Source organism: Neoarius graeffei, chromosome 27 (genome assembly GCF_027579695.1).
Source record: "Neoarius graeffei isolate fNeoGra1 chromosome 27, fNeoGra1.pri, whole genome shotgun sequence".
Taxonomy (NCBI): Eukaryota; Metazoa; Chordata; class Actinopteri; order Siluriformes; family Ariidae; genus Neoarius; species Neoarius graeffei.
Window position 1 is genome coordinate 41,073,070 of NC_083595.1, and position 72,089 is coordinate 41,145,158.

General features: G+C 41.5%; 1 protein-coding gene across 1 annotated transcript; it reads left to right on the forward strand.

Annotated features, from left to right (window-relative positions):
- Positions 1 to 16,383: 16,383 nt before the first annotated feature.
- tph1b (tryptophan hydroxylase 1b) lies at positions 16,384 to 35,971 on the forward strand. Its single transcript, XM_060911695.1, has 12 exons — positions 16,384 to 16,489; positions 21,222 to 21,356; positions 21,727 to 21,789; positions 25,151 to 25,286; positions 25,706 to 25,806; positions 25,925 to 25,992; positions 26,123 to 26,319; positions 29,733 to 29,868; positions 30,241 to 30,367; positions 33,044 to 33,139; positions 34,536 to 34,669; positions 35,368 to 35,971. The coding sequence occupies exons 1-12, from the start codon at positions 16,406 to 16,408 to the stop codon at positions 35,540 to 35,542; spliced, it is 1,452 nt and encodes a 483-aa protein (XP_060767678.1). The 5' UTR covers positions 16,384 to 16,405; the 3' UTR covers positions 35,543 to 35,971.
- The last annotated feature ends 36,118 nt before the right edge of the window (positions 35,972 to 72,089 follow it).

Genomic DNA, 72,089 nt, shown 5'->3' on the forward strand with positions numbered 1-72,089 from the left:
TCAGCGTCTTTCGTTTTACGCTACTGATTAATAATCAAAACTTTATGTGGCTAATGCTACAGAAGAAGGGGTTTATGCGCATGCGTCTACTTCTATTGTTCTGGTGTCTCCGATGGGACCGTCTTACAGCGCACGTAGAGGTGTGGCATGTGTATTGCATCGTTTTCAGCAAGCGTTGCATTGCCATATGAACCTGATATTTTACTGATCCGTTGCCCATGTGGACGCGATATTTTTTTAAAAATCTCATTGCCATTGTCATGTGGATGTAGCCTTAGTTTAAAGCAGCTGTACAGGTATCCCCTGATCAGCCTGTCTTTTTTCCCCTCCCTCTCTAAGTTAAGACAAAATAAAATCTTGTAAAATCATCTGAAGACTCCCATGGCAGAGAACCTCCTGCCTGCTACAAAGCTCTGAAACTGGAGACTCCTTCCATAAATTTTAAATAAATGTCACCTTACAGAAAACGTCACCATATCATATCATATATGTTTTGTCTTTTTTTTTGTTCAAGAACACGTTGTTTCAATGTTTATTATTAGACTTAGTTTATGTGGAGTGCAAAACAAATTGAGCATTATTTTTTTAATTACATTTAATATACATAGATTAAGGGGCGGCATGGTGGTGTAGTGGTTAGCACTGTCGCCTCACAGCAAGAAGGTTCTGGGTTTGAGCCCAGTGGCCAGCGGGGACCTTTCTGTGTGGAGTTTGCATGTTCTCCCCGTGTCTGTGTGGGTTTCTTCCGGGTGCTCCGGTTTCCCCCACAGTCCAAAGACATGCAGGTTAGGCTAATTGGTGGCTTTATATTGACCGTAGGTGTGAATGTGAGTTGAGGCTGCATTTAACACTCTGACCAATGAAATTACAGACTCCATTTGGAGGACCATTCCTGAGAAGACTGTCATTTACAGTACTACTCACAACCCATGGCTCTCCAAGGGCATATTAAAATCGATTAAGCACCAAAATAAACTGTATAAATGCTACATAAAAAACCCAAACACTACCAACAAAAATGAATATACCAATTATAAAAACAAACTGATACATAATAAGAAAGAGTAAGAGTAATCATTATACAGAACTTATAAAAGCATCACAGGGAGATCCAAAGAAATCTTGGAAAGTGCTTAACAAGGTCTTAAATAGGGGTCAAAAAATCACATTGTTCCCTGATATAGATAATACTGTGAGTAGTAATACCAACACCAGTCTTGCAGACAAATTTAATGATTATTTTGTCTCCACTGGCGATAACCTGTCTAGTAAAATCAGTCAACCATATGGCACTTCTTTTAAACACTACTTAACAGGTAACTATCCGAACTCTTTTTTTTTTCCTGAAGCCAACTCATTGTGATGAAGTATGTAAAATCATCATGCACATGAAAAATTCAAATTCAGCTGGAGCTGATGAAATCTCCAGCAGAATCTTAAAAGGTATTGTCAGTGAAATTGCTGAACCCCTTACTTACTGTATTAACTTATCCCTGTTTTCTGGAGTGGTACCAAAACTCGCTAAAATTGCCCGAGTCACTCCAATCTTTAAATCTGGTGACAAAAATGATTTGTCCAATTATCGTCCAATCTCCATCCTGCCTACTCTCTCCAAAGTCCTGGAAAGAGTAGTTTATAGTAGACTGAATAATTATCTGGACAAGCTAAACATCATCGTTTCATCCCAGTATGGCTTTAGGAAGAATAGCACCACTTGTATGGCAGTACTAGATTTAATTGAAAAGATCAGTGATGTCACTGACAAAGGCGACTATGGCGTTGGTATTTTTCTGGACTTATCTAAAGCATTTGACACCATCGACCTCGAAATACTAATCAATAAATTACAACACTACAGCATCAGGGGCCTATCGCTTAACTGGTTTAGTAGCAATATTTGGGAGACAACATGTTTGTATACATGACCATAAATCATCACTCAAACCCAGTGGCGATCCTAGAGTGATTTACTCCCCGGGCGAAACCCCCTGTCCTTTTTGGCGCCCGCGCTCGTGGCCCCCCCCCCCCCCCCCCCCCCCGCGTTGGGCTCTGTATTAGCCAACAGAATGTTAACAGCTTTACATGGTCGTTTAAACATTTCTCGTCGTGTGTTGTACGTCGCGGACACGGCCCATTATAAATTTGCTGGTACCAGAATGGCAATGATCAAGTCGTAATGTATTACTTAAGACTCTGTGTAATGTCATAGTAGTGTAGTACTATGGTAGTAAAGTCTTTTTGATGACTAGTACAACGTTCCGCTGGCGGGATTGTGCATATTATGGGGCTACGACAAGTTAGGCACACACACACACACACACACACACACACTGATGACGTCACCTGCGCAACTTTGGTATTGGGCTTCCCCATCCAAAATGTTCCCCACCCCCACCCGCCCGTCTTGTTTTTTTTTCGGGTTTTTTTTTGGTGGGACCTTTTTTTTGGGGGGGGCCTTTTTTTTTTCGCGCCCACGCTCGTAAAGCCCCCCCCGCGATGCCGCCCCAGGTGGCTGCCTGGTCGGACTGCCCCCAGGACCGCCCCTGCTCAAACCCATTAAACATGGGGTTCCCCAGGGTTCCACTTTGGGGCCACTTCTTTTTATTTTGTACATAAATGACTTAGTTCATTCCTCGTGTGTATTGCATAAAGTTCTATTTGCTGATGATGCAAACATGTTTCTTTCTCATAAAAACCTTGTTGAACTTAAACAAACCATAAATAGTGAGCTCATACAAGTGGATACCTGGTTTAAATGTAACAAACTGTCTCTTAATATCAGCAAAACAAATTATATTATGTTTCGTCCCAACAAAAAAACAAACCAATACTGATTACATTTGTCCTAAAATAAATGGGCAGAACATTGCTAAAGTTAGCTCTACAAAATTTCTGGGGATCCTGATCGATGAATTTCTCAACTTCAAACAACACATTGATGGCCTATTAAAAAAATTGTCCAAATAGACTTAGACTTAGACAAAACTTTATTTATCCCCGAAGGGCAATTAGAAGGGCGAAGAGCAGTACATTAAAAGAGCAAGAAAATAAAATCACAAAAATGGGTGGGCAAAAGAAAAACAACAGCGTATTATGTACAATATACAATGGCAGGCCTGTTGCCAGTAACAAAGTTAAAAAAAAAAAGCAGCAGATAAAATATGGCAAATAAATAAAATGACGTGTGGATAAAATTAAAAAGACAAAATTAAAATGACAATATGATTAGAGTGACTTTGTAGTTAAAGTGACAAGGTGATATTGTAATATTGCACATCAGGACATGTGATATTGCACTAGAGTATTGTACAGAAGACTTAAGTTTTTGTAACTGTCTTAGACTTCTTAGAGTTCAGGAGGAGAATAACACTTGGAACAAAGGTTGCTCTCCTCCTCTGGGTCTTACAGGCCGGACAGCGGAACCTGCGACCAGATGGCAGCTGCTCAAATGCCGGGAACAAAGCATCAGTCGAGTCCTTAAGAATTTGACGAGCCAGGCCGCTAGTCTGCTGCTCGTAGGCGGTTCCTATCCTGTACAGTAATGGAGTAATACCAACAGCATATAGAAAAAGCTAAAACACTTTCAATGAATGTATAATAGAATGTCAACAAGATGTTCTGACTGACAGAAAAAGAGTTCAGTTTCCTTAGTAGGTACATCCTCTGGTGGCACTTCCTCAGGATCCCTTCTGTGTTGGAAGAGAACCTCTGTTGGCAGTCCAGAATGGTTCCCAGGTATTTATATTCCTCAACTGTCTCGACCGGAAAACCATGGACCATAGTGGTGACAGCCGCCGCCAGTTCCCTTTGGCTGCTGGAGAAGGTCACCACCATCTCCTTAGTTTTACTAACATTCAAATATGTCGGTTTGTTTTCAAGTTGAGGCATTTTATCCCACTTTCTGCGCTTCTTACCCTATACAAAACCTTATTTGAACCTCACTTAAATAACTGTAATGTCATATGGTGCAACACATTTCCTACTTACTTTAAAAAACTAGAGATTCTCCAGAAGAAAACCATACGTGCCTTATCATGGTCCCACTATAATTCTCCCACCGGATCACTTTTCTATCGTTTTAATCTTTTGAAGCTTACTGATTACAATTACCTCCAAAACGCTGAGTTAATGTATCAAGTTGTGCATAAACTCAATCATAAATTATGTGACTTCATTCCAATCTGTCTACCTCTGCACACCCACAACACTAGAAACAAACAACTCATCACAGGATAAAGGCGAAAGCTAAAATGCACCAGTTTCAGTGTTGTGTGTAGAGGATCACAGATTTGGAATGAGCTCGATGACACTCTAAAAATGTCACATTGTATTTCAATCTTTAAGAAAAACTTAAAGAAACAACTATTATCAATGTATGTTTGATTGACCAGTTATGTATATAGGTGGGTAATTTGGTGTACCGGTGGTGTGTTTCCTTTCATCAATGTTGCCTTGAAAATGTTGGCAATGCTGCCCTTAACAGTTGTATCCTGCCCCTAAACTGTTGTGTAGAGCCCTGCACTGCCGCAGGAGTCCACAGGACCCGACGCAAAGCAGTGCGGCGCGGGACAAATTTTGAAAGCTCATTGCGGGTGCGGGCGGGAGGGGGAGTACACAATGCGGGAGCGGGCAGGAGAGGTGATAAGCTGCAGTCCCGCTAACTAAAAACGTGTTTAAAATAAAATGTATAAATTATTAATTTATGTCTATCATATATCATTTGTGCTGGATATTTTATTTGGCATTAATAAAAACATTTTAAGATGCCTAAATTTGCGGATGTGGTCTAATCTCGCGTACGTTTCCGATTCCTTTCCGCTCTTCCGTGTTTGAGATCTCCGATCATGGCAGAAGGGCAGAGCTCCTCTAGTGAAGCTCACAGTGCTTCAGAAGTAAGTGCTGCTTTAAAAAGAGGTACATTTACCGTTAAAAAGTCAAGAGTCCTGAAATCAGACATTTGGAAGTCATTCTCACTCGTGTACGACGCAGAGGGAAATCAGCTGCCCTTTGCTTGTTGTGATAAGTGTTGTGAGCTGTAGATATTTATGCTCAAATCCATTCAAAGTAGGGGGCGGGGCACCATCATGCTGTGTCTTTAAATTATATTAATTTCTTATAGGCCTACTTGTATTTCGTAGAATGTAAATGTGAGGAGTGACATATAAGCTATGTGCAATGTACAATATTCTTAATATCCACTGTAGATTTTGGTAGGTGTGTTGGGTATCTCTGTAAAGCCTCAGCTGCGCATGCCGCCTGGCAACGCGCACCCTTGCTACGTGCGCTAGGTGAAGGATCGGTCAGTGGAGAGCTCAGCTAAGCTCAGCATGTTTAATTCCCCAAGCCAATGACAAGAACTTTCGTGAGAAATAACGCAAACGTCTGCATCATGCGGGATTTGCGGGTGGGAGCGGGACAAAATATGGCAGGCGCGGGCAGGAGCGGGACTGAAAATCATAATTCTTTGCAGGAGCGGGCGGGAGCGGGACTGTACAATGCGGGAGCGGGCGGGAGCGGGACTGAAAATTCTGTCCTGCGCAGACCTCTACTGTTGTGTCCTGACTTGTTTTTTTTTCCTCATACACAAAGTTCCATTTGAATGCTGGGGATGTCTGTTGTGTGTCTGTCTTATAGTCTGTTGTTGTATTTAATGTCTGTTGTGTTAGTGTGATTGTGAGAAATTGGGCCCCCTACTATGAGCTTTAAGTAGCTTCCTTGGGGTGCCCCCTTTTTCACACACCAAGTCATTGTAATAATGTTAATATGTTTGTAAGATTTCTTTTGATGATGTGTGCGTGTGTGAAAATCAATCAATCAATCCATCAATCAATCAATGTGAATGTGAGTGTGAATGGTTGTGTGTCTCTGTGTGTCAGCCCTGTGATGACCTGGCGACTTGTCCAGGGTGTACCCCGCCTCTCGCCCATAGTCAGCTGGGATAGACTCCAATTTGCCTGTGACCCTGTAGAACATATGTGGCTACAGATGATGGGTTAATGGATATATAGATTAATTGATTTCTTGTGAAGTGAATAACCATTTCAGCGCATAATCTATTCTCTTACTCCTCAAACCTTGTGCTAAAAGCATCTTTAACAATCTGACTGAGGATCTGAATATGAATCTAACTGACACCTACAAAGCAGAGGGAAGCTATAAAAAGAAATCAAAGCACATCTAGTCGTTTTGTAGTCAAGACCACCTAAACTGAGACTAAGTAATAACCAAGACCAAAGTGTATCGAGACCAAGTCAAGACCAAGACTTTGAGGGGTTGAGATCAAGTCAAGACCAGAATCAGACCAGTGTGTGTGAAGGGAGCGGGGAGGAATGACATCTGTTAACAGTAATGAAATTTTCGAATTAGCAATGAGTCTTGTTATTGGTTGCATTTGAGCAGGATATTTTACATCCAATCAATAATGATGTTAACAAATAAATCAGACAACGCACAGGCAATTTAGTGAAATCACCACAGCTGTGGTCTTGACTGGTCCTGAAATAAAATCCAGAGTCCTCTACAGTATGTCCAAGACCGAGTAAACGTGGTCAATTCCGAGTCGAGTATGAGATCTTCAAAAAGTGGTTTTGAAACCAAGACTGGTCTCAGATACCACAACACTAACTTCCAGCTCACGATTTTTCTCATCTCATCTCATTATCTCTAGCCGCTTTATCCTGTTTTACAGGGTCTCAGGCAAGCTGGAGCCCATCCCAGCTGACTACGGGTGAAAGGCGGGGTACACCCTGGACAAGTCGCCAGGTCATCACAGGGCTGACACATAGACACAGACAACCATTCACACTCACATTCACACCTACGGTCAATTTAGAGTCACCAGTTAACCTAACCTGCATGTCTTTGGACTGTGGGGGAAACCGGAGCACCCGGAGGAAACCCACGCGGACACGGGGAGAACATGCAAACTCCGCACAGAAAGGCCCTCACTGGCCACGGGGCTCGAACCCGGACCTTCTTGCTGTGAGGTGACAGAACTAACCACTACACCACCGTGCCGCCCCCTCACGATTTTTACTCTCAAAAAAAAAAAGTCATTAAGAAATGGAAGTTAAGGCAAGATCTAGAAAACCAAGAAAACTATCAGATAGAACTGCCCATTTGTTGGGTGGGGGAAGCCATGGCCTAATGGTTAGAGAAGCAGCTTTGGGACCAAAAGGTCACTAGTTAGATTCTCTGGACCTGCAGGACTGGCTGAAGTGCTGGTGAGCAAGGCACCTAACCCCCAACTGCTCCGGCAAGAGTAATGGCATAGCTTGTATCTGATTAGCCAAAATAAAACTGATGATGTGATTATCAGTTTGGGCGGTTCTTTGGGTACATCATTGCTCGCACTACCATGATCTGCATGGAAAAGTCATCAGAAGTACTCCTTACCTGTTAACGCAAATGTTAATGTCTAAATTCTGCAAAATAATATCTTGATAAAACAGACATCTTGGAAACAAGTGGTGTGGACTGATGAAGTAAAAATGAAACTTTTTGGCCACATTCTCCAAAGGTGTTTTTTTTTTTTTTTTTGGGGGGGGCGACGCTCCTTGAAAATATGTAGGTAGATCTTAAACAAGCTGTACTGGCAAGATGGCTCCAAAAATACTGAACCAGAAATGTTTTGCAAGGAAAAACGAAAAATTCATTCAACAAGAACAGAAAGACTCCAAACTACAACATTTGTTTTTATTAAGTGCTGATTTAATAGACTTTCCAAGGTTTTGCACAAGTACTATTTTTTTCTATTTTTGTAGGTGTATCCATCCATCCATTATTCATAACCACTTATCCTATACAGGGTTGCAGGCAAGCTGGAACTTATCCCAGCTGACTATGGGCGAGAGGTGGGATACACACTGGACAACTGTCATCACAGGGCTGACATATAGAGACAAACAACCATTCACACTCACATTCACACCTACGGTCAATTTAGAGCCTCTAATTAGCCTAACCTGCATGTCTTTGGACTGTGGGGGAAACCGGAGCACCTGGAAGAAACCCACACAGACACGGGGAGAACATGCAAACTCCGCACAGAAAGGCCCCTGTCGGCCACTGGGCTCGAACCCAGAACCTTCTTGCTGTGAGGTAACAGTGCTAACCACTCCACCACCGTGCCACCTTTTTGTAGGTTTATCAAATCCAAAATTAATTTTTTCACTTCAAAAATCAACAAAATATGTAATTTGGCCAGAGGTGCTCAAACAAGTCCATGTGAATGAGCTGTTATTAATAACAAATTACCAAACACACGTTAATATAAACCTGTGATTTTCCTTGCATCTGGAACTACTTTTAACACTTTCAGACCAATCTGATTTGAGAATTTTACAGCACTATGGTATCAACATTCATAGAAATTAAATTGGTTGATTTCTTAAGAACATTATTTGCGTCTATAGAAGGCGGTTCTCATAAGTGAGGTATTTCACTCATGTGACCAAGTCATGTGATGCTGCCATTTTGGACGGCACGGCTCGAATCAGTTTGAATGCGAGGAAGGCGACAAACGAAAAACATAAAAGAAAAAGGAGCGAGATGCAGAAAACACCTTCACTATCCAGCGACGTAGGGCATTTACAGGGCGAGCAGAGGGAGAGGTATTTGCAAAAATTGAGGTTAGCAGGCTTAGAGAACGACGTTTACCTGCTTCCACCAGGATTGTTCACTGACGTACGGAAGTACACGAAGCCCTCGTCTTTACCTGACTTCGGCCCACATGATCTGTATACCTATGTCGTTAAAAACCCATCGCCATACACAGGTATTGATCTGAAAGCGTATACGAGTTTGGATACCTACAAATATTTTGTGTCAGGCTGGGTAACATGCCTACATCAGCGGGTCGTCCCTGGAGCCGGTGGTCGCCATCTTATTACAGCTAAGGTTTGTTCACATTTTCATTTACTTTCGGTCCTCAGGATAAACAAAATGTTATTAAATGTCATTGAAATAACTTCTTAGTCTGTTGAGACATGGCCCGTTATAAATTTGCTGTTACCAGGCAATGACCAAGAACTGTATTATTAGGGTCGGTGTAGTTGTAGCAGTGCACTAGCAGTGCACTGTTAGCACTAGCTAATGTCAACAACAGTAGCTGGTATGTTACTGTAGCAATGTTTACGTTCAGTCATTTGGATGACTGTTAAAACCTTTCAGTCTCAAGTTTTTCCTTTACTGGATTTACTAGTTTACTGAGCTAGCGCGCTCGGGCAAGCTGGGAGCTAGCGCGCGCTAGCCGGCCGGCGCGCGCTAGCTCCCAGCTTGCCCGAGCGCGCTAGCTCAGTAAACTAGTAAATCCAGTAAAGGAAAAACTTGAGACTGAAAGGTTTTAACAGTCATCCAAATGACTGAACGTAAACATTGCTACAGTAACATACCAGCTACTGTTGTTGACATTAGCTAGCTTGACGTCCAAAATGGCGGACACCGGGGCGTCACGTGACCCTGTGACGTCAGGTGAAATACCTCAATACCCAGAAGAACACCAGTTAACCTTCTTCCAAAAATGAACAGCACTCTGCTGCTTGACTGACTCGGAGTCGGAGCAGGTTCATGATCATCGCAGAATCTAATCAGATGTGATAGTTCGTGCAGAGTCTTTGAGCCTTGAGCATCCTGGAAGCTGTCAGTCATACCTAGCTTCACAGACCCTGTCTGAATTCTATTAAGAGACACCAAGTTCCTCTGTAATTTTTTTTTCTGTTTTCATCTGTAATGATGTTTCTGCATCATCTCAGGGCCTTCCAGGGTCTATGTAGAGAAACCAAGCCTGCTCATATGGAAAAATAAACCCAAAATTTGGGATGGGGGGTAGGGCTTCTTCTATTAAAAAAAAAAAAGATTGCAGGTCAATTGGAGCTTGGTATTTCAGTCAGGCTGGTTCCTCATGTCATTCATGCAGAAGTTATTGAGATGACAGCTGAGACAGATGACAGATGAGAGTGTGTAAACAGTGGCATGAAAAAATACTGATGCACAAGTTCACACCCTAGAAGGCTGTATAAACTCTCAGAGCCACTGGAAAGATTTTTAGCCATGCATGAGTGCCTCAGTATGTTATATATTTGTATAATGATTGAAAAGTTATGACTTTAGGTGTCATTTACGTTTTACCAACAAATAGAATAATAATGTGGTTTCCAAAGGTCAATAGAAAAAGAAAATAATGTGAACATTTATTAGTCCTTGCTGTGCCAAGGATTGACTCAGATGTGATTCAGCCCTACTCTGGGAATTAGTGTTTCCTCTACATTTCCAAGACATTTTATAAACTTGCTAACGGAATTGTTCAAAGTAGGAATCACAACGTCGGTTCTGTGACTGAATGCTTCAAACTTGAAACAAATCAAGTCTCTCAAGCAAAGCTCACTGAACAGACCGAGACTTAATTCAAACTGACGTTGTTTTCCATTGCAGACTTTCTTTGACTTACCTGAGAAGACAGATGTCAATGATGCGTATCAGAATAACCAGAGGTTACAATGACGACCCTTCTGAGATATTCTATAAATCTTAATGTGACTTACTGAACCGCTTTGTTGCAGTGTGCTTCTGTGAGTCTGATTTTTGTAGAACATTGCTACAGTAAAGTGGATGTTATTGGTTCAGGACTCCAGAGCAAAATTAGATTAGAAAGCAGGACAATGTACTCAAATTGAGAGTAAGACAAACGCCACAGTCAGTGTAATTAACATGTCGTACATTCATTTGCATGAAACGTAGTAAATCTCATCTCATCTCATCTCATTATCTCTAGCCGCTTTATCCTTCTACAGGGTCGCAGGCAAGCTGGAACCTATCCCAGCTGACTACGGGCGAAAGGCGGGGTACACCCTGGACAAGTCGCCAGGTCATCACAGGGCTGACACATAGACACAGACAACCATTCACACTCACATTCACACCTACGGTCAATTTAGAGTCACCAGTTAACCTAACCTGCATGTCTTTGGACTGTGGGGGAAAACGGAGCACCCGGAGGAAACCCACACGGACACGGGGAGAACATGCAAACTCCACACAGAAAGGCCCTCGCCGGCCACGGGGCTCGAACCCGGACCTTCTTGCTGTGAGGCGACAGTGCTAACCACTACACCACCGTGCCGCCATGTAGTAAATCTGTCATATTATAAATGATAGGCTCCAGCTTGCCTGCGACCCTGTAGAAGGATAAAGCGGCTAGAGATAATGAGATGAGATGAGATGTATTCATCTCATCTCATTATCTCTAGCCGCTTTATCCTGTTCTACAGGGTCGCAGGCAAGCTGGAGCCTATCCCAGCTGACTACGGGCGAAAGGCAGGGTACACCCTGGACAAGTCGCCAGGTCATCACAGGGCTGACACAGACATAGACAGCCATTCACACTCACATTCACACCTACGGTCAATTTAGAGTCACCAGTTAACCTAACCTGCATGTCTTTGGACTGTGGGGGAAACCGGAGCACCCGGAGGAAACCCACGTGGACACGGGGAGAACATGCAAACTCTGCACAGAAAGGCCCTCGCCGGCCACGGGGCTCGAACCCGGACCTTCTTGCTGTGAGGCAACAGCGCTAACCACTACACCACCGTGCCGCCCATGGTGTATGTTAAGACTTTAAAGTATTTTTTCATCAAAAGTTTACATCTGCATTTCTGAATATAAGTGATATATACTTGTGTATATTTCCTCTGATTTGTCAGTTATATAACACTTCCAGATTTCCCCTACTGCCTTCTGTAAATCATATCTAGAAACTGAAAGGGTCATGACAACTTTTTGCTTCTTTTCAAACTATATTAAAGAATTGTACAGGCCTGTTATAACAGGATATGCTAAATGCAAGATACTAAAGTAGTTACTGCTCTATTATAAAATATACAGTATATTTGTGTGAGATATTTGCACCGGATGAATAATTTATGATCTTTAAGATCTTTAAGTTTTTATTTCAAACATGTGTATAAATAATTAAGCTGATGTAACGATGAATTTATTTGTATGAAGTTGACTGTTATGCACTGTGAGTGTATATTATAATCTTGGCAGTCTATATAGGCCTGTAATATTACATCACATTGAATCTGCATTACATTACATTATTAACATTATAAAATCGGGGGATTTTGTTTGTCATATTCTGAGGAAATCCTTATAAATTGGATGTTATTCCCCTAATAGTCATGTGCAAACATGCTCCATTTCCAGCCCTGTAGGTGTTTCAGATCAATGAAGTAGAGACACTGGAGCATTAAGAAGGAGTGGTAGTGTGGGAATGTTGGAATAAAATATAAGCCATGGGTTGGTCTTGAGTTTACGACAGCGACTCATTATAGCACACTTTTGGCTTGATGACTGCATGGGCGAGCTCGTAAAACGCCATTGCTCACAACTACCAGATCATTAGTATTATTATTATTAATACATTAACGCGAGCTTTAATTACTTTCCATCTTCGCCCACTGGAACAACTTAGCTGAGCAGGACTCAATCTGAATTTATTCCTCGGCAGGTTTCTAAAGGGGTTTCCTGTAAAGAGTGTCAAGCAAATACCTGTCCTTCACCACAACCTCATTACAGTTGAGGGTCTGTTTGACTATGTGCTTTTTTGCCATCAGTCTTTCAGCAGGCATTTTGTCCAGCAAGGTCACTGGTGAAGTTCACTGAGCCACACCATGCCATGGAAAAACATCGAGGAGACATGAGCAAAATAAAATAAACATACATGCTAACAAATGCCAAGGTCTGTCAATATGTACAATGGCTGGTCAAGTACCTTTATGTCCTCCTCTGTGTCGTCATTTCAGAACAAATATCTTAATATGTAGACATTTTATTTAGTCCAAATTTTGTGTTCACACAATATTAGAAGATGATGATGAACTTTTACTTCTTCATGATGATGATGATGATGATGATGAACAAGATTTCTTCAAATCCTTTTATTGAAATTTTATTTATTAATATCACGAATAGGCGGCATGGTGGTGTAGTGGTTAGCGCTGTCGCCTCACAGCAAGAAGATCCGGGTTCGAGCCCCGTGGCCGGCGAGGGCCTTTCTGTGCGGAGTTTGCATGTTCTCCCCGTGTCCGCGTGGGTTTCCTCCGGGTGCTCCGGTTTCCCCCACAGTTCAAAGACATGCAGGTTAGGTTAACTGGTGACTCTAAATTGACCGTAGGTGTGAATGTGAGTGTGAATGGTTGTCTGTGTCTATGTGTCAGCCCTGTGATGACCTGGCGACTTGTCCAGGGTGTACCCCGCCTTTCGCCTGTAGTCAGCTGGGATAGGCTCCAGCTTGCCTGCGACCCTGTAGAAGGATAAAGCGGCTAGAGATAATGAGATGAGATATCACGAATAAGTGTTTTAATTCGGTATAACTTATGATGAAATTAAAGACTGAAACAAATGGAAATGTGTCCCTAATTTCATGTCATTCCTTTTAGTCAGTTTTAGCTTTTAGTATATGATATAAACATCTTTCCTTTGTATGTAGATTGTCAACACCTTGAGAAACTTTATACTGAATCAATCTACTTTCTGGATTGCCGCTGTCTTTTCTTAGATAGCTTTAGTTTGTGTGTGTATATATACCCTTTTTTTTAAGTTTATATCTTTTACCTATATTTTATATTTCATGTTTATTACTGTTTGCACCGTGGATAAGAGGGAAACGCAATTTCAATTCTCTGTATGTCCTGCACATATGGCATTATTGATAATAAAGTTGACTTGAACTTGAATTTGGTATATTTGTGTTATTAATAACAAAGAAGGTGATACAAACCAGAAATTTAAACATATCTAAATTCACCTTGTTGTAATCAGGGGGGCGGCACGGTGGTGTAGTGGTGAGCAATGTCGCCTCAGGAAGAAGGCCAAAGCAAGAAGGTTCTGGGTTCGAGCCCAATGACTGACGGGGGCCTTTCTGTGTGAAGTTTGCATGTTCTCCCTGTGTCTATGTGGGGTTCCTCCGAATTGCCCATAGACCGTTTGCACATGATGTCCCATGATCCTCTCTGATTTAGCTGTGTCCACCATCTTTGTGGAATAACACATGCATACCAACAAGTACTTTAATAAGAAATGCCACAAATTCGTGCAGTTATCGACTGCTCTAACAATTCTGTTAAGGCTGGAGTCAGATTGTTTAGTTTACGCACTGTTAAAATGCAAGAAGGACCTCAAAAGGAAGCTCTAACCCATAGACGACAGAGACAGTGGCTTGCAAATCTGAACAGATCGGACATAAAAGAGACCAGCTACAAATATGTATGAGTATGTGCAGATCATTTCGTAAAGGGTAAATTTATATTTCTACTGTTTATGTGAACCATAGACAAAATGTATATAAAGATGTGACATACTGTAAGTAAGCGCTACTCCAATTTCTATTGCAGTTACAAATGCATAGCACAAAGCCCCAGTAAAATGTAGATAGTTGAACTCCGTAAAATGTTGCCTTAGAAGACATCAATAATTAGGTTGTTTTTTTTTTTTTTTAGTTTGTGTTTTGTGTAACATCAGGAACCTACTAGATCCTTACAGTAAACTTGCACTAAACAGTAAACGACAGTGGATATCACTTGGTACCAGTGACAAAGCTAGTAGCTAACACCAGGTAATTCACAATGCCTGTGTAATTCACACTCAGCCACATCCAGACATCGTCTTCATACTCTACAACATTGCTGTACGGATCCACTGCTGAACATTCTTTTATCCTTTTCCTGTATCTGACCTTGTCACTATTACTCAATTCGTGATATATTTGCGAAAAATTACAGTTCGCCAATGGATGATGGATGGTGGACAGAACAAAATCGGAGAGCATCATGGGAGATTCGTGATCTAAGTGCAAATGGTCTATAGGTGTGTGTGTGTGTGTGTGTGTGTGTGTGTGTGTGTGTGTGTGTGTGTGTGTGTGTGTGTGTGAATGGTTGTTTCCCAAGCCCAGAAATGGAAGAGAGAAAAAAAAAACCTTTATTCGTCACATGCACAGTGAAATTCATCCTCTGCATTTAACCCACCTGAAGCAGTGAACACACACACACCCAGAGCAGTGGGCAGCCCAGAGCGCAGTCAGGGGTTCGGTACCTTGCTTAAGGGCACCTTAGCCCAAGGCCACCCCACGTCAACCTAACTGCATGTCTTTGGATTGTGGGGGAAACCCACGCAGAGAACATGCAAACTCCGCACAGAAAGGCCCTCGCCGGGCGCTGGGTTCTATGAGGCGACCATGCTGACCACTACACCACCATGCCGCCCAAGTTGTGGCAAGAACGGCATTCAGTGTAAAACTATGCTCTAACTGATATGCCATGGATCAGTAGGGTCCACATGGACCCCAACCTGGCTGGACAAGGAGGAAGAAGACCTTGCTATCTCATCTCATCTCGTCTCATTATCTCTAGCTGCTTTATCCTTCTACAGGGTCGCAGGCAAGCTGGAGCCTATCCCAGCTGACTACGGGCGAAAGGCGGGGTACACCCTGGACAAGTCGCCAGGTCATCACAGGGCTGACACATAGACACACACAACCATTCACACTCACATTCACACCTACGGTCAATTTAGAGTCACCAGTTAACCTAACCTGCATGTCTTTGGACTGTGCGGGAAACCGGAGCACCCGGAGGAAACCCACACGGACACAACATGCAAACTCCGCACAGAAAGGCCCTCACCGGCCACGGGGCTCGAACCCGGACCTTCTTGCTGTGAGGCGACAGCGCTAACCACTACACCACCGTGCCGCCCAAGACCTTGCTATAATCAGGCAAATTAAATAATAAAAGTCTAAATTTCATCCAATTTAAGGGACTTTTCTTGAAGGTTTATAATGATCATATCAACCAATAACAATTTTCCAAGTACTATATTTCATTAATTATAACAGCATGGGCTATTGTTGTTTGCCCTGGGTATTTTCCTCACTCATGGAAATGTGTTATGTCTAATGGTAGCTCAGTCAGGGGGAAAATGCTTCTTTTTTTCTTCTCCTTCTTCTTCTAAGAGTCATTATTTAAATCGGTGTTGCAGAAGTGTACAGAAATAAATCAGCCATCTTCAGGTGTTAAACTGTAAAGGTTGATGTAAAAGCTTTTTCCAAAGAAACATTTTATTACCTTATGATTATAATGAGTACCGTGCCGGGTTAATTAGCCCACACGACTCAGTGACGCTTCTTGATCATTATTTTCCGTGTCCTTTCCCAGTTCTTTAATCAGCACATGGTGAGAGGCTTGCAAAAACCGGCGTGCACGCGCATGCGCGTACCTGCGCCCAGTCAGTCCCGCGCGCGCTCGATAAATAGCGCTTCCCCATGGAAGTCTGGAAGACACGCGCGTTCCCGGTCACGCGTTCACGCGCCGCTCTCAGAAGTCCACAGTGCTTTCGGTTAGATGGCATGTTTTCCACTAACGGACCACACCGAGGACGCGCTTTCGACTCCATTCACAAACATCACGGAGAAAATCAACACAACTATGAGGTTAGTATTATATATATATATATATATATATATATATATATATATATATATATATATATATATATATATATTAGCGCTGTCGCCTCACAGCAAGAAGGTCCTGGGTTCGAGCCCCGTGGCCGGCGAGGGCCTTTCTGTGCGGAGTTTGCATGTTGTGTCCGCGTGGGTTTCCTCCGGGTGCTCCGGTTTCCACCACAGTCCAAAGACATGCAGGTTAGGTTAACTGGTGACTCTAAATTGACCGTAGGTGTGAATGTGAGTGTGAATGGTTGTCTGTGTCTATGTGTCAGCCCTGTGATGACCTGGCGACTTGTCCAGGGTGTACCCCGCCTTTCGCCCGTAGTCAGCTGGGATAGGCTCCAGCTTGCCTGCGACCCTGTAGAACAGGATAAAGCGGCTAGAGATAATGAGATGAGATATATATATATATATATATATATATATATATATATATATATATATATACTACCGAGCACTGTTCTTTTCAATGAAGATCACTTTAAACTAATCAGAAATCCACTCTATACATTGCTAATGTGGTAAATGACTATTCTAGCTGCAAATGTCTGGTTTTTGGTGCAACATCTCCATAGGTGTATAGAGGCCCATTTCCAGCAACTCTCACTCCAGTGTTCTAATGGTACAATGTGTTTGCTCATTGCCTCAGAAGGCTAATGGATGATTAGAAAACCCTTGTACAATCATGTTAGCACAGCTGAAAACAGTTGAGCTCTTTAGAGAAGCTATAAAACTGACCTTCCTTTGAGCAGATTGAGTTTCTGGAGCACCACATTTGTGGGGTCGATTAAATGCTCAAAATGGCCAGAAAAATGTCTTGACTATATTTTCTATTCATTTTACAACTTATGGTGGGAAATAAAAGTGTGACTTTTCATGGAAAACACAAAATTGTCTGCACAGCAAATTCCCCAGTGTTGAATTAACACCCAGAGTGTTTATATTGGTCCAACTGGACCAATATAAACACTCTGGGTGTTAATTCAACACTGAGGAATTTGCTATGTGGGTGACCCCAAACTTTTGAACGGTAGTATGTGTGTGTGTGTGTGTGTGTGTGTGTGTGTGTGTGTGTGTGTGTGTGTGTGTGTGTGTGTGTGTGTATATATGTCATTAACCCTTTGATGCAAAACATATGCACACCCCTTCTAATGCACAACATGGGTCAAAAATGACCCGCATTCATTTTCCAGGTTATTTCATGCTGACTGAGTTTTTCTTTGCTCTATCTTTTGAAATCAATTTATTTTATGATTGAATATTCCAAGTATTCTTTACATATCTTGTTTTTAATTACCACAAATCATTAATTACATTTTTTTCTTTCCTACTTTATGAACAAAAATACTTTTTACACTACCGTTCAAAAGTTTGGGGTCACCCAGACAATTTTGTGTTTTCCATGAAAAGTCACACTTTTATTTACCACCATAAGTTGTAAAATGAGCAGAAAATATAGTCAAGACATTTTTCTGGCCATTTTGAGCATTTAATCGACCCCACAAATGTGATGCTCCAGAAACTCAATCTGCTCAAAGGAAGGTCAGTTTTATAGCTTCTCTAAAGAGCTCAACTGTTTTCAGCTGTGCTAACATGATTGTACAAGGGTTTTCTAATCATCCATTAGCCTTCTGAGGCAATGAGCAAACACATTGTACCATTAGAACACTGGAGTGAGAGTTGCTGGAAATGGGCCTCTATACACCTATGGAGATATTGCACCAAAAACCAGACATTTGCAGCTAGAATAGTCATTTACCACATTAGCAATGTATAGAGTGTATTTCTGATTAGTTTAAAGTGATCTTCATTGAAAAGAACAGTGCTTTTCTTTCAAAAATAAGGAAATTTCAAAGTGATCCCAAGCTTTTGAACGGTAGTATATATATATCACAACCATGTAACAATGATAACAATTTGCACAGCTTGTCATTAATAGGCTGGGTTTCCTGAAAGCCTCTTAAGGCTAAGAGCGTCTTTAACTGCGTCTTAAGATCTGTCATGAAGCTAACATGGTTTTCGCGAACAACGTCGAAGCCAAAGTAGCCCTTTTGTTCGCTCTTAACTTACGATGGACCTGGATCACTCTTTCACAGCAAAGAGCGTCTCATAGCAGCGGAATACACAGAATGTGCATGCACCTCTGAAGGACTCAATTAATTTTCTTGTACATCGAGTTAATTTTTAAATAAATATATGCTCAACATTCAGAATATATTTCAATATGTTAAGGAATTACTTACGGATATCGTAATGTCACATTGATATCACGACATTTTAATCTAACTCCATTAGACAAATGGTTATCTCATTTAGTGTCATAAATGAGACAGATTTCTACACTTCTAGCAGGTTTTGATCTGTGTGTATCAAAGGAGGTTGAATTGACAAAGTATGATCTAGGAACGTAAAGCTCTGCTGGCTAAGAGATCTTGCCTCACAGATATCCAGGAGAGTCTGCCTCAAACAGTCACTGATGCATGCCAACATACAATTCTATCATATATATATATATATATATATATATAGCCGCTTATCCTGTTCTACGGGGTCGCAGGCAAGCTGGAGCCTATCCCAGCTGACTATGGGCATACCCTGGACAACAGTCATCACAGGGCTGACATATAAGAGACAAACAACCATTCACACTCACATTCACACCTGCGGTCAATTTAGAGCCACCAGTTAACCTAACCTGCATGTCTTTGGACTGTGGGGGAAACCGGAGCACCCGGAGGAAACCCACGCGGACATGGGGAGAACATACAAACTCCGCACAGAAAGGCCCTCGCCAGCCACGGGGCTCGAACCCAGACCTTCTTGCTGCAAGGCGACAGCGCTAACCACTACACCACCGTGCTGCTCCCGTATGAATGTTTGTTCATTTAATTAAAAAAAACATGCTTGGAATAAAAATGTTATTGTCCCAAAATGTAAAATAGTTTCAATTATTAATTACCACATCTCATCTCATCTCATTATCTGTAGCCGCTTTATCCTGTTCTACAGGGTCGCAGGCAAGCTGGAGCCTATCCCAGCTGACTATGGGCAAAAGGCGGGGTACACCCTGGACAAGTCGCCAGGTCATCACAGGGCTGACACATAGACACAGACAACCATTCACACTCACATTCACACCTACGGTCAATTTAGAGTTACCAGTTAACCTAACCTGCATGTCTTTGGACTGTGGGGGAAACCGGAGCACCCGGAGGAAACCCACGCGGACACGGGGAGAACATGCAAACTCCACACAGAAAGGCCCTCGCCGGCCACGGGGCTCGAACCCAGACCTTCTTGCTGTGAGGCGACAGCGCTAACCACTGCACCACCGTGCCGCCCCTAATTACCACATTATATATGTAATTCCTAACGAAGATACAATATACTAACATATTTTTACCCTTTGTATTTAATTGGTTTTTGGTTAAAAATGAATGCCATGTGACCTCATCGACTGGATTGAGCAACTACTAATGCTTTCAGCAACTACAGTATAAATGCCTTTAGCAACTACTAATACGTATATCGAGGACAGGCATTGCTTCATCTTCATTGCTTACGAGCATCTTTAAACTCGCTCTTTAGCCCTAAAGTGTAACGTTATCAGGAAACCTGCCCCTGAATAGATTGAGATCGCTGTCCACAACACAGTGCTGAACTTCATTGCTTCTTGCTTATTTACTACTCTGTGTGACATCCTTTCCCTAGAATAGATTGTTCATTTCGCAAAAATAAAATTATGTTAATATAGCAAAATAAAAAATAATGAGAATCTCACGTCTCTTATTTACAATAAGTAGATGTTAGAGACAGTTTAGAATTTTCTTGCAATAATTTTCTAAGACGTGCTAAAATGAAGTCAATTCACTGTCCAGTTTTAAATAAATTTGAAAGCAAATTTCAGAGAAAAAAAGCTCTAAGAGACCATGGCATTTCATCAATTGTCTTGTAAATTTAATGAGGTAAAATACACAGCCACTGGGGTTGCACAAGCCAGTGCAAACTTAGTGCCAGTCCCAAACCCAGATAGATTGGGGAGGGTTGCATCAGGAAGGACATCTGGTGTAAAATAATAATAATAATAATAATAATAATAATAATAATAATAATAATAAACTATCCTTAATCAAATATGCAGGTTCAGATAATCCACTGTGGCGACGCCCAGTGGGAGCAGCCAAAAGAAGAAAAAGTCTTGTGAACCAAAATATGTAACTCAATAAAATAAAACAGTCAAACATAATATAACAGAGATGATTAATTAGTAACTAATGTAATGTGCATTATGATATTAACTTTGACATTTATGCAAGGTAGACTTCACTGAAATTTTAATCCTAATCGATATCATGTAGTTTATTTTCCCTCTCCCAATGCACATTTATTACATTGTCACGCCAGGCTGTTTTGTCTCCAGCCTTAACCATCTTTATGTCATTTTGTCCAGATAGACAGGATAAAAACAAATGTTACAGTGCAGAACAGTGCCAACATAAACATCAGCCAGTGACATGTTGCATTATTTATGTACTGGTACCACTATCTCTGAACTTACACAATTAACAGTTTTTAATGAGAGCCTTTTAACTGAGCAGAGAACTGTTTGCTATGTTATTGCAATATTATCAAAATGTCAGTGATTTCTTATTTGGGACTGTATCTGTATTATGGTAATAAACTTCCCTGTTGTGTTGTGTCCTTTTGCTTAAAGATGAATAAATCGACATTTAATCATACGAATGAGAACCAAGATGATTCCCTGTCCTCCAAAAGAGAACATGCAGCAATCGTCTTCTCTCTGAAGAATGAAGTCAGTCACCTTATAAAGGCATTAAAAATTTTTCAGGTATACTTTTTTTTTTTTTACTCTTCGTACTTTACATTGTTGATGGGGTGGTACCCTTATTTTATGTATCTTTCGCCTGGAAACGTGAATATAGTGTACCTTTAGAAAATATTTATTTATTTATTCATACCCATAATTACCTTTTAGAATAAAGCTTTAACATGCTATGAACCTTTTTATATACGAAACGTGCATTCTTGATCATACTACCCCAGTGAATTGGAATGGTACAGTTTAGTATATATTTTTTTCTGAGCATGTACAGTATTTATGTCCAATTTTGTGCAAGTGAAATAAATTGACAGTAACATGATCAGACCTATATGTCTAGGCAGACATTCAGATTGTTCTATTTGTTTTCCCATTCCAGGAAAACCATATCAGCCTTTTGCATATTGAGTCCCGGAAGTCCAGGCGGCGTAACTCTGAGCTGGTGAAGGATTATTTTATACTTCAAGATTACTGTTTAGTATGCTGTAAAGCTTCAAAATCTATTTAGATTTCTGTATCTGAGGCCACAATTATCCTTGAGCCAGGCTCTGTGTGATAAAGGGCAACAGGTCAAACTGTGTAATGCATCTTTGTTAGCCAGTTTAGAACGTTAAAACATTCTCATGCCATTATCTTAGAGGCCTGAGACACTAAGGTGGATTTAACCTACTATGAATATTTTCCTAAGATCACTGAGAAATTAATTTGTATTACTTAGCTTGAATTAGGTGGCACGGTGGTGTAGTGCTTAGCCCTGTTGCCTCACAGCAAGAAGGTTCTGGGTTTGAGCCCAGCGGCCGACGGGGGCCTTTCTGTGTGGAGTTTGCATGTTCTCCCTGGGTCTGGGTGCTCCGGTTTCTCCCACAGTCCAAAGACATGCAGGTTAGGTTAATTGGTGGCTCTAAATTGTCTGTAGGTGTGAATGGTTGAGAGGAGAAAACCTCTATAATAATCCAGTAAGGCAACGGGAAACCGTTACTGTAATGTTCCCTTGACATTTTGATGGCTGAAGCCGTCAGAGCGGCCACGTCACTGTAGTGAGATGCCAAAATGGATGAATGGAGCTTGAATTTATAATACTCTACATAGGTTTTGTTTTCTGTCACTAGGCTGCATTAGTTGTGCCTAGGAACAATTTGTGAGTTCGATTATTTAGAGGACTTTGTGTGTAACAATGATTATTGGTTTTTTTTTTTTACCACTGATTGATATCATTGTGGAAGCACTTAAAGCAATGAACACACTCCTGTTGCCTGGCTAAAAGCTTGAGGTGTCATGTGATGAAAATTACAGTGTGTGGCTTAGTTAATGGTAAGCTTGTATTGGGCAGCCAAACAGATGTCTGTGTTCAAAGAACGGTCCTTTTGCAATGATTTATCATGATAGGAGCCGCCATTTTGTTTTGAGGCGGTTCTGGGGAGGTACCTTATACTGGAATGTGTACAGTGGTGCTTGAAAGTTTGTGAACCCTTTAGAATTTTCTATATTTCTGCATAAATATGACCTAAAATATCATCAGATTTTCACACAAGTCCTAAAAGTAGATAAAGAGAACCCAGTTAAACAAATGAGACAAAAATATTATACTTGGTCATTTATTTGTTGAGAAAAATGATCTAATATTACATATCTGTGAGTGGCAAAAGTATGTGAACCTTTGCTTTCAGTATCTGGTGTGACCCCCTTGTGCAGCAATAACTGCAACTAAACGTTTGCGGTAACTGTTGATCAGTCCTGCACACCAGCTTGGAGGAATTTTAGCCCGTTCCTCCGTACAGAACAGCTTCAACTCTGGGATGCTGGTGGGTTTCCTCACATGAACTGCTCGCTTCAGGTCCTTCCACAACATTTCCATTGGATTAAGGTCAGGACTTTGGCCAAGTTTACATTAGACCGTATCTGTCTCGTTTTCTTCGCAGATGCACTGTCCGTTTACATTAAAACGCCTGGAAACGGCGGGAAACGGGAATCCGCCAGCGTCCACGTATTCAATCTAGATCGTGTCTGGTCCGGTGCTGTGTAAACATTGAGAATACGCGGATACGCTGTGCTGAGCTCTAGCTGGCATCGTCATTGGACAACGTCACTGTGACATCCACCTTCCTGATTCGCTGGCGTTGGTCATGTGACGCGACTGCTGAAAAACGGCGCGGACTTCCGCCTTGTATCACCTTTCATTAAAGAGTATAAAAGTATGAAAATACTGCAAATACTGATGCAAATACTGCCCATTGTGTAGTTATGATTGTCTTTAGGCTTGCCATCCTTCCACTTGCAAGTGGTAAGTGACGCGCATGCCCGATATGTACTGAGAGCACACACACAGCGGCTCAGTCCCGAATTACTGCTCATGCACTTCACTCGCGCGCTCTGTGAGCTGCGCAGGGCCGGAGTGCGCACCCTCCAGAGGGCACTCGCTGTTCAGGGCGGAGTGATTGGGAGCGCAGGATGCCCGCGGAGCCGAGCGTATCCGTGTATTGGCGTTGCTGTGTGCAGGCGAACCGTGTATTGGTGTTGCTGTGTGCATGTTAATCGTTTTAAAAACGTTAATCTGATGATCCGCTGATACGGTCTAATGTAAACCCCACCTTTGACTTGGCCATTCCAAAACATTAACTTTATTCTTATTTAACCATTCTTTGGTAGAACGACTTGTGTGCTTAGGGTCGTTGTCCTGCTGGATGACCCGCCTTCTTTTGAGATTCAGTTCATGGACAGATATCCTGACGTTTTCCTTTAGAATTCACTGGTATAATTCTGAATTCATTGTTCCATCAATGATGGCAACCTGTCCTGGCCCAGAAGCAGCAAAACAGGCCCAAACCGTGATACTACCACCACCATGTCCCACAGATGGGATAAGGTTCTTATGCTGGAATGCAGTGTTTTCCTTTCTCCAAACATAACGCTTCTCAATGAAACCAAAAAGTTCTATTTTGGTCTCATCCGTCCACAAACATTTTTCTAACAGCCTTCTGGCTTGTTCACGTGATCTTTAGCAAACTGCAGACGAGCAGCAATGTTCTTTTTGAAGAGCAGTGGCTTTCTACTTGCAACCCTGCCATGCACACCATTGTTGCTCAGTGTTCTCCTGATGGTGAACTCATGAACATTAACATTAGCCAGTGTGAGAGAGGCCTTCAGTTGCTTCCAAGTTACCCTGGGGTCCTTTGTGACCTCGTCGACTATTACACGCCTTGCTCTTGGAGTGATCTTTGTTGGTCAACCACTCCTAGGGAGGGTAACAATGGTCTTGAATTTCCTCCATTTGTACACAATCTGTCTGACTGTGGATTGGTGGAGTCCAAACTCTTTAGAGATGGTTTTGTAACCTTTTCCAGCCTGATGAGCATCAACAACGCTTTTTCTGAGGTCCTCAGAAATCTCCTTTGTTCATGCCATGATACACTTCCACAAACATGTGTTGTGAAGATCAGACTTTGATAGATCCCTGTTCTTTAAATAAAACAGGGTGCCCACTCACACCTGATTGTCATCCCATGGATTGAAAACACCTGACTCTAATTTCACCTTCAAATTAACTGCTAATCCTAGAGGTTCACATACTTTTGCCACTCACAGATATGTAATATTGGATCATTTTCCTCAATAAATAAATGACCAAGTATAATATTTTTTGTATCATTTGTTTAACTGGGTTCTCTTTATCTACCTTTAGGACTTGTGTGAAAATCTGATGATGTTTTAGGTCATATTTATGCAGAAATACAGAAAATTCTAAAGGGTTCACAAACTTTCAAGCACCACTGTAAGTGTCTTTTTTGGCTACTTTTGAAATTCAGGCTTCCACAACACTGGAGGTGTTGGTCGACTGTGACAGTGAGAGAGAGACTCTGAATAAAATCATTCAGCTGCTGAGAAAGCAAACAAACATCATCGCCATGGACTTACCGGACAGACAGAGCACACCTGAAGATGGTATAACGTTTCTTTTTACGAAAGCATCAGTATATCAGTTGCCAGTATTTTATTAGTGCAATATTTCGACTTCAGGTGAAGAACTCGTACTCTTATTTAAGTTCCGTTCTTATTTTGTTGTGTATATTATGTACATGGCCCTTATTTTACTTTTTTTTTACTTTATATATATATATTGTTTCCTCTAGTTTTTTAAAATACTTTTATTGCACTCTATTTTTTTCTGTATATTCCTCACTCTTTTCTATTTGTGAGCTGCTGAAACATGTAAATTTCCCCACTGATGGATGAATAAAGCTTATCTTATCTTATCTTATCTTATCTTATCTTATCTTATCTTATCTTATCTTATCTTATCTTATCTTAGTTTAACAGAGTTCTGTGATGCAATTTTCCCCATTACTGTTTTTTTTTTTTAGCGATCTCAGAAGAGCCCTGGTTCCCCAAGAAGATCTCAGATCTTGATAAGTGTGCTAATCGTGTTCTGATGTACGGTTCTGACCTGGACGCTGATCATCCTGTGGGTCCCCCCCCCCCCCAATTTCTTTATAACAACCTCATTTGCAGCATCAATTCTATTTATACAAGAACCTTAGAGTTCTAAATGTGACAGTCATAATTGTCTGATCTTGTCTCAGGGATTTAAAGACAGTGTCTATCGTAAGAGAAGGAAGTACTTTGCTGACCTTGCAATGAACTACAAACAGTAGGTCACATAGTTTCCGATATTTCCATATTACTTTCCATAATCACTAAAGTAACCAAATTATACATCACTCAGCCTTTTTTTTTCTGTCTGACATTAATTTCTTTCTCCCTCCCAACGCAACCTGAAGTGGAGAACCGATCCCACATGTGGAATTCACAGAGGAGGAGGTGAAGACGTGGGGTGTAGTGTTCAGAGAGTTAAATAAACTCTACCCTACACACGCCTGTAGAGAGTACCTGCGTAACCTGCCTCTGCTCACACAACACTGCGGCTACAGAGAAGACAACATCCCTCAGCTGGAGGACGTGTCGCGCTTTCTCAGAGGTAAGATAGTAGCTCCCTCATCAACAATTCTGCACAGGATTTCAGCTGAAGGTTTGGACATTACAGTGCAATAATAAAAATTACTATACAGACCATGGTTCTGTTCTCATCTCATCTCATTATCTCTAGCTGCTTTATCCTGTTCTACAGGGTCGCAGGCAAGCTGGAGTCTATCCCAGCTGACTACGGGCGAAAGGCGGGGTACACCCTGGACAAGTCGCCAGGTCATCACAGGGCTGACACATAGACACAGACAACCATTCACACTCACACCTACGGTCAATTTAGAGTCACCAGTTAACCTAACCTGCATGTCTTTGGACTGTTGGGGAAACCGGAGCACCCGGAGGAAACCCACGTGGACACGGGGAGAACATGCAAACTCCGCACAGAAAGGCCCTCGCCGGCCACGGGGCTCGAACCCGGATCTTCTTGCTGTGAGGCGACAGCGCTAACCACTACACCACCGTGCCGCCCCATGGTTCTGTTGAGTTCTCAAATTTGATTGGTTGTAAACCCTTAATTATGTTTTTTTTATTATGATTATTTTTAACAGCAGCTCTGACAGTAATTCAGACTGTAATTCAAAACACAGGTTTATTTTAATGTCCTCAATCTAATACATTATCTTTTCCATCGTAACCACTCATTCAGAGAACGGCACAAACTGCATAATCTAATCCGAATAAAAATGGATTTAAAAAAAACCCCATGTTATTTAAGAATGAAAAAATGTCTAATCATTGATAGTTGAAGATTTGTGTAAGGAGATGTTTATTTATGAAAGGAGTCTCCAGTGTCAGTTTTTTTATGATGGTCAGTAAGTTTTCCACCATAGGAAAGTCTTCTGCACTGAAGACTCTGCAGTTTCCAAGTTTCTCTGTAACATGAAAAGGGTTTTTTTTGTCTAATTTACTTAGAGAGAGAAATAAAGACACACTGGTGAGAGAATCACTGTTTATCGCTGCTAACATAAGTGATACCAGGAACTAACTTGTGAATGATTCACAACATTAAAATATAACTCTCTCATCTCATCTCATTATCTCTAGCCGCTTTATCCTGTTCTACAGGGTCGCAGGCAAGCTGGAGCCTATCCCAGCTGACTACGGGCAAAAGGCGGGGTACACCCTGGACAAGTCGCCAGGTCATCACAGGGCTGACACATAGACACAGACAACCATTCACACTCACATTCACACCTACGGTCAATTTAGAGTCACCAGTTAACCTAACCTGCATGTCTTTGGACTGTGGGGGAAACCGGAGCACCCGGAGGAAACCCACGCGGACACGGGGAGAACATGCAAACTCCACACAGAAAGGCCTTCGCCGGCCACGGGGCTCGAACCTGGACCTTCTTGCTGTGAGGCGACAGTGCTAACCACTACACCACCGTGCTGCCCTAAAATATAACTATAAATTAAAAAAGTATGTATCATTCAAGGAGCGGCATGGTGGTGTAGCGGTTAGCGCTGTTACCTCACAGCAGGAAGGTTCTGGGTTTGAGCCCCGTGGCTATCAAGGGCCTTTCTGTGTGGAGTTTGCATGTTTTCCCCGTGTCTGCATGGGTTTCCTCCGGGTGCTCCGGTTTCCCCCACAGTCCAAAGACATGCAGGTTAGGTTAACTGGTGACTCTAAATTAACTGTAGGTGTGAATGGTTGTCTATGTGTCAGCCCTGTGATGACCTGGCGACTTGTCCAGGGTGTACCCTGCCTTTCGCCCGTAGTCAGCTGGGATAGGCTCCAGCTTGCCTGCGACCCTGTAGAACAGGATAAAGTGGCTAGAGATAATGAGATGAGTATAAACCTGTGTACGTGCCGGTTCAGTGTTTAATGATAAAGAGAGTGCCAAGGCTGGACACCCTGACATTAAGAAGATATCTGTTGTGCTATTTTGACAAGTATATAACGATGGGTGTGGAAAGGCAGAGTGCTCTTCACCAGGTGAAATTCTTTCATTCAAGAAAGCCCCCTTGCAAGTGGCATGCTTTGAATTCATCCTTTCAATAATTTCATCTTTCTGTTTGTTTCTTCCTAACAGCCTGGAGTTTTATTACACTGTTCCACCACACACGTCACTCCGCTTTTGAGTCCCTGCGTCATTCCTGGACTTAAAGAAAGAAAGGGTCAGGAGGGGTGTTATGTCTTCTGTCCTTCCCAAATTCATAACTATCTTTTATTATGGGGCGGCACAGTGGTGTAGTGGTTAGCATGGTCGCCTCACAGCAAGAAGGTTCCGGGTTCGAACCCAGCGGCCGGCGAGGGCCTTTCTGTGTGGAGTTTGCATGTTCTCCCTGTGTCTGCGTGGGTTTCCTCCGGGTGCTCCGGTTTCCCCCACAGTCCAAAGACATGCAGTTAGGTTGACGTGGGGTGGCCTTGGGCTGAGGTGCCCTTGAGCAAGGTACTGAACCCCTGACTGCGCTCTGGGCTGCCCACTGCTCTGGGTGTGTGTTCACTGCTTCAGATGGGTTAAATGCAGAGGATGAATTTCACTGTGCTTGAAGTGTGCATGTGACAAATAAAGATTTCTTCTTATGGGCATAGATTCTATTGGGGAAAGCACATTTTGTTTTCCAAGAATAGGTTATTAAAGTTCATGTATACACTCCGAGAAAAATAATCTACAACTTAAATGGTTAATCAGTTTGTCCTTCTGGGTGAAGGTTCGACTGTATGTTTCTCTATCAGGGAGGATTTCAAGTCGAACCCCTTTAGGAAGTGAAGATGTTTAAGTTTCAAAGAAATTTGAGAATTGTTGTTTTCCCCTAAAAACGTACATGACTCTTGACAAAACTGTGCGTGTGTGTGTATGTACGGTACTGTGCAAAAGTCTTACACACCCTATTTTTTTTTCATACAAACTTTGTTATAGATTTCTATTTTATGACTTCTACGTACATTATCGAGTCAGTACAAAAACATTTAGAGTCCAAACGTTCGTTTTTCCAGCACAAAATTAAATGTTACAGGGAAAAAATGTTTTTATCTGAGCAGCATATTGCATTATTAAGAGAGCACTTTTCAGATTAAAAAAGAAAACAGAATGAGGGCTACTGGGTTTTGGTGCAAAATTAAGATGCGAGTGTGACCGTCAAAGTGTCCAGAAGAACTGTAGCTGGTTCTGTAAGATGCTCAGTAAAACCTACAGCTCATTTCCTTTTCAAACTGCACTCATCGTACCTGAGACTACTTTTTTTTCTAAAGCAAAGGGTCATCTCACACCAAATACTGACTTTGTTTCATTCATTATGGCTTACTGTTTACTGTTTATAGTATTTTTTTAATGTTGAAACATTTCATTTCATTATTTTTAAGCCATTTTTGGTCTACAGCATTTCTTTACGTGCCTAAGACTTTTGCACAGGACTGTATATATGCTATGTCATGTCTGTGTGCATGGTTTTTTTTAGAACAAACAGGCTTCACAATTCGCCCAGTGGCTGGATATTTGTCACCCCGTGACTTCCTGGCAGGTCTGGCATTTCGTGTGTTCCACTGTACTCAGTACGTTCGTCACAGTTCTCATCCACTCTACACGCCTGAGCCGTAAGTATGACATCATAGATCGTACATCAGTTGTCTGATCTGGCAGCTCGTCCTTAGTCTGAAACAACAAACACACCACCACATGCTGTTTGTCTTGACAACATTCTCGTCATCTCATCAGCACAATAAACAGCTGTCAGCGTGCCTATTGTTTATCTTGCTGGTGGCGGCTAATTTCCTGTCACCTGTGACACTTTATTTCTCTTCAGCTGATATGTGTTTTGTGTTTATTTTATGTAGTGTTATTTTTTGAAGGTTAATTAAACTTAAGACTTCGTGTATTTCAAATTATTTTTCTGTAACCTTCATCGACAGCGTTGACTATTATCTAGTGCACTGCTTTATTTTTTGCTGTGATATTTTGTGTTACAGAGATACATGTCATGAGCTGCTTGGTCACGTGCCCTTGCTGGCAGAACCGAGTTTCGCTCAGTTCTCTCAGGAGTTAGGCCTGGCTTCACTGGGGGCCTCTGATGATGCTGTCCAGAAATTGGCGACTGTAAGTCTTCTGTTACTCAGAGTTATTGTCACATCAACATGTCATATTAACAAGTAGTCCTTGCATGGAAAGGTGGTGCAGCCCGGAATGTCAGGACACTCCAGTTTTTTCTCATCTCATTATCTCTAGCCGCTTTATCCTGTTCTACAGGGTCGCAGGCAAGCTGGAGCCTATCCCAGCTGACTACGGGCGAAAGGCGGGGTACACCCTGGACAAGTCGCCAGGTCATCACAGGGCTGACACATAGACACAGACAACCATTCACACTCACATTCACACCTACGGTCAATTTAGAGTCACCAGTTAACCTAACCTGCATGTCTTTGGACTGTGGGGGAAACCGGAGCACCCGGAGGAAACCCACGCGGACACGGGGAGAACATGCAAACTCCGCACAGAAAGGCCCTCGCCGGCCACGGGGCTCGAACCCGGACCTTCTTGCTGTGAGGCGACAGCGCTAACCACTACACCACCATGCCACCCCCGTTTTTTCTCATGAGTATATTAATTAGCCTTCAATTCTGTATCCATTGGAACCCTGGATTATGGGGGAAACCGGAGCACCCAGAGGGGACCCATGCAGACGCAGTGAGAACATGCAAACTCCACACAGAAAGGCCCTCGCCAGCCGCTGGGTTCGAACCCGGAACCTTCTTGCTGTGAGGCAATCGTGCTAACCACTACACCACCGTGCCGCTATGGTGAACGTAGAAGATAGAAGATGAACGAATGCACACAGAAAACTCATTAGTGTGCTTGAGGATCTGATCCTTCTGTATGTGGGCCAAGGAAGTGTACAGGAACTAAATCTCATCTCATCTCATCTCATCTCATTATCTCTAGCTGCTTTATCCTTCTACAGGGTCGCAGGCAAGCTGGAGCCTATACCAGCTGACTACCGTACGGGCGAAAGGCGGGGTACACCCTGGACAAGTCGCCAGGTCATCACAGGGCTGACACATAGACACAGACAACCATTCACACTCACACCTACGGTCAATTTAGAGTCACCAGTTAACCTAACCTGCATGTCTTTGGACTGTGGGGGAAACCGGAGCACCCGGAGGAAACCCATGCGGACACGGGGAGAACATGCAAACTCCACACAGAAAGGCTCTCGCCGGCCACAGGGCTCGAACCCGGACCTTCTTGCTGTGAGGCGACAGCGCTAACCACTACACCGCCATGCCACCCCCATTTTTTCTCATGAGTATATTAATTAGCCTTCAATTCTGTATCCATTGGAACCCTGGATTATGGGGGAAACCGGAGCACCCAGAGGGGACCCACGCAGACACAGGGAGAACATGCAAACTCCACACAGAAAGGCCCTCACCAGCCGCTGGGTTTGAACCCGGAACCTTCTTGCTGTGAGGCGACCATGCTGACCACTACACCACCGTGCCGCTATGGTGAACGTAGAAGATAGAAGATGAACGAATGCACACAGAAAACTCATTAGTGTGCTTGAGGATCTGATCCTTCTGTATGTGGGCCAAGGAAGTGTACAGGAACTAAATGTTCCTGAAAAGTTCCTGTCACATTTAAAAAAAAAAAAAAAGTTCTAGAGCATTGAATACTCATGCAAGGCCTGGTATATGAATTTTTTTGAAGTACTGCCAAAGTTTTATTGTTTATATTTATCATTTTGTTAGGTGCAGTTGCTCCTAATATAATATATGAACCTAATTTCATTCATCATCTTCAGTTAGGTCTTTATCATTGTCAGGGTCATGGTGGATTTGGAGCTTATCCCAGAAACACTGGGCACAAGGCAGGATTACATCCTGGATTGGACTCCAGTCTATTGCAGGGCACCATGCACACACACATTCATATACTCATTCATATCTCGGGACAATTGAGCATATCTAATCAACCTATTGGCGTGTTTTTTGGAGGAGAAACCCAGAAGAAGCCAATGTGGACACAGGGCAAACATGTAAAACTCCACACAGACAGTAACCCGAGCTCTGCCGGCGACACCGTGCACCATGATGTTCAAGCCTGAAAATAATGTCTGTAAAATAAATGTGAATATTTAAATAATATTGTCTGGCTTTTTTTCATGGTATATCAGATATATTCCATTCAGCTAGCATGATATTGAACGAGTCAAAGACTCGTTCAATATCATGCTAGCTGAATGGAATATATCTGATATACCATGAAAAAAAGCCAGACAATATTATTATTATACATTCGCTGTCCATTGGTATGTTTTTCTCTTGTAAACATGCATGAAGAATATCTAATGAAGTTTTGGTAGCCTTTCAGGTGTTCAACGCGTCTATCTCTTTCAAAATTCTCTCAAAATCTTCTGTATTTAACAAAGCAAACCTGCGGCCATGTTTGTTTACAAATTGTCACAGTCGCTCGTTAGCGCGGAAGTTTTTCGTCTCCGACGTGTGACGTCATGTTGTCTTGACAACCATGCAATGTCGTAAACCATATTCAACGCTCATTCTCCATTGGGTAGAGTGACGTAATGCACGTAGGATAAGCGATATGATAACAATATTGCATGCTATCAAACCAAATGAATGAAACCCGCTAGAAGGGAATAGAATAAGTTTTTATTCCATCGAAAAAGTGTCCTGTATGTATAATAATTGCCAATATAGAATCTGTACCATGAACATAGAACATAATGTTTTCTTGTATGTTTGATTGCAGTGCTACTTCTTCACGGTCGAGTTTGGCTTGTGTAAGCAGGACGGCCAGCTTCGAGCATACGGGGCTGGTCTTCTCTCATCCATCAGTGAACTTCAGGTAGCTAACTAATACAAGTTTACTGTATCTAACCTTTATAAATAAGAGAGCACAATAATGACGAATGGAGATGCACACAGCTAGTTTGTTTATTACGTTTTAAGAGTGATAATAGCATTATGAATATATTATGAATTATTCTACCCACATTCACTGGATATGAGCAGTCGCACACTCTGATTGGCTACTCTACTACTAAGCTCATATACTGTGACTAGAGAAAAATAAAATTAAACAAGTATATTGAAGAGGAAGTATGTTAATGGAGGATGATGAGGGATAAATAGAATAGGGTTGATTGTTATATTAGAACTAACTTAGTATATGGTATATATTTATTTATGGGGATAGATATCTTCATATTTACAGGGATAGGTATGTAGTAGATATTTATTTTTGTAATTATATATTTATATAGATATTTATGAAGTGTATATATGGAATGAAGTATATATTTAATTTTGTAACTAAATATTTATATAGATATTTATGAAGTGTATGTATGTATGTATATATTTATGAAGTGTGTATGTGTGTGTATATATATATATATATATATATATATATGTGTGTGTATATATATATATATATATATATATATATATATATATATATATATATATATATATATATATATATGGATATATATATATGGATATTCATGAAGTGTATATATGGTATATATTTTTATAGGTGTATTAATGTAGTTTGGATTTCGGAGTAGTTAAAAAGGGGTGGGAAATTAAAAAAAAAGTATTGTACTTCTTTCCACTCCTTTTTCGAACAATGTGCGGTGTATTGTAATGTCTTAGCTCTTTATGTTATTTTATTTATTCTTTTTTTGTCACGTTTTTCATTTTCTTTCTTTTGTATGTACAAATAGTTACATACATTTTTATACATGTTCGAAATAAATAAATTCATTCATTCATTCATTCATTCATTCAAAATGATGGAGCGTTTTGCTGAACCAACTGAGGATGAAATACAAACCCTACTCAAAAACAAAACCCCGAAAAATACAAAAAAGCAAAAAATGGAATAAAAGTATTTGATGGTAAGAATGTATCTTTTTTTATTTTTCAAGAATTATTATTATAGCTTTTTTTCACAAATTGCTACTGACATTTCGCCGGTTTGTTTACATTCTAAGCAGAAATGATTTTGTCGGACGTTTTGTATAAAGTTTGTATTTATCGAATTTGCAAAAAAATAAAAATGCTCTGTTTCTCAAAATCCAGTGAATGTGGATCGAATAAAACAGTTATTCCACTCAACCTCGGCATACATGCCTTATAGCCGACTCGGCGCTATCAGCTCATATATGACTCGATTTCGTGGAATAACTGTTAATTATAATCTAAAGTTACACAGTGACAATGAGCTTCTTTTACAGCATGCGCTCTCGGGCAGCGCCAAAATCCTGCCGTTCGATCCCAAAGTGACATCCAGGCAGGAGTGTCTCATCACCACCTTTCAGGAGGTTTACTTCATGTCTGAGAGCTTCAATGAGGCCAAGGTTAAAATGAGGTATGCTAATGATAACCTTTTTCCCTTTATTTCCATCATCCTGAAACTTTATTTAAAGAATGTAAACATATTATTATAAAGAACTGGATTTACCAATGGTTTCCTCCGGGTGCTCCGGTTTCCCCCACAGTCCAAAGACATGCAGGTTAGGTTAACTGGTGACTCTAAATTGACCGTAGGTGTGAATGTGAGTGTGAATGGTTGTCTGTGTCTATGTGTCAGCCCTGTGATGACCTGGCGACTTGTCCAGGGTGTACCACGCCTCTCGCCCGTAGTCAGCTGGGATAGGCTCCAGCTTGCCTGCGACCCTGTAGAACAGGATAAGCGGCTACAGATAATGGATGGGTTTACCAATGGAACCAATTTTCCACTGGTTCTTTAAACATCTAAAGGTTTTAACTGAGACCGTGAGAAGATGTAGACGATGCAGATTGGGGAGCTTTCCGAATTTTCGCAAGAATATAAACTGGACAGGATATTTTGGGGTATTTTGTTAAGTGCAATAAATGAATCTCATGTTTAGTAATACAGTACTAATCATTCTACTGTATTATACCAGTCATACCACATTCAGACATCTTATTTCTAGATAGTAAACATTTCTAATGTGACCTAGCAATCTTATTTTCTCTCCTTTATTTATATTAATAATTTGCCTATTTATTTCAGATTTATAACTCATCCCCTTGCCTCCACAGGGAATTTGCTAAAACCATCAAGCGCTCATTCACTGTGCGCTACAACCCATACACACAGAGCGTGTGTGTGCTCAGGGACATGCCCAGCATTAACAGCGTGGTCGAGGAACTCCGACATGAACTGGACATAGTGGGAGACGCACTCCAAAGGCTCAACATACAAATGGGAATCTAAGGCCACAATGCACTGCTTATATCAGGGGTCAAACTCCAGTCCTGGAAGGGTCACAACATGGCAGAGTTTGGTGAGCTAAGAGGGTTTGATAATGAGTTGAATCGCACTTTCTCTGCAGTGTTGCGACCATTGTGGACTGGAGTCTGAGATCACTGGCTTAGTTAAAGCTTGTCAATTATTTTTCACACTACAACTGCAAATCATTTAGACGTAGCAGTCAGATCCTGTTTTCTGCACTTAAAAATCAATGCTGAGCGAATGCCAACACGATACACTTCAGTAAATGTTGCACACTTGTACTAATCAAGGCCATTAAAATCTGTCTCATAGAATCTGGCCATTTTCACATCAGTCTGATCTCCTAATCAATCAAACGCACAACTGGTTAAAGCCTGTCGGGAATACATTTACGGTACCAGTCATTAGTTTGGACACTTTCTAATTCAATGTTTTTTCTTTATTTTTATTAATTAAAAGATCTTAAAGTAACGATGGATGTCGTTTCTCTTTACTTAGTTGAGCGGTTCTTGGAAAAATATGGATTGCTACAGTTTTGGAATAAGGCTATTTACTGTGTTTCTCTTATTTACTATTTACTGTTTGATCTCAAATGCATTAAGAAGACAAGAAATTGCACTAATTAACTTTTGACAATACACCTGCTAATTGAAAAGCATTCATGAAGCTGGTTAAGATAACGCCAACCAGGGGCGCAGATACGTTTTTTGAACTGGGGGGGACAAAAAACTGGGGGGGACAAAGCTGCCAGCAAACCAACCCCAACCCCGATATGCCTGTCAAGCTTGTTGTGGGTTACCATAGCAACCAAGCTCGAGCTCGCAACCTGTGCAGTCTGCGCAGCTCAACCAACCGAATATCAGTCTTTGTTTTATGTGAGTTGTTGCAACTATGTATACACTGCTGTGCACCTCAATAAACCGAATGGTAATTAGTCTTTTGATTTTTCCGTGAGGTTTGCCTTATGCAAAGAAAGACAGCATAGACGTTTTTCCTCCCTATAAGTGGGGGGGACCGAACGAGGTGAATTTAAATCTGGGTGGGACGAATCCCCCCCGTCCCCCCCTCTATCTGCGCCCGTGACGCCAACAGTGTGCAAAGCGTCATCAAGATGAACGCTGGCTACTTTGAAGAATCTAAAATATGAAACGTTTCATTTTTTTTAACACTTTTTTGTTTACCACATAATTCCATATATGTTCCAGATGTTATTTCATAGTTTTGGTGTCTTCAGTATTGTTTTACAATGTAGAAAATACAAAATACAGGAAAAAACTATGAATGAGGAGGTGTGTCCAAACTTTTGACTAGTACTGTGTATATAGAGCACATGATTTAACCTCACACACACACACACACACACACACACACACACACACACACACACACACACACACACATAATCTGGATTGATAGGAGACTATTTAAGTGATAGTTTATTTTGAAGACAAAAGTCTTTTTAAATGGTATATTATTGTAATTCTCTAGAAACAGTATGTTGCTTGTTTTCATTCCTGCAGTGTCTGACGTTATCCTTGTGGTCTGCTGAAGGTCTATGTAAACAGTACAGAATAAAAAAAAGACTGACACAGGTAGTAAATCAACTTAGAGCATCATGTCAAGTCATATATTTAGAAATAAAAATTTGCTTTTGACCAGTGTATAAAGTTTATTTGCCTTTCTTAAGTAGGCTTGACATTTAGTTGCAGCTTATTTGGTATATAAAAGTGAAAGAGAAGAGAAAGAATTTCTCAGATTACAGTAAATGTGTTCCGCCAGCAGAGAAAGAGTTTGACAATAAGAAAGTGTGATTTAAAAAAACGAAAGTGAAAATAGTTGTTGTGTTGATGTTGATTAAAAATTTTTAAATGAAACAAAAAAGTAAAGGCAGCACGGTGGTGTAGTGGTTAGCGCTGTCGCCTCACAGCAAGAAGGTCCTGGGTTCGAGCCCCGGGGCCGGCGAGGGCCTTTCTGTGTGGAGTTTGCATGTTCTCCCCGTGTCCACGTGGGTTTCCTCCGGGTGCTCCGGTTTCCCCCACAGTCCAAAGACATGCAGGTTAGGTTAACTGGTGACTCTAAAATTGACCGTAGATGTGAATGTGAGTGTGAATGGTTGTCTGTGTCTGTGTCAGCCCTGTGATGACCTGGCGACTTGTCCAGGGTGTACCCCGCCTTTCGCCCGTAGTCAGCTGGGATAGGCTCCAGCTTGCCTGCGACCCTGTAGAAGGATAAAGTGGCTAGAGATAATGAGATGAGATGAGACAAAAAAGTAAACTCAGAGTTTAATCATTGGCAGCATGGTGGTGTAGTGGTTAGCGCTGTCACCTCGCAGTAAGAAGGTCCGGGTTCGAGCCCCGGGGCCGGCGAGGGCCTTTCTGTGCGGAGTTTGCATGTTCTCCCCATGTCCGCGTGGGTTTCCTCCGGGTGCTCCAGTTTCCCCCCACAGTCCAAAGACATGCAGGTTAGGTTAACTGGTGACTCTAAATTGACCGTAGGTGTGAGTGTGAATGGTTGTCTGTGTCTATGTGTCAGCCCTGTGATGACCTGGCGACTTGTCCAGGGTGTACCCCGCCTTTCGCCCATAGTCAGCTGGGATAGGCTCCAGCTTGCCTGCGACCCTGTAGAACAGGATAAAGCGGCTAGAGATAATGGATGAATGGGTCAAATGATGATTTGCTCTGTGGCATGTTTTTGAAATGGTTCACACATTGTCATATTTCGAACTTCATTATCTGTCTGTTTCTCCAGAGAAACATCACTGATTAAGAGGAAGGTAAACTTCAAGTAAACACTCTCAGTGGCAAAATCAACAACCAAACCCTCCCATAATTTACAGTTCAGATAAGCCCACATAAGCCTTGCTTATGAAGAAATAGCTGAAGGCCTAGGGCTCAATTCAATATAAATCAATAAGTTTACATATAGGTTTGTCAACAGGTTCATTGTAAATGCCAGATATAACCAATTTTAGAATTTTTGCTCATCACGCAGTATTTCATTTTAGCATTTTAATTTATTGTTTAAAAGAAAAAAATTCTGAAAACATTGGAAGGCACAGATTTGTTCAATGGAACCCAAAATCCTGCTGCAGCATCCACTACCATCCGCTCTCTGCACTTCCTTTTAACCATCAGATGGCACTGTGCTCCTTGTGTTGAAAATCTATCCATCCATCTATCCATCCATTATCTGTAGCCACTTATCCTGTTCTACAGGGTCGCAGGCAAGCTGGAGCCTATCCCAGCTGACTATGGGTGAGAGGTGGGGTACACCCTGGACAAGTCGCCAGGTCATCACAGGGCTGTGTTGAAAATCTTCTTCAATTATATATATATATATATATATATATATACTTGATTCTTCCCCAAGGGGAAACTGGGGTTCTCTGCATTTAAGCCATCTGAGGGGGTGAACACAAAAGTGAGCACACACACATACCCAGAGCAGTTGGGGGTTAGGTGCCTTGCAGCACTGTTCATTCACTCACCACATTTTTCCTGCTGATCCAGGGAATCAAACCAACAACCTTTTGGTCCCCAACCTGCTTTTCTAACCTTTAGGCCATAGCCACTTTCATCTCATCTCATTATCTGTAGCCGCTTTATCCTGTTCTACAGGGTCGCAGGCAAGCTGGAGCCTATCCCAGCTGACTACGGGCGAAAGGCGGGGTACACCCTGGACAAGTCGCCAGGTCATCGCAGGGCTGCCATAGCCACTTTTTTGTGTAAAATATCAACTGCTGCTTGTTGAACATGTATTATATGTAGTATATTAGTGCCATTGATTACCAGTAGAAATTAAACTTTTTAAATATTTTTGACACAGATTTCATATAAGCATAAATATGAGTGCACTTTACATTCCAAATAATACAAAGCGGAAATAAACATCTGTGATTTATTATGCATTCACCATTACAATGTGACTAAAGAGGAAAAATTAAATTTTGTGCAGCACTGGTGGTGTTAATTTGACAGTGCTATTGTGTTTAAATGTTAATGTTACCTTCTAATATTTTATCATTAGATACGTTAGCTAAAAGTTAGCGAATTGAGCTCATAAGTGACCAGGCTAACTGGGCTTCTAGTTTATACATTTAAAATGAAACAATAATTTGTTATTAACTCATGCTAGTGTAGTAAACGAGACCGTCAGTGATGGTGTAGCTCACTCCAGCCCCATCTAGTCCAGAAGGAACGATCTAAGTGGGCCACCTTGCGCAATTCTACTCTCAACCAGTCCAGCTCAAATATTTGCCAGAAAGAATCCAAAACAGCGAGAAATTGACTGAGAAGAAGCGATTTTTGTTGAACTTCTCATAAAGGCTTAATTAGTCCATAACTTCATTAATAATTGTAATTAAGCAAATCTGGGTAGAAGTTATATGCACCCTAGGTACCCCTACCATCATACCAAAAAGAATCAAAATCATTGAAAAATTGAGAAGTGATTTGTGTGGAAACTGCTCGTTAGGGCTTAATTACTCCATATCTTCATTATTAATTGCAATTATGCAAATTTGGGTAGAAGCTATATGCACCCCAGGCAGACCTACCTTCCTGCCAAAAAGAATACAAATCAGTGAAGAATTGAGAGAGAAGAAGCGATTTTTGTGAAATGTGGACAATGCTGGACGGACAACAAATGATGGATGACGGACGACAGACAACAGATGATGGTATAAGCCCATCGCCTGTCGGTTGTATGAACTAATAATTAATTACTAAATTAATGACTTAGCTAGTTAACTAGCAAGATTATATCCAGTTAAAGTTCCATGCTAGCAAGGTAACTTTAAAGGTAGACTGGCTTTCAGATTTTTCAAGTTTAGGTCATAAAAATAATTTTCCCTGACACCCAATTATTTGTGTTTAGTGGACTGAATTCAAATCACAGACTTCCAATTTTATTAGGAGCTTTTTAATAGAATAATTAATTAATTTAGGGCCACGTGGCCCTAAATTCTCTGCTATTTTTTTCCTGCTTCACCATGACGCAATTCAAGATATTACATCATGCATCACATGGTGGGATTTCCCTGTTTGCACGAGGCACTGTGGGATACAAATTTGAAACAGGAGAGAAAAATGGAGGACGTGAGCGTGCGAATGAAACGTGAAAGACCGACTACAGTAACGGAAAGCGAGAAGAAAAGACGTTATGTTATGAAGGAAAGGAAACGCAGGGGCAAACTAATAAATATCGGCGGTCAGCGAGCACCTCGGTGTGATCAGCTGTTCGTTTAGTGACAGAATGATGGAACTGTTAGTGCACGCTCAAAGGTAAACCTGTAGATGGCAGTAATGCAACACTGGATGCTGCATGATGGAAAAAACAAAAACAGAAGAAGGAAAAGAAGAAGAAGGTGGTAAACCTGCGCATGCTCACACGGACTTTCTCTGTCTGCTTGACAGCACGAAGCGAGTGATTTCATGCAATGTTATTTGCTCGGGAATCCCCTCAAGTAAAAAACTTCCCAGCCATGGAATAGTCTGGTTTTTTTTTTTTTGAGATATTACAGAGGGGCGGCACGGTGGTGTAGTGGTTAGCGCTGTCGCCTCACAGCAAGAAGGTCCGGGTTCGAGCCCCGGGGCCGGCGAGGGCCTTTCTGTGTGGAGTTTGCATGTTCTCCCTGTGTCCGCGTGGGTTTCCTCCGGGTGCTCCGGTTTCCCCCACAGTCCAAAGACATGCAGGTTAGGTTAACTGGTGACTCTAAATTGACCGTAGGTGTGAATGTGAGTGTGAATGGTTGTCTGTGTCTATGTGTCGGCCCTGTGATGACCTGGCGACTTGTCCAGGGTGTACCCTGCCTTTCGCCTGTAGTCAGCTGGGATAGGCTCCAGCTTGCCTGCGACCCTGTAGAAGGATAAAGTGGCTAGAGATAATGAGATGAGATGAAATATTACAGAAATAAACATGTATCACAATGACCAAATTTCAGAGGGAACTAAATTTCACCGATTTTATGAAATCAAAAGGCCATCTACTTTTAATTTTTACTAAAAAAAATGTATTTGGACTTTGTAAAGGGAAGTTAGTGTAAAAGTTTTTATTTAAAATTATAATTCTAAAATGAATCATTTTGTTGTCCTTCATGTCTCCACCAACTCACCATGTATATATATTTAGCACGCTAGGAACTGGCCGTAGGCCTCTGAAGTCGTGTCTTCATGTTGTTGTCTGTATCATGCCCACATTAGGAACTACAGGATTAAGCATAATGAAGTGGGGAAAATGAACTGGAGTAAATTTTAGCTGTCATGTCACATAAAAGCAGTTTACTCCATAATGGAAAAATCCCAAGATACTGGTATGACTCAAACAGAACTTGGATGATTTCTGGGAGTAAAATGATTTTTTTGAGCAGTTTCCAGTTCATCATCTATCAATGGAAAGTCCTCCCTCGTGTCATTTATAACTGCCTTGAAAGCAGATGTCATGGGTGAATCACCGCTGATTGTTTATCTGTATTTTCTCTTCCCCAGTGCAGCAGTAAGCAAAGCAAAAACCATAAACAAAGTTCTGCATCTTACAGGTTTCTCCATCTTGCAGAACTCCACAAGCCTGCCACAAGTGTCTCTGCCAAGCCAAAGGAACACAGAAATGGCATGTTAAGAATTAGATAACAATTTCACCTGAATTGTGTTTGTCTTCATGTGTTCTTCAATACTGGCTTCAAATTCATCTTTCAAGTTAAAGTGGAAAAGTATAAATGTCTCATCTCATCTCATCATCTCTAGCCGTTTTATCCTGTTCTACAGGGTCGCAGGCAAGCTGGAGCCTATCCCAGCTGACTATGGGCAAAAGGCGGGGTACACCCTGGACAAGTCGCCAGGTCATCACAGGGCTGACACATAGACACAGACAACCATTCACACTCACATTCACACCTACGGTCAATTTAGAGTCACCAGTTAACCTAACCTGCATGTCTTTGGACTGTGAGGGAAACCGGAGCACCCGGAGGAAACCCACGCGGACACGGGGAGAACATGCAAACTCCGCACAGAAAGGCCCTCGCCGGCCACGGGGCTCGAACCCAGAACCTTCTTGCTGTGAGGCGACAGCGCTAACCACTACACCACTGTGCCGCCCAAGTATAAATGTACTTAAAGTATTTAACCCTTTGATGCAAAACATACCTGTATGCACACCCCTTCTAATGCACAACATGGGTCAAAAATGACCCGCATTCATTTTCCAGGTTATTTCATGCTGACTGAGTTTTTCTTTGCTCTATCTTTTGAAATCAATTTATTTTATGATTGAATATTCCAAGTATTCTTTAAATATCTTGTTTTTAATTACCACAAATCATTAATTTAATTTTTTCTTTCCTACTTTATGAACAAAATTACTTTTTATATTACTACACATGGCGGCACGGTGGTGTAGTGGTTAGCGCTGTCGCCTCACAGCAAGAAGGTTCTGGGTTTGAGCCCCGTGGCCGGCGAGGGCCTTTCTGTGCGGAGTTTGCATGTTCTCCCCGTGTCCGTGTGGGTTTCCTCCGGGTGCTCCGGTTTCCCCCACAGTCCAAAGACATGCAGGTTAGGTTAACTGGTGACTCTAAATTGACCGTAGGTGTGAATGTGAGTGTGAATGATTGTCTGTGTCTATGTGTCAGCCCTGTGATGACCTGGCGACTTGTCCAGGGTGTACCCCGCCTTTCGCCTGTAGTCAGCTGGGATAGGCTCCAGCTTGCCTGCGACCCTGTAGAACAGGATAAAGCAGCTACAGATAATGAGATGAGATGAGGTTACTACACATGGGTCATCCAAGTGTGATTTAAAATTAAATGTCTTAATACAATAATAATAATTTGTTTCAAGTCATTACTTTAGCAGTGAATGGGGCCAGTTATTTATTTATTAACTATGTAGTTAGCTAAGCCAACTACAATAAAATTAGCTAACTAAAGTAGAATATGTCAACAGCTCGGTAGCTAATAGTAATTACTTGTAACTTTCTGACAAGTAATCTACTCACTCTCAAGGTAACCTAAACATCATCAATTTTTTTCTAAAGTAATGTTAGAACAGGGCGGCACGGTGGTGTAGTGGTTAGCGCTGTCGCCTCACAGCAAGAAGGTCCTGGGTTTGAGCCCCGGAGCTGGCGAGGGCCTTTCTGTGCGGAGTTTGCATGTTCTCCCCGTGTCTGCGTGGGTTTCCTCCGGGTGCTCCGGTTTCCCCCACAGTCCAAAGACATGCAGGTTAGGTTAACTGGTGACTCTAAATTGACCATAGGTGTGAATGGTTGTCTGTGTCTATGTGTCAGCCCTGTGATGACCTGGCGACTTGTCCAGGGTGTACCCCGCCTTTCGCCCGTAGTCAGCTGGGATAGGCTCCAGCTTGCCTGAGACCCTGTAGAAGGATAAAGCGGCTAGAGATAATGAGATGAGATGTTAGAACAATTGAAAAACATTACTTACATGTATTAGATGGGCAAAGGGCGCTGTGCTGAGCTGTGAAATGTCTGACACAAGCACAATTCACCGTTCCCACCAAACGCTGTAGTAAATGCATGCGGGTCGGTTCTGACCCATTTATGTAAACTTGATGTAGAATTACAAAAGCTGTGCTTGTTCATAACTTAAGAAAGGTAAAATAAAAATGATGATTTGTGCTAAACGAAAACAAGATATTTACTGCATATTTGGAAAAGTAAATGACAAAATGAATTTATTTCAAAAGTATATCATAGAAACACTCAGCCATACATGAAATAACCTGGAAAATGAATGCAGGTCGTTTTTGACCCATGTTGTGCATTAGAAGGGTAGTGATACAAAAAGGGTTTTTATTTAAAAAGTAAGAAAGGAAAAAATAAAATAAGGATGTATGATGATCAAAAACAAGTTAATTGAGGAATACCTTGAATACTGAATGATGGAATTAATTTATTGCAAAGATATAGAAGATAAAAACTCAGCCGGGTCACTTTTGACCCATGTTTTGCATCAAAGGGTTAAGAAAGAAAGATCAACAACAAGATCAACTGTAAACTACTGCTCACTTACGTATCCCCCCGTTCTCGCTTATATCAGAATGCAAGCAATCGAAGGAATAGGACACTTATGATGAATGCTGACTTCAACAAATAATTAACCCTGAAACAAGTAAGTAAAGAGCAGTGTCTCTCTCCAGGGATTTCAAATCGCATCCTGGTAAACTGTCATTTTGAAACAGCATTTTGCTTCTTGAAACAGTGTCAAAATCCACCCTATATGTTTCGTAAATACATTCAGACAGTAAACAGGAAGTCGATGTACGACAGACCTGAAAATGGTATACACGGTATAGAACCCCAAGCTGAAGCTCCATACTAAATATCAAGCAGTTGTGATTTGTAGTTGCTGAGAAAAGTGTGACGAAAATTTTATAAATCCACGCTATATGTTTCATAAATACATTCAGTCGATAAACAGGAAGTTGATGTGTGACAGACCTGAAAACGGTATACACAGTATAGAACCCAAAGCTGAGATTTGGTACCAAATACCAAGTGGCTATGATTTGTGATTGCTGAGAAAAAGGGTATTTTGGACAGACGGAGATATGGACGGACAGAGGTAAACCAGTATCCTCCCCCCCTCCAAAGGGGGGGGGGGTATAATAATTACAGAAAAACATCTCAAATCAAATACTGATTTAATTTAGTGATGGTAAATTAGTGGCTCTTTCACCAAGTAATGTGGGAAAGCATTGGCAAAGGCAAAGAAACAACAGCAGATACTCTCACCTCATTCTTGCTGGCAATTTAATTTACTAAGTGTTACGAAAATTTTGTAAATCTGGTATAGACTCCTACAAACCATCTGCCACTGGATCAAGGACTTCCTCACCAACTGCTCCCAGATGGTAAGACTAGGCCCCCACACCTCGTCCACCCTCATACTCAGCACTGGAGCCCCACAGGGCCGTGTGCTGAGTCCCCTCTTCTATGCCTTTTACACCCACAACTGCACTCCCACCCACCCTACCAACACCATCATCAAGTTCGTGGACGACACAGCTGTGGTTGGACTCATCTCAAGAGATGATCAGACAGCCTTGGATGTACGTCCAAAAACTGACAAGGTGGTGTGAAGAAAACAACCTAGCCCTGAACCCATCAAAAACAAAAGAACTCATAATAGACTTCCAAAAACACAACAAGGACGACACTCCATTGCTAATCAGCGGGGTCAGAGTGGAAAAAGTGCCCACTTTCAAGTTCCTGGGCACACACATTGCAGAGGACCTCACCTGGACCACAAACTCCACAGCGGCAGTGAAAAAGGCACAGCAGCGACTGTACTTCCTGAGGATCCTCAAGAAGAACAACCTCCATGAGCAGCTGCTAGTGACCTTCTACCACTGCTCGATCGAGAGTGTGCTGACATACTGCATTGCTACAGTACGTGGTACACCAGCAGCTCTGTGGCAGACAAGAAAGCCCTTCAAAGAGTCATTGACTCTGCACAGAAGATCATTGACTGCCCACTGCCCTCTCTAGAGCAACTCTACACCACCCGTTGCCTCAGCAGAGCCACCAACATCTTAAAAGACCCTTCCCACCCTGGACACCAGCTTCTTGAAACACTGCCCTCTGGTAGACGGTTCAGGTCCATTGCATCACGGACAAATAGACTACATGCCTCTACATGCCTACCTCTTACCTGAATAGTGTATGTTTTTATAACCACATGCACCTTATTCTCTCGACCACCTCATCTCATCTCATCTCATCTCATAATCTCTAGCCGCTTTATCCTGTTCTACAGGGTCGCAGGCAAGCTGGAGCCTATCCCAGCTGACTACGGGCGAAAGGCGGGGTACACCCTGGACAAGTCGCCAGGTCGTCACAGGGCTGACACATAGACACAGACAACCATTCACACTCACATTCACACCTACGGTCACTTTAGAGTCACCAGTTAACCTAACCTGCATGTCTTTGGACTGTGGGGGAAACCGGAGCACCCGGAGGAAACCCACGCGGACACGGGGAGAACATGCAAACTCCGCACAGAAAGGCCCTCGCCAGCCACGGGGCTCGAACCCGGACCTTCTTGCTGTGAGGCGACAGTACTAACCACTACACCACCATGCCACCCTTCTCGACCACCTATATTTATTTATTTATATTGTTCCTGCTCAACTGCACTCTGTCAACATGGGCAAATGTGCAATTCTCATGCCTAATTGTGCAATACATTCACTTATTACTGTGCAATAACCCACTGTATCATAGGTCACACCCTAGATACATAGAACTACTTTTTTTTCAGCAGTTCTTGAAAAGACATTTATCTTTTTTATTGACTTATCTATCTATCTTGTATAGATTTGTTTATCTTTTTACTTGAATGTTTATCTTGTACAGATCTGACTTTTTTTTTCTTCTCCTTAATACTAAGTGTTTGTTTGAATACACCGACTGGATCACGTGCTTCAATTTCACTATACTGTACGGTTTGTTTGTTTTATCTGTAACCGCTTATCTCATGCGGGGTCTGTCCCAGCTGACCATGGGCGAGAAGCAGGGTACACCCTGGACAAATCGCCAGCTCATCGCAGGGCTGACACACACATAGAGACACAAACAACCATTCACACTCACGGTCAATTTAGAGCCACCAATTAACCTAATCTGCATATCTTTGGACTGTGGGAGGAAACCCATGCAGACACGGGCAGAACATGCAAACTCCACACAGAAATGCCCTCGTCGGCCACTGGGTTCGAACCCAGACCTTCTTGCTGTAAGGCAACAGTGCTAACCACTACACCAGTACTGTACGGTGCAGTGACAATAAAGGAATCTTGAATTTTGAATTTGTTAGGAATTTAACTCCTTAAAGCCCTCTGATAGAGATATTTGTTTGGCATGCTTGCTACTTGTTTTGGCTAGTTTCAGTTAAATACTTGAATCTTATCTTCGCTCAAACATCTGTTCTCTGTTTTTCATAAGGCTATCCTGATCCATAATTTTCCATCACCCGTTGAAGCTACCCTAACACATTCAGACAAATCAGCTTCCTGAAATCACATCTTCCAGTCGTTTAGCTACACCACACTCTTAAATGTGGATATACAGTACTGTATACTCAAGTCTGTCTTTCAATAAACTGAGAAACGTCTCTGAACAGCTGCCAATCAACTTTCTTCAGTACAGACAAATCATGCTTTTTGTATCAGTTTCTGAGACTAAAAAGTCACTGTATGACTTTACAAATATGTGACAAGAGTGAAATGTCATAGACTGAGCCATAATCCTTCCCCTGATACTCAGCAACACTGGCAGACAAGCTAATGCTCAGTAAAGTAGGCCTATTTCTATTCATAACACTGCTGGCTCCTACTGATGAGACTATGATGATGATGACAGCAGGAAATTACATATTGCTCTTCACACCATGAATACTTGAATATTCTTTTAATACGTATTGACTAGCAGCTGTCATTCATCCACTTAGAGAGCAGAGTCGATGTTCCAAAATGCAAGCTCCTAGTAATAATTCTGTTTATTATATCCACACTCACTGGATATGAGCAATTGCATGCTCTGATTGGCTACTCTACTACTAGGATATCAGCTCATATACCGTGAGTAGAGAAAAACAAAATGGCGGTGCATGTTGCTGAACCAACTGAGAACGAAATATAAACTCTACTTGAAAACATCTCATCTCATCTCATCTCATTATCTGTAGCTGCTTTATCCTGTTCTACAGGGTCGCAGGCAAGCTGGAGCCTATCCCAGCTGACTACGGGCGAAAGGCGGGGTACACCCTGGACAAGTCGCCAGGTCGTCACAGGGCTGACACATAGACACAGACAACCATTCACACTCACATTCACACCTACGGTCAATTTAGAGTCACCAGTTAACCTGGCAGCACGGTGGTGTAGTGGTTAGCGCTGTCACCTCACAGCAAGAAGGTCTGGGTTCGAGCCCCGTGGCTGGCGAGGGCCTTTCTGTGTGGAGTTTGCATGTTGTCCGCGTGGGTTTCCTCCGGGTGCTCTGGTTTCCCCCACAGTCCAAAGACATGCAGGTTAGGTTACTTGAAAACATTACCTCCAAAATGATCAAGTATTTAACAGAAATAGCTAAAAGAATATAGTTTTTTGTTTTTGTCCCCCCCAATATCTCCTGTTCCACACTCCAACTCAGTCGGTGGCGGTAATGCACCTTTAAGCTGGTTTGCCAACTGCCAAAAAAATCCTGAAGAAGAAGAAGAACCCAGAAATCCAAAAAAAGCAACAAAATATGGAATAAAAGTATTTGATGGTAAGAAGGTATCTTTTTTATTTTCCAAGAATTATTTTTATAGCATTTTTCACAAATTGCTACTGTCATGTCGCTGGTTTGTTTACATCCTAAGCGGAAATGATTTTATCGGATGTTTTGTATAAAGTTTTTATTTATCGAATTTACAAAAAGTAAAAGTAAAAATGGCTCTGTTTCTCAAAATCCAGTGAACGTGGATATGATAAAACAGTTATGCCACTCAGTCTCGTCATACATGGTTGCCTCGTTGGTTATCAGCTCATGTACGACTCGATTTTGTGGAATAATTGTCAAATATTTACAAGTGAGACAATGCCTTTGTTGCACAGGCCATGAATTTAGATTGAATGGTGTCTCTCACACATGCCTCTGCCTTCAGTGTTTATGTGCCTTGTCTGTTTTTATGAGTTCCCTTCACTGGATATTGGATGGATGACTTGACTCCTGGTGGAGTGGTGAGTGAACAGTTAGTCAGGGTGATTTATGTGATATGAGTGCTTTTAGCTCTGCAAAGGCACATTTCCACTGCAGGAACATTTCCACAGACGTAATACGTTTCTCAGAAAACGTCAAACCTGTGTCATAGTTCTAAGAAGGCTTCTAGTTCCTGTTTGAGAGCAGATTTTTTTTTATGTGTGGAAGCAGTCTGAAAACTGCTGATTGGACAAATGCACACTTTATTATTATTATTATTATTATTATTATTATTATTATTATTATTCATAGAATGACCACCGCTTCCCCATTTTCTCCCAAATTTGATTACCTGCCTTAAACTCTTTACCCCCTAAGGAATTTTTGCAATGCATGTAATCTCTTCCCTAAGGGCACTTTGATCATATGACAAGTACCAACGGGGAGGGCGAAGGAAAGCACATGCTTACTTCAAGCCCTGTGAAGCTAGCCAATGCATCTTTTCCAACTGCTGCACATGTTGCATCACAGGGCAATATAACACCCTCAGCTGCATTCTTCCTCAAACATGAACTTATACACACCCACGATTGGGTAGTTTCTCTGTGGCAGGAACTGATTTTTTAAAAATGGCACCACTGGGGGGATTTTTGAGCAAAAATAAATGTATGCATAAAAGTAAACAAAACCATCAATGACGGCGGCGCTCACTCCGGCCCAAATTTGGGTAGACATTATATGCACCCTGGGTACCCCTACCTTCATGCCAGAAAGAATCAAAATCGGTGAAGAATTGAGGGAGAAGAAGCGATTTGTGTGGAAACTGATCCTTAGGGCTTAATTACTCCATATCTTCATTATTAATTGCAATTATGCAAATTTGGTTAGAAGCTATATGCACCCCAGGCAGACCTACCTTCCTGCCAAAAAGAATAAAAATCAGTGAAGAATTGAGAAAGAAGAAGCAATTTTCGTGAAATGTGAACGACATCAGACAGACAACGGACAACAGATGACGGACAATGAACGACGGACAACGCATGATGGGATAAGCTCATCACCTGTTGGCCGGATGAGCAAATAATCACTCATATAATAAAGCAAACATGTTAAATTTTTGGGAAAGGCTTTAAAAAATTTATATTATTAGTGCTAAACAATTTTTTTTCTCATTATATTGGCAGATATGGGTAAAAGTGTGAAAAGTACCTGCTTGTGAAATTGAATAATTGTACACCGTTAATGTGTTTTCTAGGTTATCACAGGTAATGAATTCATAAAGAGGCATCTAATTTTTTGTTTGTTGCATTTTCAGCTTCAGTATAAAATTTTGGCTCCAAAAAGTGCTCTAGAACGCTTGTTTTTCTAGAAAATTTGGTTTTAGCTTTCAAAAAGTTTTTTGTAATTATCATACTAAGAAGCTGTATGTGTTACTAATCAGCCTGTTAAGTCTTCAGACCCATACTGAGTTAGTGTGAAAATTTCGGACATGCACGTGTTGGTGTTATATTGCCGTGAGTTGATGAAAACAAACAACAATTGACTATAATTTGTTACACTCCTGACAATATATAACTGCAAGTACTGTTGGTGGGTGTTGTTACAAATGACTGTTTCTGCTTTTCTTCTGTTGTAAGTTTGCGTTGCCGCTTGGGTAAGATTTCTAATCACTCTAGCTTGTTTTTTTTTATTTTTATTTTTCCTGTTCCCTAGACACCATGTTTTGTGTTTCTTTTTGTTTTGCTAGTTTTTTTTATTGTTTTCTTGCTTTTTCTTTTCTTTTTCTTTTCTCTGCTTCTTCATTGCCATTTAACTTGTTTGAGTTTCAACGCTTTATCCAGTTTCACATTCTGTTTTCTTGCAGCTTTCACTTCTGCTTTATACTTCATGTTTTCCAGTTTCTTTTTATGCTTTGCTTCTGCATTCCTGACTTTTTCTGTATTTTCTGACCATTTCAGCAGAGGAACAGTGGGTTTTCTCTTTTACACATGTTCGAGTTGGGCGGGTTTTCAGTTTTTGACTTCCATCCATCCAGTTCTACAGGGTCACAGGCAAGCTGGAGCCTATCCCAGCTGACTATGGGCAAAAGGCGGGGTACACCCTGGACAAGTCGCCAGGTTATCGCAGGGCTGACACAGAGACAAACAACCATTCACACTCACATTCACACCTACGGTCAATTTAGAGCCACCAATTAGCCTAACCTGCATGTCTTTGGACTGTGGGGGAAACCGGAGCACCCGAAGGAAACCCACACAGACACGGGGAGAACATGCAAACTCCACACAGAAAGGCCCTTCTTGCTGTGAGGCAACAGTGCTAACCACTACACCACCGTGCCGTCCCAGTTTTTGACTTATATATAGCAATTTCCCACTATGCCAAAATAAAAATGTCTCACCAGTACACTAGTGGCAATGATGGTGTGATGTTTTGACCAGGGTTAGTGGTGCTTTTAGCATAGGACTTAAGACGAACTCTTAACTCACAGGTATTCATATTCTCTCAACAGTTGAGGGGAGTGCCGTTCAGTGAGGCTAATGTTACAGTAAGTGGATAGCACTTACATGCCCCAGAGGAGAACCCACAGGCTAAAACGCTGCCTAAAATCAATGTGACCTGGAAGTCATGCTCACTAGAAAGCTGGATGGGTTCATGGATGATACATTTCCTGTTCAGTGCTTTTACATTTATTTGACCTTTGGTGTGATTTTCAGTTTTTTACCTGCTATTTCAGGCACGTCAGATTGATTTGCCTTTTATAACATTTATTCAAGCATCAAGTATTTAGATGTAGAAGATACACATACAGGTTCATGTTTGCCTCACACCACCAAGTATCCAACCAGAGCATTCGAAGCAGATCAACAGCATTGGGTTAGAGTACACATGTGTATCACACCTGCTTCCTGAAAATGTTCAGCCTCTCTCAGTCATGGAAACACTCCAATACCACCAGGAGACTGCAGGTCAGCCAGCTGAACAGACAGGAAAACCAGTTCAATTTACCACTACATCACTGCTGCCCTAATGAGCTTCTCCTATCCCCCTACTCCCATTTTCTACTCAGTGTCAGCTATGGATGTTCTGTAAAGCCTTTGAATTCAAGTTTCCTTGTAATACATTATATATTAATATGGGTCAGTGGATTATTGACCAGATGCACTCTTGGCTGGATGATGCCGGGCTGTTAAACTCTTGCTGTGATTCATCCAGCTCTACATTTCTCAAGTGTGACACAGCTACTTCATTTACGGTACCTTAGACATTACTTGTATCACAAAGCATGCTTCACTGTAAGACCCTAGAATCTCCATTTACCTGAAATAAAAGTAAACAAGTACAGAAACTCATCTCATCTCATTATCTCTAGCCGCTTTATCCTTCTACAGGGTCGCAGGCAAGCTGGAGCCTATCCCAGCTGACTACGGGCGAAAGGCGGGGTACACCCTGGACAAGTCGCCAGGTCATCACAGGGCTGACACATAGACACAGACAACCATTCACACTCACATTCACACCTACGGTCAATTTAGAGTCACCAGTTAACCTAACCTGCATGTCTTTGGACTGTGGGGGAAACCGGAGCACCCGGAGGAAACCCACGCGGACACGGGGAGAACATGCAAACTCCGCACAGAAAGGCCCTCGCCGGCCACGGGGCTCGAACCCGGACCTTCTTGCTGTGAGGCGACAGCGCTAACCACTACGCCACCGTGCCGCCCAGTACAGAAACTGATATTCATATGAAAGTTTGGGCATTATGTCAAAACCATACTCAGTTAAATGTAGTAGTCAATAATCAATTATCCTTGAGTAAAAGTAAGTGTTTAAAAGTAAAAATTCAATCATCTAAAAAAATTTTAGAAGTCAGTGTAGGGTTTTTCATCATACTCAACTGATATGGCAAGACAATTTGTATGAAATGATACAAAAGTTTGAATTCAATTCAATTTTATTTATATAGCACTTTTAACAATGGTCACAAAGCAACTTTATATAACTCTGGATATAGACTTAGGTCCCTAATGAGTGAGCCAGAGGTGACAGGGATGCGGAAGAAAAACTACCACAGATGATATAAGTAAGGAAGGAAGGAAGGAAGGAACCTTGAGAGGAACCCATCCTCCCCTGGGTGACACCAGATAGTGTGATTGTGAGTCATTACTCTTCCACAGCTGTATGCTATAAAGTCATACAGCACTTGGTGTGGTGAAAGGATTTTAGAGTTTAAGATTTCAGTAGAGTTTTAGCTTTAAAGGAGACATATTATGAAAAGTAGGTACCCTATGGGTACATGTGGCTACTGCTTATAAATAAAATTCTTTTCTGATACCATGACCATACAGTAAATATAGCATATATACGTGTTATCAATTATACTCACCAGTCTCTTGCAAGCATCACCAAGCAGTGAGCAGCATCAGGGCTTATAGTGTTTTGATTACCAATTTTGTTTACTGTGTTTTGTTCAAAATGCAGTGCTGTGAACTATATCTATTTTCAAAATAGTAAGAAAGTACTTGTTCATGAATTGTCTTAGAAGCATTATTTAGTATGAATGAGCACATTTTGTTTCATAAGTGTAAAGACTCTAAAATAAAAGATAGAATTAAAAAATTCAAGCAAATAGCAAAAGTTTGATATCGGCTTCTCAATATATCTGCCATCCATCAATCCATCCATCCATTTTCTGCCGCTTATCCAGGTCCAGGTCATGGGTGTAGCAGCCTAAGCAGAGCAGCCCAGACTTCCCTCTCCCCAGCCACCTCCACCAGCTCTTCTGGGGGAATACCAAGGCGTTCCCAGGCCAGCCAAGAGATGTAACCTCTCCAGCATGTCCTGGGTCTGCCCCAGGGTCTCCTCCCGGTGATTCTAGGAGCCATGTTGACAGGGGCATTTGCCCCGGTAGGGTCTCCCAAGGCAAACAGGTCCTAGATGAGAGGTCATACAAAGAGCGGTTCGAAAGACCTTTATGAGAGAAAGAGCAAGGATCCGAGTGCCCTCGTCCGGACCAGGGATACCGGGGCCCCACTCTGGAGCCAGGTCTGGGGGAGGGGCTCGTCAGCGAGCGCCTTGTGCCCAGGCCTAGGTCTGTGGGGCCCAGCCGGGCCCAGCCCAAATGAGCAACATGGAACCACTTTCTTGTGGATCCACCACCCTCAGGAGGTGCCGTAAGGGTCCGGTGCATTGTGGATCGGGTGGCAGCCAAAGGCAGAGGCCCTGGCGTACTGATCCCCAGCTGTCAAAACTGGCTATATCTGCCAAAAAGCTAAAAAAAAAACTTACAAAACCTATCATTTGACCTTTCATAAGGACCAAACTAAAGCTATGATAATCAAAAGGTAAATTTTCTTGAAAGAAACACCACTTACTTGATTTCGAATCAGTAGCTTTGGCAAACCACGAGGTGAATTTTGTTTATCTTTTTATCTGCCGATTATCTTCCGATAGTATGAAGTTATAACAAGGTTTCTCTTATTTTGTTTCTGGTTCTGATTGGTTCCGAAGTTTATCAAGAAGTAGAAATGGTAATCGAACTTGATCAGGATAAGTGCTGATTGGTTATGAAGTTTCACTCTTGTTACACTCATTCTTTCCTTCTTACAACACTATGACATAGTGGCTTTGCCACGCGTTCTTGTGTACCTTTGATAATGTGAGATCAATGGTTTGTATCGCAAGATCCCGATTCACCGTTCTGGTGATTGTAATGCTTATGCGTATGCACATGCACAGTGCACTATTGTTACACTCATTCTTACATTCTTACAACACGATGACAAAGTGGCTACTAACTCACTTCGCCTCTATGAGGCAGTAGCCGCAAAAACTCACTTTTTCAGTGCTTGTACGCATATATTTGGGTATCTGGAGTGCCTACCAACTCACAAACTCTGAAACAAGATGACCCAGTCAGTTTATTTTGTGCTGCCTATTTCAGAAAATATGTGCTTCAACAAGCCATTCAGATTTGGTTCCCCTTTCTATGTCACAAGGGGAGGTCATTAGAATTTTGCTGGATAAAACTTGGGCATAAACTAGTGCATTTTCAGTAAGTGCAATCTTAGTTTGTCTGACGAGGTTGGACCATCCAAAGGAATCTTTAGGGTGTCTCTTTAGGGTGGTGATTTGTTGTGGTATCCATTAAAATTGGTATGGACATGACTGGATGTTTTAAATAAAGTGACAATGCACAAAACTGTGACGGACTGCATTTGTAGCTGTCAAAAGGGGGGAAAAACTGCTTGAGTCAGGAGATTAGTATTTAGAGCCTTGAGCACTGAGATGTTTACTTAGAATGCCTGAATGAAAACTTAAGAAATAAAAAAAATTGATGTTTTCATGGTAATATAATTGGATAAGAGCACAAGCATTAATATTTAATTGTACTCAGGTAAATTTCAAGTCACCTAAAATTATATTTACTGTAAGTACAGTAATAATTTGTAATTAATTTAAGTACTTTCGATCTCTGCTTTCCTGAAGTCTTACGATTCTACCATTTTATGGTGTTCAACTCGGAAATCCTAATAGTGATCCTTTCATCAATGTGGCCGTGACTTACTTACCCCCGGTGTTGTCAGCAGTTGCTTCACCCCTCGCTCTTGTTGGCGGGTGTTTACCTTTGGCCGGGGGGGCGGTGGCGGAGGCCAGCGGTCTGGCGGCGTCTCTGCGGTCGTTGGCTGTACCTGGATTGGGCCTACTAAACAGTGGGGAAGTGACCTCGACACCGGAGCAGTTTGGCGTTACTTGGGCTTCCAGTGGTGAGTTTCCAATAATTCCATTCTTGGATTGCCATGCCACATTAAGCCGATATATTAACGCTACACTGACTAAAGCCAGGAATCCTGTAATGAAAAAAACACTGGACCACAAAATTCTTTTCAATGTTGAATCATGCTAAAACTGTCTGGGATCCACGGTGCAAAGACAAAGGCTTATTTGGCGGACATTTAAATATCCGGAGTATGACATCCAAACGCGAACAACTGGAACATTTACTTTGCGACTCCAATATTGATTTTATTGGTCTGACTGAAACTTGGTTAACTTGGTCATCTCCAGAAGCTTTAATATCTATGCCAGGATACGAAATTTTCAGAAGAGACAGAGATCGAGGGAGGGGAGGAGGTGTTCTATTATATGTGAGAAATACTTTAAAATGGAAGCAGATTGAATGGCCAAGACAATGTGATATTGATATTGAATGTGTTGGTGTTAATGTGTCACTATCTACTGAAATGTCATTTACCTTAATTTGTTTATATCGAAAACCCTCGTCAAAACTAGATTTTTATGATCAATTGAAAGTTCTTCTTAGCCATTGTAATTTTAACAAAGAGGTCATTATCATGGGTGATTTCAATATAAATTGGAATGATAACAATGCAAGGAAAAACCTCAAGAAAATAATTGATTATTATAATCTTACACAGCTTGTAGAACAATCTACAAGAATAACCACTTGCTCTGAAACAAGAATAGATCTATTGTTTACAAATAGACCTGAAAGGATCATTAAGACATGCAATCTTTTGACTGGTTTGTCAGATCATAATGTAATTTTCTTCACAAGAAAACTAACAAAACAGCGTTTCTCCTCAAGTAAAACTAGATCTTGCTATAGAGATCTTGCAGTCACGTGACCGGAAAGTACACAACCGCCATCTTGTCGGTCAAAAACACCGCTGAATACTGCTGCACTCGTGTACAGAATGGATCAATTTCAACCGACGGACTACACGGCTCATTTTTCTAATGAACAGATAACTAGATATATGTCTAAAATAAACGATCTACAGATTAGTGACCCTTATGGCTTACCGGACGGAGTTTTCACGACCGGATTTTGAACTGCCAGCGGAATACCCAGACGTGTATAATTACCTCATCAACTTTCCCTCGCTGTTCAGTGGTGAAGCACTGCGTGCTTATAAATCTCTCCTCAGTTATCTTTACAGAAATTCAGGATTTGTCAGTGACTCAGATGTGGCATCTTGTAAACAAGAATCCTCATTGGATGGGTAAGTCACTTAAGTATTGAGTATAGCACTGACCAGCCGATTATAGAATAGAATAAGGTAATTCCAGCTGTAATTCCAAATCGTCCGTCTTGTTTACATGGATCTGGCGTTGGAGAGGTAGAGGCTTAGCAGTGGAGGTTTGAGTGGCTGTTTTCTGAGCTTAGTCAACAGGCCGGCTCTGCAGCCTTGCTTTTGTTTCCGCTCCCGGCGCCACCTCCTTTGCTTTGCTTCCGATAACAATCCACGGAGACCCCGCTGGTCTCGCTATCTCGTCCGGAATGTTGTGCATGCGATGGAAATCGCTACAAACCGTCATTTTCTGCTGGAAACCAATGTCCAGTAAGTCCATACGGTTGTAGTGGATATTGAAGTCCGGTACAGATGAACAACACGCAAAAATACACACAAAAAACACAAAAAATGTGCACAGGTAGGGAGAGCTTGTAGCCACAGCCGTTGTAGTAGAATTGTATATAGTAGGGTTTTCCAGAAGAAAAGGTAGAAGTAAAAGCAGAAGTAGTACCAGAAGTAGAAGTAGAAGGTGGAATATGGCGTTTGACCGACAAGATGGCGTCTGTCACAATCTGGATCGGCTGTGACATCACATGCAAGTGCTCCATAATATAGTCCCAGTTAGGCAACAGCAAAATCTTGGGGCAGTTTTAAGACAGGTTGACCGGGATAAAGTCCTTTCTGAGGGGACTATAGAGAGTGACAGTGATCAATTTATTATAACAGTTAACGAAACTATGATGCCTTTTATCAAAAAGATTAGCAAAAAGAAAGCAAAGGGAAACAATCTGCCCTGGTTAACTGAGGAATGCTGGAAGTTAATGAGAGAAAGGGACCAATTATTGAAAAAATCCCTAAAATCAGGTCTGTCAACAGACCTGCAAAAATTTACCTCCGTAAGAAACAAAGTAATACAGACTATCAGATGTTCTAAAGTAAAATTTTTTATGAACATCACTGAAGAGGCTAAAGAGAATGGGAAAAGAATTTGGCAAAATATTAGCAAATTAATAGGGAGAGATAAAAACCACAATAATAAAGGACTTGAACTTAGAATTAAGAATGAACTTGTGACAGATACAACCATCCTAGCCAAATAACTTAATTTTTTTTTAATTGATTCTGTTCATGAGATAACCAAAAAGTTCAGTTCACCCATCCACACACTTTCTCCTATAAACCATGAACAATCAGTTTTTAATATAGAAGAACTAACAGAAACAGAGGTGGCTAATATTATCAATGCGCTGAAAACCTCCAAGGCTAAAGATGTCTATGGGCTTGATACAAACTTTTTAAAAATATACAAAGAGTCTCTAGTTCACCCAATAACTTATCTGATTAATCTTTCCTTTAAACATTCCATTGTTCCATCAGCTTGGAAGGTGGCCATGGTTACACCAATATTTAAATCAGGGGAAAGAACAGAAATGGCCAATTATCATCCTATCAGCATCATTCCCATTGTGTCTAAGATTGCAGAAAAATAGGTTGCTAAATTATTGATCGAACATCTAAATATAGGACATAATCCTTTGCACCACATGCAGTTCGGTTTCCATACTCATCATTCTACAGATACCGCAAATTGCATATTATTAGAGAAGATACACTACTGTTCAAAAGTTTGGGGTCACTTTGAAATTTCCTTATTTTTGAAAGAAAAGCATTGTACTTTTCAATGAAGATCACTTTAAACTAATCAGAAATCCACTCTATACATTGCTAATGTGGTAAATGACTATTCTAGCTAAATTCTACTAAATGTCTGGTTTTTGGTGCAATATCTCCATAGGTGTATAGAGGCCCATTTCCAGCAACTCTCACTCCAGTGTTCTAATGGTACAATGTGTTTGCTCATTGCCTCAGAAGGCTAATGGATGATTAGAAAACCCTTGTACAATCATGTTAGCACAGCTGAAAACAGTTGAGCTCTTTAGAGAAGCTATAAAACTGACCTTCCTTTGAGCAGATTGAGTTTCTGGAGCACCACATTTGTGGGGTCGTTTGAATGCTCAAAATGGCCAGAAAAATGTCTTGACTATATTTTGTGTTCATTTTACACCTTATGGTGGTAAATAAAAGTGTGACTTTTCATGGAAAACACAAAATTGTCTGGGTGACCCCAAACTTTTGAACGGTAGTGTAAAATGCCTTTTGGATAACAACTCCTATGTAGGTGCTGTGTTTTTGGATTTAAAGAGGGCATTTGATACTGTTAACCACCAGGTTCTTTTATCTAAGTTAATTTATTTAAATTTTTCTGAGGCCAAGTTTACATTAGACCGTATCTGTCTCATTTTCTTCGTGGATGCACTGTCCGTTTACATTAAAACGCCTGGAAACGCCAGGAAACGGGAATCCGCCAGGGTCCACGTATTCAATCCAGATCGTGTCAGCTCCGGTGCTGTGTAAACATTGAGAATACGCAGATACGTGGATACACTGTGCTGAGCTCTAGCTGGCATCGTCATTGGACAACGTCACTGTGACATCCACCTTCCTGATTCGCTGGCGTTGGTCATGTGACGCGACTGCTGAAAAACGGCACGGACTTCCGCCTTGTATCACCTTTCATTAAAGAGTATAAAAGTATGAAAATACTGCAAATACTGATGCAAATACTGCCCATTGTGTAGTTATGATTGTCTTTAGGCTTGCCATCCTTCCACTTGCAAGTGGTAAGTGATATGCGCTGGGATCACACACACAGCGGCTCAGTCCCGAATCACAGCTTGTGCACTACACTCGCGCGCTCTGTGAGCTGCGCAAGGCCGGAGTGCGCACCCTCCAGAGGGCACTCGATGTTCAGGGCGGAGTGATTTGGAGCGCAGGATGCCTGCGGAGCCGAGCGTATCCGTGTACTGGCGTTGCTGTGTGCACGCAAATCGTGTATTGGTGTTGCTGTGTGCACACTAATCGTTTTAAAAACGTTAATCTGATGATCCGCTGATATGGTCTAATGTAAACATGGGCTGAGAAAGCCATTCAGTGGATGAATCTTACTTGTCTTCCACGAAGCAATGTGTGTATGTTGGTAATACCAAATCTCCCCTTCTTGATTGCCTTGTAGGAGTCCCACAAGGCTCCATACTTGGTCCAATTCTATTCACATTATATATAAATGATCTACCTGATGTCTGTCATAGTGTTAACATCCAGATGTATGCGGATGATGTAGTAATTTTGACACATGCTAAAAACGTCCAACAAGTTACATCGACTTTAACATCTGTAATGACTCATATTCAGGACTGGCTAACTGAATCATGCCTATATCTGAACACCAAAAAAAAACAGTCTGGATGATGTTTTCTAAACAGGCTACTAAGTTGACACATTCTAATGTGTTCCTTAGAGGAGAAGAGCTTGATCTTGTTAATGAGTTTAAGTATTTGCGAGTAACCCTGGACTCCACATTAACCTTCAAAAGTCATGCTAAAAGGGTGTCAAATATAGTAAAATTCAACATTCACAATTTCAGGCAAATTAGGCCATTTCTCAACATGAAAGCTGCTAAGATGTTTCTACATTCTATGATTTTCTCACATATTGAGTACTGCTTCATAAATTGGTCATTAACTAGTACAGCAACACTTAAACCAATAGAATTGATTTTTAAAAAAGCTATAAAAATATTTGATAAGAAAGCATTATCATTTCATTATTGTGATACTTTAAAAAAGCATAGTCATTTGAGTTTTGAGAATTTTAAGAATTATAAGTACACATGTTTTATATATAGAGCCTTATATGGGCTTGCTCCACCTCCATTAAATTAAATTTTTAAAAGAGTTGATGGTGGCATGACAAGGGCTTTTTAAAAAAAAGGTGACTGTATAATACCATTCAGACATACTACTCTTGGGCAAACTGTACTATCTGTAAAGGGTTGCAAATTTTGGAACAGCTTACCACTTACATTAAGGGAGTACCCTACATACCACCAATTTAAAGTCCATGTCAAATTATGGCTGATGGTAAACCAGAATTGCACTCATTTTTAATATGTCATATATCTGATACAGTTTTTTTTCTTTCTTTTTAATTGTTGTTTTTGTCCTGTTTTGTTTTATGTTGTGCATTGTGGTATTGTTATTTTTTGGTCTTGTTTTAGTAAATGTTTAGTTGTAATGTGTGTCTGTAGACAGGCTATTTTTTGTCACCTGCCTAGGGACAACGGATGAAAATTAGCAGTTATGCTAATCCCGACGTCTTTACACTATGTATTTATACTAATGTTCATTAAGATGTAATGTCCCTATCAAATAAACCAATAAAATAAAAAAATATATAAAATAAATGTTTACTTACTCAAACATGAGGACAAATGGAATATATAAAACTTCCATTTGTGTAAAAGGTACTTTGGAGATGGTCTTATTCAAACGTATATACTTATAGAATTGTCTTTTTTTTCTATCTGGAAAGCATAACCGTCTACCAATGCAGACGGGCCAAAATCTAAAGATACTCAACAATCGAAGGCAATGTCAGAAGCAGGTTTCAGTTCTGATACGTAAGCATATAATATACAGATAACAAGCCAATAACACAGTGTTTATTTAATAGATTGTCTTAAGAGTGCAGGAGAAGATGGCAAGTGTTCAGCAGTTTGGAGAACTGGAAACGTTTAGTTTACACTTGCTCAGTGTACTAGTGCATCTCAAAAAATTTGAATACCTTAAAAAAGTTCCTTTTTTTCATAATTTAATTCAAAAAGGTAAACTTTCATATATTCTATATTCATTACATGTAAAGTGAAATATTTAAAGCCTTTTTTGTTTTAACTTTGATGATTATGGCTTATAGCTCATGAAAATCAGAAATCCAGTATCTCAAATTATTAGAATATTCCCGAAGATCAATCAAAAAAAGGATTTACAATACAGAAATGTCCAACTTCTGAAAAGTATATTCATTTATACACTCAATACTTGGTTGGGGCTCCTTTACCATGAATCACGGTATCAATGTGGTGTGGCATGGAGGTGATCAGTCTGTAGCACTGCTGAGGTGTTATTGAAGCCCAGGTTGCTTTGATAGTGGCCTTCAGCATATCTGTATTTTTGGGTCGGGTGTTTCTCATCTTCCTCTTGACAATACCCCATAGATTCTCTATGGGGTTCAGGTCAGGCAAGTTGGCTGGCCAATCAAACACAGTAATATCATGGTCAGCAAACCATTTGGTAGTAGTTTTGGCACTGTGGGTAGGTGCTAAGTCCTGCTGGAAAAGGAAATCAGCATCTCCAAAAAGCTTGTCAGCAGATGGAAGCATGAAGTGCTCTAAAATCTCCTGGTAGATGGCTGTGTTGACTTTGGACTTGATAAAATACAGTGAACCAACACCAGCAGATGACATGGCACCCCAAATCATCACAGACTGTGGAAACTTCACACTGGGCTTCAAACACCTTGGATCCTGTGCCTCTCCACTCTTCCTTCAGACTCTAGAACCGTGATTTCCAAATTAAATGCAAAATGTACTTTCATCTGAAAAGAGGACTTTGGACCACTGAGCAACAGTCCATTTCTTTCTCTCCTTAGCCCAGATAAGACACTTCTGACATTGTCTCTGGCTCAGGAGTAGCTTGATATTAGGAATGCGAAAGTTGTATCCCCTTTCTTGAAGATGTCTGTTCGTGATGGGTCTTGATACACTGACACCAGCCTCAGTCCACTCCTTGTGAAGCTCTCCCAAGTTCTTGAATCAACTTTTCTTGACAATCCTCTCAAGACTGCGGCCATCCCTGTTGCTTGTGCACCTTTTCCAGCCACCCTTTTCAGCAATGACCTTTTGTGGCTTACCCTCCTTGTGGAGGGCATCAGTGATCATCTTCTGGACAACAGTCAAGTCAGCAGTCTTCCGCATGATTGTGGTTGTGTGTACTGAACTAGACTGAGAGATACGTACACTGTGTTCATACTGTTTTACTCAAACTCGAAATGAAATATTCTAATAGTTTGAGATGGGTTTTTTTATGTTTTTGTACTGTATGCCATACTGATTAAAATTAAAATAGAAAAATGCTTGAAACATTTTAGTTTATGTGTAATGAGTCTATAATATATAACATTTTCACTTTCTTAAATAACTGATGGAAAATATTGAACTTTTTCACAATATTCTAATTTTTTGAGATGCACTAGTATGTGATTTCTGGTGCTGTTCTATAGTGTTTCTTGCATACTGTGTACCAGAACATCAAGGACGTAGTAGCTCATCTGGCCTGCCATCAAAACAACCATGCTACCAAAACATCAAATAGAACTGAAATGTGACAATGTGAGAGAGGACCAACCTCCACGCCAAACTGTTTACAACAGGAAAATCAACAAAGGACTCAATTTTATTCCCCAAGGGAAGATCGACCCAAAACATCGATCACAATCGAATTCGCACGATAAATGAGAGAGGAGATACCATTCTAGTCAGAAGAAAATTTGTTAAGTTGACCTAATTACTAATTTGTTGGCAAAATATTTGACAATACAACGACCAAGTTTTGTGCAGAAGGTCGAGTTCTTTCAAATAAAACAATCAGAACTGAAATCCACTGAGAACTGAGGAAGGAGACACGATTTAACTGAAAATAAACAATATTGGAAATAAAGTTGTAAACAGATTGTTTACAACAAGAAAATTAACAAACACATGACCAAGTTTTGCTCCCCGAGGGAAGCTTGACTCAGGAGATACAAAAAGGAGATACAATTCTAATGAGAAATCCGCATACTTGTTAAGTTGGCCTAATTAGCAGTTCGTTAGCAAAAATTTGACAATACAGTGACCAAGTGTTGTACAGAAGGACTAGTTCTTTCAAACAAAACAGTCAGAACTGAAATCCACTGAGAACTGAGGGAGGAGATACGATTTAACTGAAAAAAACAAAGTTGTAAACAAATTGTTTACAACAGGAACATCAACAAACAAATGACCAAGTTTTGTTCCTCGTGAGAAGATCTGCCCAAAACATCTATCAGAACTGAAATCGGATGAGAAATGAGAGAGGAGATACAATTCTAGTGAGAGGCCTGGAAAATTCGTTCATTTGGCCTAATTACTAACTCGTTAGCAAAAAAAAATTTGACAAAACAATGAACAAGTTTTGTGCAGAGTGATGAGTTCTTTCAAACAAAACAATCGGAACAGAAATCCGTGGAGAACCGACGGAGGAGACACGATTTAACTGAATTGTGGACGACAGATGGATGGACAGACAGACGACGGATGCCACACCATGGCAATAGCTCATCGGCTTTATGGCCAGATGAGCTAAAAATGGTCAAAGTTCTTTATATATATATTTTTTTACGTTACTATCCAATAATAGGGGCGGCACGGTGGTGTAGTGGTTAGCGCTGTCGCCTCACAGCAAGAAGGTCCTGGGTTCGAGCCCCATGGCCGGCGAGGGCCTTTCTGTGTGGAGTTTGCATGTTCTCCCCGTGTCCGCGTGGGTTTCTTCCGGGTGCTCCGGTTTCCCCCACAGTCCAAAGACATGCAGGTTAGGTTAACTGGTGACTCTAAATTGACCGTAGGTGTGAATGTGAGTGTGAATGGTTGTCTGTGTCTATGTGTCAGCCCTGTGATGACCTGGCGACTTGTCCAGGGTGTACCCCGCCTTTCGCCCGTAGTCAGCTGGGATAGGCTCCAGCTTGCCTGCGACCCTGTAGAACAGGATAAAGTGGCTAGAGATAATGAGATGAGATGAGATGAGATGAGACTATCCAATAATGGCAACTTATGTCGTATTGATTGCAAAGTTAATGAAAATCACATGTAGCCAGCACTATTATTGTAGTGCAAGCGAGCCAAATTGGACATTACTTCAGTGCAAATGAATAAAAATACACACATTCTCAAACACACCCATCTACATTTAAAAAACAAAAACAAACAGTTGCTCCACTACATTCCTCGTCTATTCATAACTGATGCACTGTCTCTCCTGTTTCATCCAATATTATGGTGCCGTCCCACCATCCCACGCATCCTCATTCCAGAGCTCCTCCATCTCCATTGCCACTATGCCAACCCACTTAAGCGATTGTGAAGGTTTAATTGCTGTGCATTAAAATTTCAGGGCTGGCTGTTCCATCCTGGGCCACTGGCATGACAGTCAGGGAAGATGAAGTGACTGCATGGAAATCACACTCAGTGGCTTTGCGAATCACAATTTCCAAAAAGTCTTAGCTCTCATGGTGTTAGTAAACTTGACTCAGTGAAAGGATTTCGGAAGCTTTTTTTTATGTTACATATTTCTGAATACTTCTTACTGTTGCAGTACATGGTAATGCCATTTAGATTAGATTAGATTAGATTAGATTAGATTAGATTAGATTAGATTAGATTAGATTAGATTAGATTAGATTAGATTAGATTAGATTCACTTTATTCATCCCACATCAGGGAAATTCACGTGTTATAGTAGCAAGAAAATGTCATACAGATAACAAATAAAACTGAAATAAAAATTAGACAAACGAAAGATTAAATGCAGAGGGCTATTTGCATTATCTACCGTGAAAAAGTATAGAAATATAGAGGATGTGCACGTGACGTCACAAGGTCACGTGATATTTGTTTATCCGCCATTTTGGACGGCAAGGTCGCGCATAGAACTTAGACGGACCCGTTCTAATTATCAAGTGTGTGGGAGTAGATCTTTCGAGAATGGTTATATCTTGTTCAGCATTTGGTTGTACCAATAGACAGGGCCAAAAGGAGGGCCTGTCATTTTATAGATTCCCCGCAGACGAGGAGAGACGCGCAAAATGGGTGTCCGCTGTGCGAAGAGAAAACTGGTACCCCAGTTCTACGAGCCGAATTTGTAGTGAACACTTCATATCAGGTAGGTGTAATCTTCTAATTCAATACTCCTAGTACATCTGTTAAGTTGATTTTTGGATTGAATGATAACTGCATACTTAGAAACTAGACAGTTTCTAACGTTTAAAATGGCTATGCCTAGCCCTACTACCCTGGCCTAGTCTATGACAATGTTTTATCTTTTTGGCTCATATATGCCTTTGAAAGGCCAATCCATAGTAGGGATGGCGAAAACTAAAAAAAATCTTGACCGACCACCGAGCCTCATTAGCCGGTTAAAGTCGGTTAACCTATGAGTTTAAACAGGGATGCAAACGGCGGATGCCGTTTCACGGCTGAAACGCGCAGATCTGATTTTTTTCTTTAGGGGGGCGTTGGAGTGTCTGAATAATTTCATCAGAGTAAATTCTGTATTAAAATTACTAAATAAGCGATAAAACGTCCTGCCTAGTCTCTTTATGATAAACGTCTTAATGCCACTTACCCGTGAGGTTATCAAGTAGACTTCCTTCTTCGGGAACTTCCAGAGGTATAGTTGAGATATCCATCCCGCAACAAAATATTTATAAGCTTCCAGGCTCTTGTAAGCTTTGAGGGCTTTGCCAGTGTAACACGATTCACGATTAACAAGAAAATTGTAAATGTCATGGTAGGCCAGATCGGGCAAATCGCCGGCACCGCAGCTCCGAATTTCCCTGAACAAGGATTGCGGCAAGTTGTACGGATCTGCAATCCCCAACCTGGAACACTTTTCCACGTAACGCTGCCTCACGTCACCTTCAAGATGCTGAACAAACTTAGACAAGTAATTGCGCGATGTAGATGGGGTATTTTCCGAATTTTCTTGGGGATTACTCCCTGGATCCATTACACTCGCGCAAGGTAAACAATCCTGAAGCCGTCCAATATGGCGGAGTAAACACGGACGGGTCACGTGACTGCAAAAGGTCTATTGCCTTATTGAGAGGCTCGGAAAAATTGCACATTATATTTGGTAATGTGCAATTTGGTACATTTGGTCTCAAGAATGTACACTGTGTGTGTTATTTTGATACTGTTGTAGTACTGTATATTCCGATAGTAATTACTGATTAACATTTCTCAAAACTGCCATTAGTAGATTGTGTTGCCTCATTGATGACTGTTAGCCATACTGTTAGGGTAAAGCCCTTACCCTATGTTTACACAAGCAGACGACAACACTTTGTCATTAGCAGGTTAGTATTGATCTTCAGTGTATATGCATGGGGCGGCACGGTGGTGTAGTGGTTAGCGCTGTCGCCTCACAGCAAGAAGGTCCTGGGTTCAAGCCCAGCAACCGGCGAGGGCCTTTCTGTGTGGAGTTTGCATGTTCTCCCCATGTCTGCATGGGTTTCCTCCGGGTGCTCCGGTTTCCCCCACAGTCCAAAGACATGCAGGTTAGGTTAACTGGTGACTCTAAATTGACCGTAGGTGTGAGTGTGAATGGTTGTCTGTGTGTCAGCCCTGTGATGACCTGGCGACTTGTCCAGGGTGTACCCCCGTCTCTCACCCATAGTCAGTTGGGATAGGCTCCAGCTTGCCCGCGACCCTGTAGGACAGGATAAGCAGCTACAGATAATGGATGGATGGATCTATAGAGTGCTTCGAGGTCAGCGAGAACCCGGCGGTGGCCATATTGGAAGTCAAAGCGTGCTGTGTCAGTGCATTGTTGTTGTCCAGCGAAGCAAAAAGGGGTGACAATGCCGAATACGTGCGTCATTGTTGGCTGTAGTAACCGAGGGGAAAAGGGTGGCAAAAGCTTCCACAGACTCCCTAAAGTCGTGACAAACCAGGGAATTGCAGCACAGGAGAAAAGCGAGCGGAGGAGACAACAGTGGCTGGCTGCCATTAACCGCTCAAATTTAGGAAAACTGGACTGTATCCGGATTTGTTCTGATCACTTTGTGACAAGTAGGTTAAATTGTCTTGAATTTCATAGTTACTAAAATAAAATATTATCTTTTCTATGTACTTTCACGTGGCCGCTTCAACATAAAACAACAGGGAAGCAACATGGGAGCAACATTCCCCAAGTCCAGCAATGCAGTTGCAATGTGCACACAAAATAGCATGTCTCTTGTCAAATATTATCCAGGGGTGTAGACTAGGCTGGGATAGACTCTGCGAGTGTAACACTTTCCCTCTGATCACTTTTCTCTCCGTCTTCAGCAGTAAACACCGACACATCGCGGACCCAACCGGACACAAATCTATCGTATGCTTCCATACTCTTGTAGTTCTGGAAATCCTTTAGTTCACAAAATGGACTTGGGTGAAACACTAGATAGTTCACAAGATCTATGTATGTCACATGCGGGAACAAGCTGGGGTCAGCTTTCCATTCCTTCTCATTAACAGTGTATGGATCTACATTCCCAATGAAACATACCTGCTCAGCATAACGCTCCTGTGCCTGCTTATCCAAACTTTCACAGTAGTGCTCCATCACTTCAGATGTCTAAATTCTTAAAAAAATCCAAGCTTCTAAGCCCTCTAACGCCGAAATGAATCGCTAAATGTGTACTCTATGATGTGTACTCTATGAGCGCTCTGGAGCGAGTGACTTCCAAGATGGCCACGCACGCGCAGTGTTACTATTTTTAGCATCATCTCGGAGCCCTCTATATGCATGACACAGAGCCATAATTTCAGTAACATCATCAAGAAATAAATCAGCATGATTAGTGACATTGTACACTGAATGGAGTGCAAATTAGGTGTGACATGGTAAAGCAATTAATCCAAATGGTTGCAAATTAGGTGTGACTTGTCATCCGCTTGTGTGAACATAGAGTTAGAGGATAACATGTGCTACGTTCACACTGCAAGGCTTAATGCTCAATTCCGATTTTTTTGTGAAATCCGATTTTTTTGTGAGGTCGTTCACATTAACAAATATATGCGACTTGTATGTGATCCTCAGTATGAACGAAAAGCGACCTAAAAGTGTTCCGCATGCGCATTGCAGGATACGACGACGTCACACGCAGTGAGCATGGCCAGTGTTTACGGAAGTAAAACCGTCCGGTTGCGGTATGACCCATCCAATCTAGCTTGAACAGCTGTATCCCCCCAAATGGAAATCAGCTCCCTAACCTCTGCGTCCTTCCATTGAGAAGATTCAGAACCTTCACAGCCCGAAGCGTCCCTCGCATTGATGTCATGCGCAGGGGCGCAGATACGTTTTTTGAACTGGGGGGGACAAAGCTGCCAGCAAACCAACCCCAACCCCGATATGCCTGTTAAACTTGTTGTTAGTAACCATAGCAACCAAGCTCGAGCTCGCAACCTGTGCAGTCTGCGCAGCTCAACCAACCGAATATCAGTCTTTGTTTTATGTGAGTTGTTGCAACTATGTATACACTGCCGTGCACCGCAATAAACCGAATGGTAATTAGTCTTTTGATTTTTCCGTGAGGTTTGCCTTATGCAAAGAAAGACAGCATAGACGTTTTTTCCTCCCTATAAGTGGGGGGGACCGAACGAGGTGAATTTAAATCTGGGTGGGACGAGTCCCCCCCTCTATCTGCACCCGTGATTATGCGCCATGTTGTTGTAACTTTTTTTGAGAGACCCGTCGCCTACTTCAGCGCAGAATAGTGACGTTTGTGGCTTGTTGATGACGTGTAAGTCGGATGAATGCGACCTGGCGGTTCAGACTGAAGTCGCATATGAAAAGAGCGGATAGGGATCGGAATTAGGACCACATATCCAAACGGCCTGGGTCGGATTTGAAAAAATCGGATCTGTGTCGTTCATATTGTCAATAAAAGATCGGATACAGGTCACATATGGGCGAAAAGATCGGATTTGAGTCACTTCAGCCTGCAGTGTGAACGTAGCCATGGAGTCTATCCCTATTATTGAAACTAGACTTCAAAAAACATTGTTGAGTTCATATGTGCTTTCTGCACCTGGTATCAATAAATGACCGCCATGCAATGGAGTAGTAAGGCATCTCTTTCCTTCCTTCTTTCCACTAGCCTGGGATTGTGCCTTGAATAAGCACTAGCAACCCCTCGCTCCCCCTGGTCAGGGGTACAACCAAAGACTGGACTCAGTAGACCGCACAGAGGAGGCCACCACCTGGTGGTTCAATGGGCAGGAAGGTGGACCCAGCAAAGTGTTTATGGTGCGTGATCAGGGCACAGTGCAACACGTAGTACACTGTTGGCCATCCACTGCATCCCGACCTAGCTCCAGCCATCTTGATTCTGTCTTACCCCTGGACCCAGTTACTGTAGGTTGGGACGAGAGTGTGAGGCTGACAGCTGCACAACTCTTCCTCACTCTACTCCAAGTCACATGCAAGTCATGACTTCAAATTCACTTGAAGTCAGGGTCATCTTTGACCACGAAGGATGAACATCATCATCACCATCATCATCATCATCAATAAGTGATTTAAGATAAGAAGTTATTCCTTGTTCTAACTCTCCTGATCACCCTGTTTGTTATTTTTCTAAGAAATTTGTGAAACAAAGAAAATAATGGAAGCACTCACATTCGTCTTAGTGTTAGAAAATTCTGAAGTCCTGTCCTTGTCTCAGTTTACACTAATCATAACCTGTTTGTTTTCTGAAGCCTATATAACTATATAATTTGGATGAACTAATGTTTAAAAGTTGCTCTCTCATACGAAGTTATACAATCACAGTGGTTTTTTTCATGCTTCATTTGCAGGGTACACACTTTTTTCTTCTTGTCTCTGTGTGTGTGTGTGTGTGTGTGTGTGTGTGTGTGTGTGTGTGTGTGTGTGTGTGTGTGTGTGTGTGTGTGTGTGTGTGCGTGCGCACACGTGCGCCTATTATGGTGTCTTTTATATCTGTGAAGATACCCAGTCATCCAGGTACATAGTAATCTGTGGTTGGTAGAAGAGAGCAACTGGACTTGCTTGAAAAGTCTTGAAGATGTTTCTCTACGCACTTTGGGATGAGTTCCCTTCGACTGGTGCGGGAGTATGAGAGGACTTCCAGAAAACTGGCAGACATCTTAGCTAGAGAGGATCGTTCATTTTTGTCAACCTGGAACGACCATCACTGAACAGAGGTGGGTGTCTATGACATCTATCAGCCACCTACAATGCAGCCATCAGCATTCTGATTCGGATTCTATGATGATCCATGAGAGGATAAATACTTGATACTCCCTATTAGAAAGACAGAACTGAGGATGCCTTTCGGACGAGAGGCGAAACGTCTTCAAGACTTTTCAAGCAAGTCCAGTTGCTCTCTTCTACCAACCACAGATTATGGTGTCTTTTCTGAGTTGTCCATTTGCACTTGTTACCTCGCCCGGGACGGAGTCCACCAGGGAGTGAGGTATTGTTTTCGGTCGGGTTTCTTTGTTTTTTTGTTAACGATATTACAGGAGAACGGCTGGACCAATCTTCATGAACCTTTCAGGATAGCAGGGCATTGGTCTCAAATAGAACCTCCAACATTTTGGGGGTCATCCAGTCAAGGTCAAGAATTTTGTGCTGTAATGTCATCGTACTGTAAGAATGTAAGAGTGTAACAATCGTGCACTGCGCATGTACACTCAAAAAAAAAACCCATTGGATTTACTTAACCGAGTTATGGCAACCGGTCCCACGAAACTGTGTTAACTTAGATGTATTGAATACAGTTATGTTGAGTTTTTCAACACATAACTGTATTCAATACATCTAAATTAACACAGTTTCGTTGGACCGGTTGCCATAACTCGGTTAAGTAAATCCAATGTTTTATTTTTTTGAGTGTACATCACCAGAACAGTGAATCGTGATCTCACAATATGAGCAGCTGATCTCATGTTATCATCGTGTTGTAAGAATGTAAGAATGAGTGTAACAATAGCACACTGCACATGCGCATAAATATTACAATTATTACATAAGTATTACAATAGTACACGAGAACGAGTATAAGAATGTAAGAATGAGTGTAACAATAGCGAAAGTGTCCCAAAT

Coding starts and splice junctions, on each gene's coding strand:
- tph1b (XM_060911695.1), top strand. CDS start 16,406: ATGTTTTCCACTAACGGACCACACCGAGGACGCGCTTTCGACTCCATT. Junction 21,790..25,150: donor GGCGGCGTAACTCTGAGCTG/GTGAAGGATTAT, acceptor TTTGAAATTCAG/GCTTCCACAACACTGGAGGT. Junction 30,368..33,043: donor CTGTCCAGAAATTGGCGACT/GTAAGTCTTCTG, acceptor GTTTGATTGCAG/TGCTACTTCTTCACGGTCGA.